Raw genomic sequence first — 72,089 nt, 5'->3', positions numbered from 1 at the left:
TAAGAGTAATGATTCTAATAGTTTAATCTAAAACAAGAATTGGATTGAAATTAAACTTAATTAAAACAATTAAATAAAAACTAGATCTAGAAGCTACTTTAATGCCTACTTTTTACTCTAACCTATCTACCATTAACTATCTACCATTAACAAAGAGCTAAGCTTTTGTTTTTATACTTTCAGATCCAAAAATCGTGCATGGGCTTGGAGCCATGTTTTGGGCCAGAGAATCAGGCCCAAAACCCAATTCTTTCAGTCCAAAAAGGCCTCTTCAGTTGCAGTTGGCTTGAACAGACTTTTCGTCCACTTTTGCTCCTCTGATTGGATCACAGCTTAGACCATTGGAAAGCTCTTTCGAGGCGGTCGTTTTGACATAAGGTAGGCCCCATTTCGAGGTCCGAGTCCAAAGATATGGCCGGAAGTTCTCACGACTTTGTGTCTTTGTTTACGCCCGCGTCGACTTTTCAGCTTTTGACGGGCTTTAGAAAAGGCTTTGTCTTCTTGAATCTTGGCCTTTAATCACGAAACTCCTTAGTAACCGACCTTTGCTCCTTTATCTCGCTAAAGTGGCACATTTCAAAGACATAATGGACTTTGAAGCTTGAAATGCATAAAAACCGAATCAGTGTTAACTCTTAATTATTACTCACATAATTGGTCTAAAAGTATGTACATTCTGAGGGTTAAAACTACAGTTTTGGGCTCTTATCAAACCACCCCAAACAGCATTTTGCTTGTCCTCAAGCAAAGATGAGAAATTAGAATAAGTGACCAAAAATGGAGTTCTAACTACTCTCGTTTATTTGAGTCGCATTGCATTGACCATATGCAACAAGGCCTTAAACCACTAGGAATTCCCTAGTGGACCGAGTTATAACCTCGTGAGAGTTTTCGGTGAAGGTACTCACAAACTTCATCTATACTACAGCGACTAAGAAATAAAACTATTGTTTCCTTATTCATGCTCTAAATTATCTATACCTCTCATTAGCAATGCATATAGAGTAATCAAGTCGAAACCTAAGCTAATATATGCATAATAATCAATCATCTACAATAAACATATATACAATGAGTAATACCATGAAATGCCTAGCGAGGTTAGTTTCGGAAACTTGGAGCAATGATCCTTAAGTAGGTTCTCACAATAATAGTCAAGATACAACACTCTGATTTTTTCCACTCAAGTTTTATTACTAAATACAAGTCTTGTGATGGGCACACTTTACCTTACAATCTCAATGACAACAAAGGAAGCGAGTCGATCAAACACATCGCCACTTTACTATCACACTAACCTATTCCTAATTGAGCTAGAGGTCTTTATTAGGTGTTGCTTGGGGATTAGGAGATGGTTTAAGAAGGAAAGAAATGGATATTCAAAAAGGACAAGTCTGAGATAATAGAGTTTTCATATTATGTAACTTAGAGAAAACCTTGTTATTTTCTTTTGCTTCTATACTTTGTTTCCATCCTTAGCCATATATATATATTTTTTTTCTTTGGCTTTTGACTCCTTTTATTCTATTTTTTTTTTTTGGAGTTTTTATTTTATTTCTATTTTTATTTTTATTTTCTTTGGATGGAAACTTCTTTTCTTTATTTTCTGAAGCAATTAACTAACTTTTGTTTACACAGGTTTTTCTTTTCTTCTTTCTTCCTTATTCTATTATCAGACTTATCTAAATTGGGTAGGTTGATTTTTTTTTTTTTTTTATTTTGTTTTGTTTTGTAACAGGGTAAAGGATTTGTGGTTTATGAAAGGGCTAATGAAAGGCTCAGTGGGGTGACTAGCGGACAATATTTCATAGGTTTGAATTTCTGGCTACATCGATCCAAAGAGGGCCTAAATTCTCGCTTAGGATATGGCATAGTGATCAAGCAAGTGGACGTGTGATTTCTCTATCCGGATTTTACTTCTCCCTTGTGTTATTTCTCAAATATTTCGCTCATATAAGGCTTTAGGCTATATTCTCACGAGATTTGTAGAATAAGTACTCTAGCCTAGATTTCAGAAACTTACTGCTAACAATCATAGATACTTATGTAATATATTTATAGATAGATGCAAAGATTATTACCTACATATTAACCTATGTTTCTAAAAATTATTATGATGCAAAAGCTACGTGAGATTTCTAGATTGTTAAGAGCATAGAGAAGGAAAACAATACCACTATTCCTAAGTGTATAGCATGAACTTATTTATTTATATTTTTTGAATTTTTAAAATTTTAACTAGAAAACAAATGCATATTAACTCTATCTATATATCTAACGGATGCCTTAATTACACGTGTTTCTATGCCCCCAAACAAGAAGCATGTTTTGTCTTCAAAGCATTGTAAATAAAGAGGGTAAGAAAAATATCATTAAAGCGTGTGAAATTCAGGGAACATCCATGAAAACAAAGTTAGAGCGTACTAATAAAGGAAATAAAACCGACGCGAACTCTATCACGAGTTCTACCCATTATGGGGTTAAGAAGAATGAAATTGCTTGGGACATAGCGGACACTAACTAGAATGAAAACTTACCTTATCTCGGCATTACTCATCATCTTCCTCATCCTCTTCTTCCATAAAGAAGTGAAGTTCCTTTTCGTCTGCCATGCCATGATAATTTGCGGGCTTCCCGCCATTTATCATCTATTATTGCTAACCTATTAAGAGCGGCAGTGCCGACGGGTGTAGGGTGCAACTGATGAGGTTGTATCCTCCACCCTTGCCAAGTCATTACGCGGAAAGATCGAATAATACTATTGGTGGGGTAGATGCGAGCGGTGTAGACCGTAATCCAATCCATAAAAGCGTGTACAAAAAGCGGGGAAAGAAACATAGCATAATACGGGAAACTAGAACGGGCATAAGAAGGAACTTATGCCTCATGCTATGGGATCGAGCTAAACTAGACATCAAGGTTCGGGGAAGGTCATGACACACATACGTCCGTGGCTAAAGCAAGGAAAGCGGCTGCAAGTGGCATCATTCACGTAAGAAAACGCCATTCCCTAAAATGTTTAGCATGATCCAAAACATAACAGTTCCTATGTTCATGGACGGGGCTACCAAAAGCGGCGTTATAGTCCCCCTTGGTCCTCGATCACGGAAAATGCCGCCCCATAACGACTCATGCAAAACTCATAAGTGTAGACATACATATTATCTACCCAATAGCACCATGGGTCTTGTATTTTTGGGCATAGCAAGTCCAAGAACAAATGCTAGCAAGAACACGGTAATTTCCATTGGTTCATTATCAATGTTGATGGAGAACACTTGTTCTCCATCCGGTCTTTCAAAGAAAATGCAGTTATCGTAAAAATAAGATGCTAGTGTTGGAGAATAAAGTGCATCCGGTCTTACCATAAGCGGCTCCCGAACTAACGTATGTGATCGCCACAAAACCAAGCACCATAAGTAGTGCTTTGGAACAAATCTTCGAAAAGACTGTTCGGTATCAATGTTGGAGATGTCATCTCAAAATTACGCTCTAGAATAGCTGCGAATGATCCGGATACTACCCAAAAAAACCGGAAATTTTCTCGGTCCACGAAAGTCGTATGCCGAGCGCTCGATAGAAGCGAGTCGCCTCGAGTATTTGAAATTTCCAGTGTTTGGCGAATTGGTCGCTTCGGCAGGCGCAAGTGCACTCGACAAAAATGTGAAAAAATATACAGAGGCCGAAGTCGCTTCCCTGTAGAAGCGAGTGCTTCGGAGTTCTTGAAACTTCGGAAAATGAGCGACACGGGAATCGTAGGAATTGAAAGGTGAGTGATGGAGTTTAGGTGTAGTGTGAGTTGTGAGTGTAGAATGTATGAAATTTATATAGGTTTTAAGTTGCTAAAACGGATTGGGAAGTTACCAAAACTAATTACGGCAGTTTACGGAAATCCTAAAATTTCCAAACCCGAAAACGGAAACAACTCATTATCTTGATTCTAATTCAAACCTAGTATCTTTTAGGTTGAATTTATGATAGAATCTACCTATTTAATCTAGATTTCATCCTACCCTTATACTTATTCCTGGATATGCCTAAACGGCCATATTTTCACCTTGTCTCCGCAATAAATTCTAACACGAGGGTTATCTAAAAATCATGCTGAAATAGATAAAACCACCCCCAAACAAGTTGGGAAGGTGGGATCAATATTAAACAACCACGCATACTAAAAATAACCCATTATATTAAAATTTTCATTCGAAGTACATTTCACTACAAAAAAATCAAATTACGGACATAAAACTTACATTAAAATAAATAACAATAATGAAACTACAATTAAATATAAAACATCAACCGATGCTATCCCTAACTACTCGGGGTGGCGGAGGGCACATGGTCGGAGATCTGCTCACGGGCTCTCGATGGGGGCGGACCATTAGATCGCTTGACGGCGGCTTCGTGCCTCGATGGTGTGTCCTCAAAAGGAGAGTCCCCGTGAGGTGGGAATCGTGTAAGCATCTCTTCCCTTCGGGCGCCGAGCTTCTAGCTCGACCATCATCTGTTCCCACCTCCTCGTCCTCTCTCTGGTGCGGACCTTGAAGTTATGATGCATCGTTGCTGTTGAGTCGAGGTCTTCGCGAGATAGTGTTGAGCTTAACGCGATGCCCACGATGAATCACAGCCATCGTTACGCATCGACCCGACACCTCTCCAAGGCATCATCCGCGATCAAAACACGTCAAATCCTCCTCATGTTCAGAGGCATTACGATTTCCTCCGGCCTCCTCGGCATTCTCCTCTCCACCAGCCTCTTCTTCTTCTTCTCTATCTATCAGCCAACCTCCACACTCGTTGGACACACTCCTATAGATCGCGGGGTTACGGTGTAGGGTGATGTAAGTCCTATCGGTTATGCGAGTATGCCTCAACTTCAACATAATCTTGGTTATCAACCACGGGGAGAGGGGGCAACGGACTTTCCTACTCCCCTAATCATGCTAAGTAAAACTCCAAGATCTGAACTCATACTTCGCTCCCGGAGTATCCATAAGATGTGGAAGGCGATTCGGGCCGATGTCGTGACCTTCTCCTTCCCGGGGCGTTAGACCAATCCATCGAGCGCGGCCGGTGGTTGGTCCTAAGGGAAGCTTGTCGAATACAATGCGATCTCGCATTGTAGTCCCTCCAATAAGCTGTCTCGTTCATCAATGGCTCTACCCCATTATGTTGGGACTCTGGGGTGACATCGGATGAATTCTAGGCGGAATGCCTAGAATCTCTCCAACAACCGATCGTCACTTCCTTCCTCCACTTCGCCACCACAACAAAATCCTAGTCCCTTCCAACTCCCTCGTATTGTAGAACCGTCGACTAAGTCCTTGTGGTAATAGGCTTCAGTCAAAGTACCACAAGCTATTCGATCTCGGCCCGATCATTTAAATCACCAGAGAAGCGGTCGCGAAGTGGTCGCCCGATAAAAGCTTGCTCCGCAAAATTCGGCGTTGTTGAGCCATTGGAAGTTTGGAATGTAGTGGGGGTTTAAATGGGATGTGGTGGTGGGATTTAAATCGACCAACTGAAGCAAACAACGGTGGTGGTGGTGGAGTGGTAACGGCAGCACCAAAATTTGGAGTTTTCGGTGGTTTTGGTGATGTAAATCGGTGGGGTTGTGGTGGGAAGCTTTTAGGTTAGATTAGAAATCGATTTGAATTGGGGGCGTGGGTTAATTTAGGTTTTCTTTTATTTATTTTTTTTTTGTTTGTTTGAAGCTGTTGGGCGTTAATGGCGGTATGGAGAAGAAGATCGATTGTTGGCTAAGGTAAGGGCGTCGGTCGTGAATGTAATGCAATGGTGAGGTGTGATTTTCGTCTCCGCCCAAGCCCAAATCAAAATTGCCGCTTCATTACAGGTCCGATTTTTACGAATGAGATATGGAAATGATCAGGAGAGAATTTCCAATCCAATGATCCATAAAACACTCTATTTCGACCGTGGATGACATATAAGATAGTGGAAAATGCCTCGAAGTGCGTGCATGGCGACGTTATCGCGAACAATTGGACTCTAAAATCATGGATTATGTCAACCCGAATCGTTATATAAGCGGCCTAAGCAACTGTAATGGGACATAAAACATTAGGGGCCGGAACACGAACCCCACCCCCAAACAAATTTTTACAATGAAGCTTAGAAAATTTGTTTTAGCGATGGGTCTTTTAAAGTCGATTCCCAAGACTTCCTATATTACTATGTTTATTCTTTTAATATATATATATATATATATATATATATATATATATATATATATTTAATTTTAAAAAGAAAACAATAAACAAGAAAGACATAATTCACCCCATAGAAATATGACTCAAAATCGAGAAAACATACAAGAGTGGAAAGCGTGAATTATGTTTAAGCGTGAACTTAGGTTCGGTACTTACAGCCACACACTCCATAGAGAGGGCCCGGTTACCTTAATGGTGCACTCACCAATATATGGAAATGAAAGGAAATGCACCAAACACAAAAGTTAAGTCATTTATAGTCAGATACTCGAGACTTTATCTAAACGTATGTATGAACATGCAGTTTACCATATATCAACAACCGAAATAATTGTGGATCATTCCATAAATAAATATCACAGAAAACATATCCAAACACAATCAAGCACCAATATTTCCTATGACGCAACCTAGTGAAATGAAAGCGAAGTCGGATAACCCTATTACGTAACCTAGCATGCACCTTCTTTTCATTTTTGAATGAGTGGGTGTTCTAGTAAATAAGTGTGGAAAAGTGAATGGTTGTGGAGAATATGGTGGATATGGATAAGTTGTAGAAAAGACGACCTGTAAACAATGAGGATGTGGTTTTAGCACAAAACTCATTCATTGTGTGTGTAGGACTGTCTCAAGTATGAAAATGAAGGTGTCAAATGGGTTGTCCTTACCAAGTATTTGTTTACTAGGTGGATTTAAAATTATAGAGCCACGGGGAGAAACAAAAGGATCGAGTGCAAACTCGAGATTCCTTTCAAAGGGTGGAAGGAGGGAAGTCGAGGTGGATGTTGTGCAAAGTAGTTCTTGATAGGGTGAATCATCACCTGCTCTAAGAAACTCATCGAATTGCTCATCTAGATTGGTCATATCCTCGTTACTATTATAGTCCTCTACATCTTTGAGAAAGTCATCTATCTCATCCTCATCCGTAAATATGTGTATCGACTAGTGTAGGGATGGAAATGTTGAGTCCGAACTTCCAAAGGAAAGAAATTTGGGCATATGATTATCCGGGAACGTGTTGTTGAAATAATCTCGAGCAAAGCTCTCGATCATGCTAACCTCTCCATCCATAGATGAATCGGGTAACTGTGTCTTTGTTTTAAAAACATTGACTTCAACAGCAAGATGGCAAAAAGACATGGACATTGAACCATCGCGGCAATTAATGGCGCATTGGCGGTTGCGAAAAATGGCGCTACTAAGATGATCGGGACCCAGTCGTTAACGACTTCTCGTATCGAGGATGACAAAATCAACCCGGATAGTAAAATCCTGAATTTTTACTATAACATTTTCGGCGACACTTCGCACCCTTAGGATACTTAATAGACCCGATCGCTAATTGCAACGTCATTTTAGTGGGTTGCATCTCGTCTAGACCTATTTGTCTATACAAGTAAAAGCGGGGGGAGTAAGTTGACACTAGCCCCCAAGTCTAATAACGCGGTCGTTGTATAGGAATCTCCTAAGGTGCATTATCTGATGAGGGCGACGGGGTCCTTGTACTTAACAATTTCATTATGTTGGATAAAGTTGGGAATTATTCGTTAAAAGGCGTCTTTTGGTATATTGGTCTTACGCCTAGTAGTACACAATTCCTTAAGAAACTTAGCATGGTGTGGTAGCTTTTTATAGCTTCGAGGAAGGGAAGGTTTATAGTTAGATTCTTGAAAACATCCTTAATCTCCTCATAATTTGTATCCCTAGTTAACATGGCTAATTTTTGTGGAAGCGGTGGTTTTTGTCTATATTTAGCAATGGTATTACGGATGTTTAACCGTGGCTTCTGTTTCTTAGGTTTTGTTGTAATCGGTACCTCTACGGTGGTAGGCTCTTTAGGTTTCTATTTGGTATCTAGTAATATAGTAGGTGTAGGGCCCTCATGGTGGGGTAACTATAGGCATAGTTACTTTGTTATCAACCACTCTGCCAGAACGGAGAGTGGCGATGGCCCTTAGCTCACCTATATTTTCATACTCATTACTAGTATTATCGGTTACCTCAAAGACTGTATTTGTTGTTTTAGGATTAGGTATTTCGTGACTGGCAATACACCTTTGGGTTGGGCTTTATCTTGAGCCAACCGTTGTTTGGTTAAATTATTAACGGATTGTAGAAGTTTGTTGGTTAGATTGAGCCATGGTTTGGAAAAGTTTTTGGCTCACTTGTATGAAGGTGTCAAGGCGGTCGGTTGTGTGGGTGTAGTAGTCACGGGTGGTGTGACTGGAACTATTTCACGTGAATTATTTATGGGTGGATTTTGATAGTTATTATTTACCGGAACGATACCTCTATTAGCATTATAATTATTATAATTACCTTGACTTTGTGCTTGACCTTGTCGAGGTTGCGCTTGGTTGTTATAATTATTAAAATTACCCTGACCCTGTCCTTGTCGTAGTGGGGCTTAGTTAAAGCTGTGCGTAGGCCTAACATATTGATTATTGTACCCTTGAGGTGTGACGTGTTGGTTATTTCTCCAACCGAAGTTGGGATTTTGTCTCCAAGGGGCGTTAGGTTCACTATTAATGGAACAAGCATGTTCATAGGTAATAGGACAGTGTGAGTCGGGATGCTCAGGGCTCCAACAGAAACTACATGGATTTGAATTTACATTCATGACGGGGATAGGCTTTTGTTGAACAGAAATGGCCTCTACCTTTTTAGTGAGTGATTCGATTAGAGTTTTAAGCTCGGAATCGTGTTTAATTTCAAACATACCGGCCTTTAACTGTATTAGAAGAACTAGCGAGCGGTGGATATCATCACTACCCCGGTTGTTATTTCGCCTAGTTTGATCCTCTAAAAATTTATAAGCCTCGAGGCTCCTTTGCTTAAGAAACTACCCCATTCATTATGTCTAGGACTTCTTTATGGTGGTGTAGAAGTCCTTTGAAAAAGGCACGAACTAACGTGTCTTTCGCTAAAGTTATGATGTGGACACTCTATAAGGAGATCGGTGAAAGCGATTCCAAGCCTCGAAAATGTTTCATGAGGATTTTGTCGAAAAGAAATGAATCTTGGAAAGCATCTCATCCGTCTTTAGGGGTGGGTAAAAATGTTCCATAAACAACTGAACAAGTTTAGCCCACGAGTCCACGAATTAGGTTTTGGGCGGTTAACCAAGACATTTGCCTTTATCGGTTAAGGTGAAAGGGAATACCACGAGTTTAATTTGTTTCGCACCAACCATAGGATGGTGGAATGTTGTTAGGACTTGTTCAATCCTACGCGTAATGCCGATAAGGTTTTTCATGGTCTAATCCATGAAAAGCGGGTAACAAATTAAAATATTTGGGGATTCGGGAATCCCCATCGGTCTCCGCTAGAACGATGCAAGATTTGGGGCTATCGCTCAAGGCTTTGTAGAAGTCGATAGAGGAGTCTCTTCGCCGGGCATCAGGTCGTGATGTGTGTGAAATAGTAGCTAGAGGTGTAGTGGGTGGTATACTAGATAGACTTGTTTGTTGACGTTGTTGTGTAATTACGTTACGTGTTTTGTTCCGCCGGACCTTAATCTCATACAAAGCTAAAACCAAATTTAGCTAAACACATCAACACTCCAAACAATTCTCGATATACTAGTATAAACCTCTAACGGGATATCGCGAGGTGTGGAAGAAAGGAATACGATTGTGTCCTTGCTTCGGCTTATGAATAGCATCTTGTTTACGTGTGTTAATGTAAATAACAAGTTAGAACACGAAAAACTTAAAAATCGAAGTTCAAACAAAACTGTAGAAATCCGGGAAAATTTTGATGAGGGCGCAGGCGCCGCATAGAAGCCTTGATCGCTGACTCCTTGTTCGATGACTTTTTGCGAATGGTCGGTCGGTGGTGTGGTGGGTCGCGCTCGTGGTCGATAAAATAGTATGGTCGGCTCGCCTCGTCCGAGGGCTGGTCGGGTCGGTTCGAGGGCGAAGTCGCGCTTCGGTCTCGAGGTGGTCGCTTCGGTCTGCGGGCTGGTCGCTTCGGTCCGCGGGCGTGGTCGCGTTCAATGGGCGGTGGTCGCTTCGTGTTCCAGACTATAGGGTAGCGGGCGCGCGCCTTTTACAGCGGGTCGGCGCTTCGGTGTAAATTTGTCGGAACTTTGTCAACGCTGAAACGGATAACCACAGTATGAATCAAACAAGGGTGGGTGGGTGAAATGGGACTTTAAGAAAAGTACTAACACTACGAAAACAATACGAAAGTGAAACTAAGATGGCAGCGGCGCCATTTGATAAACGATAAATTTGAATAATCTACCTACGAAATGAACGATGAACTCAAAACGTAAGTAAACTAAACTTATCTTATGATGCTTATCAACTTATCAAAGATTTCTACTCTCAATCCTATGAGATATAGTGGAGTAGAGTGATTCGTTCCACTCCTAGTCCTTCCGCATACTTGTTATCACGTGTAATTACTCTACTTAAGGTCTAATGAGAGATTTACGAAAAGGGCAACTAGACTACGATGCAACTACCCACAAGATGCACTAGTTAACTATTAGGATAACTAAGGGAATGCTACGTTGATTCTATGATAAGGAGTTAGAGGGGCATTGATTCCACCTTAACTCGACTTAATCCTATTAACCATTTAATCGTCAGTAATCCGAATTGAATCGCTGCCCATGAGAAACAATTGGTTCTTCCTAATCCCTAATTACACATGGCATTCCTACCAATTCATAACTAGCATGTGAGCGATTAAACCCATTCTCATGGTGAACTAATCGTTTCTAGAGTGGAAAGGAAATTACGATGATTCTAACGAAAGTCGGAATCAAGCTTTCATCAAGGCTTCTCAACCCCCTCTAATGGAGGTTTAGCCGAGAATCATTACGAAATCATTTCCGATTACATTTAAACTAAACATGATATAAAGAATTGAAATTTACTAATCTAAATTAAACAATAATTAAAATCTAATTAATAACTAAGAATTGAATAACAAGTAATAAATGAATCAGATCTAACACAAATGTAAATGACAAGAATCGAAATTTAACAACTAGCTATTTTATTAATCAAACTAATTAAGAGTAATGATTCTAATAATTTAATCTAAAACAAGAATTGGATTGAAATTAAACTTAATTAAAACAGTTAAATAAAAACTAGATCTAGAAGCTACTTTAATGCCTACTTTTTACTCTAACCTATCTACCATTAACTATCTACTATTAACAAAGATCTAAGCTTTTGTTTTTATACTTTCAGATCCAAAAATCGTGCATGGGCTTGGAGCCATGTTTTGGGCCAGAGAATCAGGCCCAAAACCCAATTCTTTCAGTCCAAAAAGGCCTCTTCAACTGCAGTTGGCTTCAACAGACTTTTCGTCCACTTCTGCTCCTCTGATTGGATCACAGCTTACACCATTGGAAAGCTCTTTCCGAGCCGGTCGTTTTGACATAAGGTAGGCCCCATTTCGAGGTCCGAGTCCAAAGATATGGCCTTCGGAAGTTCTCACGACTTTGTGTCTTTGTTTTTTAAGCGTCGACTTTTCAGCTTTTGGACGAAGGGCTTTAGAAAGGCTTTGTCTTCTTGAATCTTGGCCTTTAATCACGGAATTCCTTAGTAACCGACCTTTGCTCCTTTATCTCGCTAAAAGTGGCACATTTCGCACATAATGGACTTTGAAGCCCGAAATGCATAAAAATACGAATCGGTGTTAACTCTTAATTATTACTCACATAATTGGTCTAAAAGTATGTCTGTTACAGGGTTAAAACTACAGTTTTGGGCTCTTATCAAAGACCACCGACGTGGCTTGTTGTTTGGTAAGTGTTCTATTTGTATCGTTTATTGTGGCTTGAATGAGGACGGTTAAACATTAACATCCTTCGTGCAGTTTTTGGCAGGGTATGATAGGTTAAAGCGTACTATTCAGCGTCCTGGTAGTAGCGATGGTGGCGTGGCTAAGATGAGTGCTGCTTGGGAAGTCGATAAGAAGAAGCTGACATCCCTAAGGAACAAGCATCATGAGACACTGAAGGAGAAGACTGTACTGGTGAACTCAATGATGGACCTGCAAAAGCAGCTGGCGTCCGTGACTGAGTATGCCAAGCAGTGTCAAATGGTGGCTCGTAAGGCACAAAAGGAGTATGATCGAACTTGTGAAGATCACTCTGTGTTGGCGGAGCTGTATGTGGAGCTACTAGAAAAGCATGACCAGGAAGCTGAAGACACCGCCGCCCTTGTTGTTGCCCGTGATGCGAGTCATCTCCCCTCTACTAGTGCCGCACCAAGGGATAAGCATGTTGTTGCGGATGTAGGACGCTGATTTTCTGAACTTCTCTCTGTAAGCGTTGAAAATGATTGTTTTGTTTGCGTGTATTATAATTTTGCCTCTCTGTAAGAGAGTTAACAATAGAACTGGTTTCTCAGGCTTGCCTGAACAGTTCGCTTTTTGGTTCAGATACTTGACGAGCTGGTTTCCACGAAAGTGGCAGCTCGATATTGTTTAACACTTGTAAGAACTACCGATCTAGATTTCCTGGGTAAACCCAGTAGATCGGTGAATGCGCGAACTAACTTCCGGGCTTTAGGCCGGCAGGTCTTTTGACGAATATGTATGGAATGCATGATTTTGCTTATGCTTGATCTCTTGTAACTAGTGTTTCGTTTATAATGCTTGTTGTATATAGTGGCTATGGAGTCTGAGATTTAGTTTAAGAAAGTGCTATGCTTGTTAAGTATTGCTCAAGAGGGCGATCTCACTGAGCTGAACCTAGAAGTATAGGTCCTCGACTAGTGAGAATTAGGGAGGCCATGAAGCCTGTTAGCTCGTGAGAGCGTCTTGCTCACAGAGAGCGTATTTAATCTTGCGAAAGCGTATAACTCATTGAGAGTGTTTTGAGCCTAAGAAGTCGTATTGCTCACTGAGAGCGCATTTAGCCTCTGAAGGCGTAGTGCTCACTGAGAGCGTATTTAGCCTCTGAAGGCGTACTGTTGACTGAAAGCGTTCTCACGGAGTTGATCCTAGAAGTATAGGTCCTTAACTTAGCGAGAGTTGGAGAGCTATGAGTCTGTAAGCTCCTGAGAGCGTTATGCTCGCGGGGAGTGTATTTAGCCTCTGAAGGCGTACTGCTCACTGAGAGCGTTCTCACGGAGTTGATCCTAGAAGTATAGGTCCTCAACTTAGCGAGATTTGGAGAGGCTATGAGCCTATAAGCTCCTGAGAGCGTTCTGTTTGCGGAGAGCGTATTTAGCCTCTGAAGGCGTATTGCTCACTCAGATCGTTGGATGCTATGGGAGTGCTTTGGAAGTGCTTGTCAGATTGGGTGGTGCACTTGGTCCAAGTGCAGTTTTGTCGTAGATGTAATTGAACAGAGTGGTTGACAATACAAATATAATTAAACTACCTGAATTGACAAGGATTAAAAAACATGACTGTGTACAAGACTGAATCTTTATTGATAAAATCTCTTTAACAAATAAGTGTTCCAGGAGCGTGGTAGTGGTTTCCCTTCTTGCGTCTTGATCCAGTAAGCCCCTTTGCCAACAACTCGGTCTACTATATACGGTCCTTCCCATGTTGCTGCTAGTTTGGAGTCATCCTGAGTCTTTTTCAGAACTAGATCACCAGGTTGAAAGGATCGAGGATGTACTCGTTTGTTGTAGCCTTTTTAGAATTTGTTGATACGATGCCACTCTAATAGCTGCCAGGTCGCGGCGTTCCTCTAGCAAATCGACCTCACGTGCTAGGACGGAGTCGTTGCGTCCGGATTCGACGAGTTTTGAGCGAGTCGTGGTAACTGTCAGCTCAGTGGGAATAACGGCTTCGGTGCCATAGCATAGGGAGAATGGTGACTCGCCAGTGCTGGAGCGAGCTGTGGTGCGATGAGCCCACAGAATATTCTCTAGCTGGTTTGGCCATTGGCTTTTATTCTTTTCAATCTTTTTCTTCAAGTTTTCTAAGATTGCTTTGTTACTGGCCTCTGCCTAGCCATTGCTCTGAGCGTACTGGGGAGTGGAGAATGCATGAACTATCTTCCATTTGGCTAGAAATTCTTTGACTGTTTTGCCCTTGAACTGGGAACCATTGTCCATCACCAAGGTGTGCGGCAAACCAAATCTAGTGATAATGTGAGTCCAGATGAAGTTTCTGACATGTGACTCTTTGACATGTGCTAACGGAATTGCTTCGACCCACTTAATGAAGTAATCGGTTGCAGCTAAGACGAAGTGGAAACCTGTGCTTTTCTATGGGATGAATGGTCCCATGATGTCCATTCCCTACATGTGAAATGGCCAAGGGCTCGCTGTCACACCCCAAATTTTCAGAAAATCTAAAATAGGGAATTATTCACACCCTATTCCATCTTCTGAAAATCCAGGATAAAACCAAACCCTAATACTCATTACCAACCACGATATTAAAATATTTGATCAAATTAAAACCAAAACAACAACTCTTAATTCACATATAAAAATATTACAATAATTTCAACTTGGAAGACAAGTTAGTTCCGTTTTCCAAAAACGGCGTGTAGTTTCTTCCCAAGTAAGATTTCACCCCCAACATACAAATTCCAAGAATCTCATATAACAGTACTCGTCATTCCAACTTTCCAAAATAACTCACAATACAATACCACTTACATTCCATTTATTAAATGCACATATGACAACCTAATTAAATATGTGTTTGGTATACCTTACCTTTAAGCCAACACGTCGTCTTAGGGTAGGATATTTACGTCCCTGCAGAAAAGATTAATAGATCCTACCCTCCTGCAAAACAGAGTTAGACATCACAATAAAATGATTTATCTCAGCCAGTCAAAATTCCATTCATAACCAAACCTCATTTAAGACAATTAAGTCTAATTGATATTACCTGGTTCGTCCCGCATATTCGGGGAATACCACTTATCATAATACCTTCATCAAGGGTAGTCATTCATATGACATCATTACGTCATAAAGTTTCTGCGTGCATAACCATAGATCTCAGACTATCACAAGTCATTAATAGTTTCGTAATAACATATCAAGTTATAGTCATTTCACAGTCACATAGAAATCACAATCATTTACTAATATTATTTACCGTTACACTTCATATCCATAACATTACACAATTCATATACTTTTACTTTAGTATCCTTTCGTCTACTTATGAGAACGAGGAAAAGTCACAACCAAGGAGTACATTCATCCCTTGTGAGTATCAACTCATACAAACCACGTAAAGCATTTATCATAAGAAATCATATACATCATATGCAATAACTCCATCACACGTAAAATCAATATTTTACTTTGCTTATTAATTATCTCGTTGACTCATTTATTTAAAAACACAGCCCAACCTTTAGTTCCTACTCCACGATTTGCACTACACACATTTGCCAAATCACACATATCCGTGTGCCTCACTCACACCGAGTACCACTACAAGACATATGTCCCAAGCGGAATATCACCTCCAGGAAACATATTTTTATCTTGTAAACTCGTAACTTGTGAGTCACAGCCATCTCTGGGCTTTCCATACACATAATCACAAAGCCTCCTTTGGGCATAACAAAATATCAGGTCATTCATGGCACATTCAATGAATACCTTGGGTCATTCCCGCCACATTCAAGGAATACCCATCATAACACTAACGGGCCATTCATGGCATATTCAATGAATGCCCTGAGTCATTCCCGCCACATTCAAGGAATACCCAAACCTACATTCCCGTATATTCAAGGAATACGACCAACCCATAGAAGGCTTAATACCTTAGTTCCTCTCTAAAGGCGGTCAAACTATTGGGTCATTCATGGCACATTCAATGAATACCGGGTCATTCATGGCACATTCAATGAATACCCATCTATCACATGACATCACAAGTCATAATATCTCATTACCAAATCTCGAGGCATGGAGAGTTCTAAAGATGTGGGCTTACACTTTAAAACATTATTATCACTTATAATTATACTAGCATTACTCATGTCAAAACGGACCACACATGTAGAGAGTCATTTCGGCGTGTCAAGGCAAATCAAGCACTTAAGCATCATTTAATGTAAACGGACTTATAATCAAACAAATACAATTTACATAACCACACTCATATATACAATATTGTAAACAAATAGTTCATTAACCCAAATTCAAGTCCACACACACTAATGTCCAAAAGCGGATCTATATATACTAAAGTCTATATTCATATACAACTTCTATCTCACACATATATATTTATGTAGTATCAAAACAACAATGCTTTCTAACACAATCACATAGTTATCACACAAACTAATATATATATTATAGATATAGTGATCTTTTTGTACATAAAGGTGCTTTCATTATCCAATCTTTTAAGATTAGAATCAAAGCCTTACGTAGCTCTTTAACCAATTCTCCAAATATTTTAATAATCCGCGATAAAATAAAACATATAGATATATTTTCATTCCACACCAATATTTTCACGATAGTAAGAATATATCGAAAGTATAATAACCACTCGACCATCTAATGCCATCATGTAAACCACCCAACTATATCTATTTTAAACTTGAGCTAATTCTAACAACCTTGTTAATCCGTGCCTTGACAGACAACCCACCATTGGATCTGCCTAAAATTTGTATATGTCATTTAACTAGATATCAAGAATCTATGGATTAAATTTGAGGTCAATCCGATAATAGGTTGACCTCCATCTAAACAGAAACAAAGGACTGCACCCATCAGTTTTCTGGTGTAGTTTCTACTACGACTAGTCCCACTAATGGAAGCCTCGAAAGATATCAAGCCATTGGATAAATCTAAAAATCTAATATGGAAGACTAAAATGTGTCAGGAAACTATAGATTAAATTTCATACAAATCCGAGTACGGAAAGGTCACCATCTAAGAAGAAACAAAAGACTGCACACCGCAGTTTTTCTGGTGTAGAAACACTAGGACCTGCCATGCTTATGCGCACCTCGACAGAAATCCAACCGTTGGATCTGTCTAAAATTTTAATATGTCAGACTACAATGTGTCAGGAAACTATGGATTAAATTTCATACAAATCCAAGTATGGAAACGACACCATCTAAGCAGAAACAAAAGACTGCACACTGCAGTTTTTCGGGTGTAGAAACACTACGACGTGTCACGCTTATGCGCGCCTTGACAGAAATCCAACCGTTGGATCTGTCTAATATTTTAATATGTCAGACTACAATGTGTCAGGAAACTATGGATTAAATTTGAGAGACATCCGTGTGTGGAAAGATCTCCATCTGAACCGAATTAAAAGACTGCGCAGACAACTTTTCTAGAATGGTGTTTACTGTTAACTGTTCATCTTCTTCACAAAACTCTATACAATTTATTAATGGCTTTATCCTCCCAATATACAATCCATATGATCACACATAACAAACAACATATCCTATTTCTATGGAAACAATAAAAGAAATAAATATAACTCACCTTATTAAGTCTACAAGATGTAAACAACTATGAATATCAATAGTGCGGTGAGCCCAATACTTTCGTCCCCTTTTTTCTCTTTTCTTCCTCTTCCCCTTCTTTTTTATTGGAGGCTAGGGTTTTGATTTTTGAATAATCATATTTTCTGAGAGAAAATTCGCAGACTCTTATTTATTCCATGTTTTAAGTCGTTTAGGGTAACCTATGGGCCTCAATGGGTCTAAAACACCCAAGGTCCATACCTATATGAATGGGTACATTTTAACAATCTTTTCAAGCCCAAAATGATTATAAAATACCCACATAAGTTCTAACAAACAATTCAAGTAAAAACATTAACTTTTCTTTTTAAAAATCAACAATAGCTAAACAAATTCTAGAATAAGCTAGACTTCATAATATAATTGTTATTTTCAATCAAATAATTTAATTTATGTTGTTTAAAAATTGGGGTTGTTATACTCGCAATGCAAATCAGCTCGCGAGCTGGTTGGATGATGTTGTGGCCGAATGTTTGGCATTTGACGCACTTTAGGACATATGTTTTGGCGTCGATCTGCATGCGGGGCCAAAAATATCCTTGGGAGATCGCTTTGTGGGCCAAAGAGCGCCCTCCAGCATGGTTGCCACACTCTCCTTCATGAATTTCTGCAAAAATTAACTGACCTTATTTTGGGCTTATGCACCTCAAAAAGAGGTCCCGGCCAGATTCGCGGAATAACTTGTTATTAACCAAGCAATAACGGGACAAGCCATATATGGGATCTGTGCGGCTTGCACGCCGCTCTTTGGAGTGTACCGTCTTTGAATGTACTCTATGATGGGCTGCATCCACGTGCGCCTCATCCGAAGTCTCGAGAGTGTGGGCATAGGTTGCTGATTTCTAAAACATAGTCCTTTTGGTATGCAGGTCGGTCAACTACCTCAATCAATAGTTGTCTCGGGGCGCAGTTTGGTGTTTGAGTAGCCAAGTAAGCTAAAACATGTCTGGCGTGGCCGGTTCTCATCACGCATAAAAAGTGGTGTATGGTGGCTCTCTTGAAAGAAGGGAGTAACTGATTAACAACTTGAAGGTATTTAGAAAGGTTACCTTCATGGGTAGTGTACTCTTTAGCAATTTGGCGAACAACCAGTTGCAAGTCACTAAAGACCTACAAATCTTGTACGTCGAGCTGTAGCGCCATTCTGATCCCCATGATTAAAGCTTCATACTCCGCCTTATTGTTGGAGGTCGCAAAGTCGATGCAAACGAATTTCTCCACCATTGCTCCATCTGGCGACACTAAGACAACTCCTGGCCTATTCCACTCCCTCCGGGGTTGCTAGAGCCATCCACAAATAGAGACCAGACGGTCTTGTCGTTTTGCTTTGAAGGTAAGATGTCCGCCTCTGGTTCCCAATGTAGGTCGTCGATAGGGAAGTCGGCAAGGAAGTCTGCCACGACCTGTCCTTTCTGCGAGGTGCGTGGGACAAACTCGATGTGATGTTCCCCAAGTTCTTCGGCCCATACAGCCATGCGAGTTGTCTTGTTCTCCTTATGAAGGATCTTTTTCAATGGGAAGTCGGTGAGTACTTTGATTGGGTGTGCTTAGAAATAAGGTAGAAACTTTCTTGCAGAGTATAATAATGCGAGGACTGCTCTTTCAATGTAAGAGTAGATAGGTTTCTTAGAGTTGTTATCCTCTTTGAAGAAAACCGAACTGATAGCAAAGTCTGAGATTGCGAGATAAAGCCCCAGCGTTTCGCCATCTGCTAGTTTAGCTAGGACAGGAGGTGTTGTGAGATACTTTTTAAGGGTAGAGAACGCTTGGTGACATTGATCGTTCCATGAGAACTGCTCGCCTTTTTTGAGAAGTTGTAGGAATGGTTGGCACTTGTCTGAAGCTCTGGATATGAACCGGTTGAGTGCAGCGACCATACTTGAAAGCTTTTGTATTTGCTTCTTTGTCTGCGGGTCGGGCATATCCAAGAACACCCTGATTTGGTTTGAGTTAGCTTTGATTCCACGCTGTGAGACTTGATAGCCCAGAAATTTCCCGAAGGACGCTCCAAAAAGGCATTTCTCAGGATTGAGCTTCATTCGAGTGCGACGTAATCTGGAGAACGCTTGTTCAAGGTGAGTGAGATGGTCACCTATTTTCTTGCTTTTGACAACCATGTTATCAATATAGACTTCCATTGTATCTTATAAGAGCCCAAAATTGTGGTTTTAACCCCTTTAACAATATTGTTTTAGACCAATTATGTGATTAATAAGTAAGAGTTAGTACTGTTATCGTGTTTTTGTGTATTTCAGGCATTGGAGTCGAATATGTGCAGAAATATGTCCCTTTTGCGAGATAAAGGAGCAAGGGTTGGTCGCTAAGAAGTTCTATGATAAAAGGCTAAGATTCAAGGAGAAAAAGCCTTTTTAAATCCCGGTCAAAGCGGAAAAGTCAAAGTCAACGTGAGCATAAATAGCGCATAAAAGTTAGCAAAATTTTTGAAGGTCGTATCTTTGGACTTAGACCTCGGAATTGAGCCTACCTTATGTCAAAACGACCGGCTCGGAAAGAGCTTTCCAATGGTCTAAGTCTTGACCTAATCAGAGGAGCAAAAGTGGGCTAAAAGTCCATGGAAGTCAAATTCAACTAGAAAGGCCTCTGTGGACTGAAGAAATTGGGTTTTGGGCTCGATTTTCCGGCCCAAACCATGGCTCCTCAGCCCATGCACGAAAAAGTGGATCTGGTCTCCTCCATTTGTATGGAAAATATTTAACTCTTAAGATAATTTAGATCTAGATTAGAAAATTAGGTTAGACTCCATTAATTAGTTAGAATAGCTTGTTTTAGATCTAGTTTTTACCTTCAATTAATTAGTGTTAGAACAAGGTAGATTATTATTTAGAATCACTATTAGTTTTATAATAAAGTATTAGTTTTCATTTCAATTTAGTTATTGATTAAATTCTTATTTAGTTTTAGTTGTTTTAAATTCATAAATTAGGTTATCTTCATTTTGATTCTTAGACTATTGTTAAAATTAGATTTATAAAGTTTAAATTAGTTATTAAATTATGACTTGTTATTATTTTTCTTGTGTTGGGAATGATAGTATAATGATATTAGGTTAAAACCTCCATTAGAGGAGGTTAAGAAAGTCATGTGAGGATGATTGCTTGTTAGAATAGTTGTTATTTAGAATAGAAATTTCACATCTCATTACTCACACCATTGTTCCTTGTGTTTGTGTAATTGAATTTGTTTAAGTCTAGAGAGTTAAGAGTGGAACGATTCCGTACTCTATATATTGAATGAATATATATGTGAGAGTAGGAAATAAATAATTGATACCGTAAGAATGAAGTTAGAGTAATCTAGTTGAGTTTTTATGGGTTATCAAATGGCGTCGCTGCCATCTTAATCTCGTTTAAAACAAGAATTTAATTGCTTAAATTCAAGGGGCAATCCCCCATTCTCTACCCACCCACCCTTTTAATTTTTCATTCTTATTTCTTGAATTTTCGGGCTTCATTGTTTTTAGGCATAGGGGGTCATGGATTCACAGAGGAAAACACTGCAGTAAAGGTATTTGTAAATTTCAAAAAATTCTGAAATTTTACAGGCGTAATCCTTAAGGTGTTATTGATTTACTGTAATTTTGTCAGATTTTTCCTAATTGTTTTACCTTGTGAACAAATACGATATTTACAGTGCTGCATTTCAGTTTTCAAACCGTAAATTCTTGAAAAACAGATGAGTAAGGTTACTTAGGCAGTTCCAAAAATTCTATACTTTTTATAGGAGTATCTATCCTAAGTCAGGAGTTTGCAGTAAAAGTTTGACAAGTTTTTTATTTGTTTTGATCTCCTAACTAGTGGAGTGTTTCCAGTGTGTTTCTGCAGTTTTGCAAACACTTAATTTCTGGAACAACAGCCAATAAGGAGGGTTTGTAGAACTCCAATTATTCTAAAAATTTTACAAGAATACCCATCATCTGTCAGGAGTCTCCAGTAAAATTTTGGCAATTTTTTCTTTGTTTAGATTGGTTAACCATTCAGTTGTTTGTATTATGTCTGAAAATTGTTTCACAAACTTTGAAGGGCAGTAGAAGGACTTTCATAGCTCCGATTGATCTGAAATTTTACAGACTACTTGGTAGACGTCTTAGAACACTACTGTAAAAATTTTCAAATTTTTGGAGCTCGCCCCACGCCCTAAATAGCCTATTTTTTAGCGTGACCCGCGCCTAAAACACTGGACATCATCCAAGATTGAGCGCGCCCCGCGCCCAACCAAGGCAAAGTTCGAGCGCCCCCCACGCTCAAGCACCTGGAACTCGAGTTTGACATGAGCGTGACCCACGCCTAAGTGCCTGTTCCTTGAGCAAGGTCGGAGCAAAAGTGAGCGCGACCTGCGCCCTCTTGTATACCAGCCCGATTTTTCACAGGTTAGTTCAAGCTTTCATTTCTTCAAGTTATTTAGTGTTTCTAACATCATACAAACACTGAGATCAGTACACAAGATGCTATTCAAACGCGAAGCAAGGAGGCATTCAGGTACTCCTTCTTCCACTCCTCGCCTCTTCTGTCAGAGGAGTTTTAATTCTAGTATAATCAGGCTTATTTTTCGTAAACATAAATACCACACACCTATTTAGAATTTCACACACTACACCTGCATCAATGGCTAAAGAACAAGAGACTCCTCTCTCTGATTTTTATAAAGCCCTAAACGATGGTCCTAAGTCGTGCATCGTTCTTGCAGACCTAGTGGGGATTTTTGAATTCCCCACAATATATTTAACTTGTTACCGGTTTTTCATGGTTTAGACCACGAGAAGCCTTAAAGATATGTGTAGGATAGAACAAGTTCTCACTACATTCCATCATCCTAAGCGTAAGTCCGAATCAAGTTAAACTTAGGGTGTTTCCTTTCACCCCAGCCGACAAAGGCGGCATCTTAGTTAACTACCCAAACGCCAAACTCGTGGACTCATGGGCTAATCTTGTTCATGGAGCGGTTTAACCACCATCGAAGACAAATGAAATGCTTCAAAAGATTCATTTCTTCCGCCGGGAATCCTCATGAATCCTTTTCGAGAGGCACGGAATCGTTTCACCGATCTTCTCATTGAATGCCGGCATCATAATCTTTGCGAAGGACACGCTTTGTTCGTGCCTTCTTCACGGGCTCTTACATCGCCATAAGGAGGTTCTAGATATCATGGTAGGGGTAGTTTTCTTAGTAAAAGGAGCCTTGGAGGCTTATACATTCTTAGAAGATCAATCTAAGAGGAACAACAATTGGGGAGGTAATGACTCTTCCCGCTCCACTCCTTCTTCTTTTAAGGTTAAACCTGATTTCGAGCTTAAAACTCTTATCGATGCCCTCACTAAAAAGGTAGATGCCATCTCTGTTCAACAACAACCCACTCCAGTCATGAACATTAAATCTACTCGTTGTAATGTTTGTTTTAGTCTTGAGCATTCCGACTTCTATTGTCCTCTTGTCTATGCACAACCACCACCACAACCATCACACTTCAACCAATTAACTCAACATCAAGGACAAGGGAACTTAGGTAACCAGAATAGAGATTTAGTGCCCATGACCCAAAACTATCAACATCAAGACATGAACACTCAACAAGCCTTAATTCCAGTTCAACTATCTACAGACAAATTAGTAGTGACCTTGATGGAAAAACAAAATCAAATTATGCAACAAAACTCCAACTTGATGAAAGATCAGCATGATCAAAACTCTAATATGATGAAACAAACGATGCAAATGATGCAGTCTTTGTGCCAAAAGGTTATTGACATGTCTCCTAACCAAAATATTAACCAAACGGATGTGTGTTTCGTGTCAAAGCGGTGCCTAATCCTAAGTCAACAAACACCGCCTTTGAAATAAAAGCAAGATTCATTGTAATGGTAATATAAACCAAAGGGGACCTACAGGCAGTCACTACCCTTCGTTTAGGGAGAGTAGTTGATAACAAAGTAGCTATGCCTAAAGACCACCCGCAAACAGAAACTGAAAATAAAACCATATCGAATACTGTCATAGAAATTGATGATCCTATACCTATAAAGGTTCCAATATGGACACCTAGATGGAAAACGGCTAGAGATAAAGCAAAGACTAATAATATTGCTAAATATATAGATAAACCACCATATCCCCAGAGACTAGTTATGTCTAAAAAGGACGAAAATTTTGATGAGATTAGGGAAGTGTTTAAAAATTTGATTATAAACCTATCTTTTCTAGATGCTATAAAAAGTCCACCTGGACACGCTAAGTTTCTAAAAGAGTTGTGCACCAAGAAGAGGAAAACCAACAGACCCCACGAAGCATTCTTAATTGAACAATATCCCTCTTTAACTGAACATAACAAAATTGTTAAGTACAAGGACCTTGGTCGTCCTACTGTACAATGCACCTTAGGTGATACCTTCATAACAACTGCTTTATTAGACCTGGGAGTGAGTGTTAACTTACTCCCTTTTTATTTATATAAACAACTAGGTCTAACAAAACTTCAACCAACAAAAATGACTTTGCAGTTAGCCGATCGTTCTATTAAGTATCCCAAAGGCGTAGTTGAAAACATTCTCGTTAAAGTTCAAGATTTTTATTATCCAACCGACTTTGTTATTCTCGACATAGAAGTTGCTCATGATTCCATTCCCATCATTTTAGGGAGTCCTTTCTTGGCAACCGCCAATGCCCAAATCAATTGTCGGGATGGCTCAATGACTCTTTCTTTTGGAAATCTTTCTATGGAAGTTAACATGTTTAGACAAAAGTAGAGACAACTAGGTTTTCCTGTAGAAGGTGAAGTTAAGTCTATTAAGAGTTTTGTATATCACATTAGTGCTTCTAATGATCTCGTTCTTACACTAGTAGATACCCCTCTTATGGAAGAAGACAAATATCATAATTTTGACTCCTTGAACATAACTGAACTAGCGAAAGAATTTTCCACCCTGCCTTCCGACCCTACAAGAGATGGAGTAAACCTCACAATAGACGAGATAGATGAATACCATAATTATATTAATGCGAACAATTTAGATGAGGAATTCAACGAGTTTCTAAGAGCTTGTGATGATCCACCCTCTCAAGACCTTCCGACCTTACAAGAGATGGAGTAAACCTCACAATAGACAAGATAGATGAATTCCTCAAAGATGGAGATGAATACCATAATTATATTGATGCGAACAATCTAGATGAGGAATTTGATGAGTTTCTAAGAGCTTGTGACGATCCACCCTCTCAAGAACTACCTAAAGAGCCACATGATACCTTCATTTTCAGATTTGTGCTAATACCAACCCATGCCACCAATAAGTTTTATGCTAAAACCATGCGCTCATTTTTTCCATTCCTTCAATCTAAAACTTATCCATACCCAACATATCTTCCACAACCATCCATTTTCTCACGATCATTCACTTGGACACCTTTTCGTTTCAAAGAAAAAGAAGAAACTTTATGATCGATTAGGTTCTAGATCCATCAGAATTCACTCCCATTCTACTAAGCCATGTCATAGGAAATCTTGGTGCTTAATTCTGTTTGATGGTACATTCTATGTTAACTATTTATGGAAAGATCCACAATTATTTAGATTATTGATATATGGGAAACTACATGTTAATACATATATATCACATTAAGTCTAAGGAATCTGACTTTAAAATACCCAAGTTTTTGTACAATACCAACTTTCTGGAGAATAGGCCAAACAAAAACTTTCAAACTTAAAAAAAGTTTTCCAATTTTGTTTGGGGGTGGCGTATTTGGGTATTTCATTTCAAATCTTTTGCCACCATTTGATTGTCATGTTTACTCCAGTAGAGTTTGTGTTAGTTCATAGGTAACAGTTTAATTATGCTTCATGTTATCATATCATTTTTACAATATTTTTGTTATAGGTACTACCAATTTTTGTCATGTTTCTATGGTAAATTCTTTCCTTATCTCTTTACACTTTGAGGACAAAGCATTCGATTGTTTGGGGGTGGGATAGAAACATTTGCAAAATTTAGGCACTTTTAGGATGTAAATTACGCACTTTTCTTTATATAAAAAAAATTAAAAATCATAAATATTGTTTATACTAGGCACTTAGTGATAATAGTATTGTTCTCTTCTCCATGATGATATTAGTCTAGAAATCTCACGCAGTACTTGAATTAGGATTTAATTTTTGAAACATAGATTAATACATAAGTAATAGTCATTGCATCTTTTCACGAACATCTTGCATGAGCATTTTTTATTGTACTTGGCAATAATTTTCTAAGACCTAGGTTAGAGTACTTAATACATATCATGTGAGCATCTAGCCTAAAAGCCTCATAAGAGTAAAATATATGAATGATGACACAAGGGATAAGTAAATTGCGAGTAGAGAAATCACACATCCACTTGCTTGATCACCACACCATATCCTAAGCGAGAATTTAGGCTCTCTTTGGATCGATATAGCCAAAAATTCACACCTATATGAAATTTATTATCCGCTAGTCGCCCCACTAAGCTTTTCATTAGCCTTTTCACAAACCACAAATCCTTTACCCAATAAAACAAAAGAAAAAAATAAAATCAGCCTACCTATCTCGATAAGTCTGAGAAATGGGATGAGTGGAGAAAAGAGAAGATAAATGTAAACAAAAATTAGTTAGTTGCTTCAGAAAAGAAAAAGAAAAAGAAAGAAAAGAAGTTTCCATCCATAGAAAAGAAAAATAAAATAAAATAAAAACTCCAAAAATAGAATAAAATGAGTCAAAAAGCCAAAATAAAAAGGCTAAGGATGGAAACAAAGTGTAGAAGCAAAATAACAAGGTTTTCTCTAGTTACATAATATGAAGACCCTACTTTCTCAGACTTGTTTTTTTGAATATCCATTTCCTTCCTTCTTTAACCAATACCTACGCCCCGTATCACCTAATAAAGACCTCTCGCTCAATTAGGAATAGGTTGGTGTGATAGTAAGTGGTAGATGTGTTTGATCAGCCTCGGCTTCCTTGGATTGCCATGGAGATTGTGAGGAAACGTGGGCCCAATGCACACTAGAGTTAACAAACTTGAGTGGAAAAATAAGAGTGTTATGTGTTTTGACACATTCCTTGTGAGAACCTACTTAGGCACGCTACCCAAAAGTTTCATAAACGGACCTGCCATTGCATTTCATATCATAGTTCATTGTATAGTTGTTTATCTTAAGATGATTTGATTATTATGCATGTATTAGTTTAAGTTTTGGAATGATCATTCTTGTTTAAATACTAGTGAGATGTATAGATCATTGAGACATAAATAAGGAAACAATAGTTTTATTTCTTAGTCGTTGTAGTATAGATGAAGTTTGTTAGAACCTTCACTGGAAAACTCTCACGAGGCTATAACTCGTCCACTAGAAAATTCCTAATGGTTTAAGGCCTTGTCGCATATGGTCAATGCAATCGCACTCGGCGAAGCGAGATTAGTTAGAACTCCATTTTTGTCACTTATTCTAATTTCTCATATTTGCTTGAGGACAAACAAAATGCTGTTTGGGGGTGGTTTGATAAGATCCCAAAACTGTAGTTTTAACCCCTTTAACAATATTTTTTTAGACCAATTATGTGATTAATAAGTAAGAGTTAGTACTGTTATCGTGCTTTTGTGTATTTAAGGCATTGGAGTCGAATATGTGCAGAAATGCGTCCCTTTTCCAAGATAAAGGAGCAAGGGTTGGTCACTAAGAAGTTCTATGATAAAAGGCTAAGATTCAAGGAGAAAAAGCCTTTTTAAAGCCCGGTCAAAGCTGAAAAGTCAAAATCAACGCGGGCAGAAACAGTGCATAAAAGTTAGCAGAACTTCCGAAAGCCATATCTTTGGACTTAGACCTCGGAATTGGGCCTACCTTATGTCAAAACGACCAGCTCGGAAAGAGATTTCCAATGGTCTAAGCCTTGACCCAATCAGAGGAGCAAAAGTGGATGAAAAGTCTATGGAAGTCAAATCTAACTGAAAAGGCCTCTATAGACTGAAGAAATTGGGTTTTGGGCTCGATTTTCCGACCCAAAACATGGCTCCTCAGCCCATCCACGAAAAAGTGGATCTGATCTCCTCCATTTGTATGGAAAAGACTTAACTCTTAAGATAACTTAGATCTAGATTAGAAAATTAGGTTAGACTCCATTAATTAGTTAGAATAGCTTGTTTTAGATCTAGTTTTTACCTTCAATTAATTAGTGTTAGAACAAGGTATATTATTATTTAGAATCACTATTAGTTTTATAATAAAGTATTATTTTTCATTTCAATTTAGTTATTGATTAAATTCTTATTTAGTTTTAATTGTTTTAAATTTATAAATTAGGTTATCTTCATTTTGATTCTTAGACTATTGTTAAAATTAGATTTATAAAGTTTAAATTAGTTATTAAATTATGACTTGTTATTATTGTTCTTGTGTTGGGAATGATAGTATAATTATATTAGGCTAAAACCTCCATTAGAGGAGGTTAAGGAAGCCATGTGAGGATGATTGCTTGTTAGAATAGTTGTTATTTAGAATAGAAATTTCACATCTCATTACACTCACCATTGTTCCTTGTGTTTGTGTAATTAAATTTGTTTAATTCTAGAGAGTTAAGAGTGGAATGATTCCGTACTCTATATATTGAATGAATATATATGTGAGAGTAGGAAATAAATCTTTGATACCATAAGAAATAAGTTAGAGTAATCTAATTTAGTTTTTACTGGTTGTCAGTATCCCCTAACATGTCCTGGAACATGTCAGTTACCAGTCGTTGATATGTCGCTCCAGCGTTCTTGAGGCCAAACAGGAGGACGTTGTAGAAATAAATGCCCTGCTCTGTAATAAAGGACATTTTCTCTTGATCTTCCTCCGCAAGTGGTATCTGGTTGTACCCACTGTATGCATCCATGAAGGAGATGAGCTCGTGGCCACAGGTTTGGTCCACCAGTCGGTCGATTCTAGGTAAAGGAAAGATGTCTTTAGGTGTTTCTTGGTTAACATTGGTGAAGTCAACACAAAGGCGAACCATGTCATTCTTCTTTGGAACTGCCACTATGTTAGCGATCCAATCGGGGTAGTCGACCTTTCGGATGAAACCGACTTGCTTGAGCTTGTCTACCTCGTCATTAATTGCTTTCTAAAACCGTAATGATAGTTTCCTAGGTCGCTGTCGAACTGGTCAAGCATTAGGATTAATATTTAATCTATGGCATGCAACGCTAGGATCTATACCCGGCACATCAATATACGACCAAGCAAAACATCTTTATTCATGGATAAAAAGTTTACAAGCTAGGCTTTGAGTGTGGGGTCGAGGTTAGCCCCTACATAGACAAACTTAGGATCATCGTCTGTTCCTAAGTTCACTTTTTGCCTTTCTTCGGCTAGGACTGTGGCATGTGGTGGGTGAACATCCTGTGGGGGACTGCTCTCTGTAGTTGCTTTGTCGGTCTGATAAGTAATGGGAGTTGCTGCAGGAACCGGAGCGTCTTCTGTGGGTACGACAACAGGGTCGGAGATGACTTCTGTGGTCATAACAACAGAGGCTGGAGTACTTGTTTGAAGTTGTATTGGTTTAATGTGATCTGGAAGGGCAACCTCTGGGGTCTGAACAGGTGGAGCGCTGACTGCGGGAGCGACCTCTGGGGTCCTGGCAATTGAATCGATAAGTGCTTTAGCGACCTTCGGGGTCTGGATAGATGGATAGACCTTCTCGCTGGAGCCCCCAGTTCCCTGAGTTGGTACGTTGCCTCTGACCTCAGCGACCAAGTCTTTGGCCATGGTGTAGCTGGTGGGATTATTTCTTATGTTGATAGGGGGCTCGACTGTTTTACTCACTGAGAGGATTTGATTACAATGATAGGCCTCGAGTTGGTTGCTTCGAAGCTCCATCATGCCCCTATGGCCTAGAAAGCGAAGGACTTGATGCAGTGTTGGCGGTACGACCTGCATTTGATGAATCCAACGCCTTCCTAGGATGGCGTTGTAAGACGACTTGATATCTAAGACGCTGAAACGTGTATTGAAGCTGGCTTTGTCCTCTCGTGATCTCACTGATACTGGGAGTATAATATCATCGATGGGGTCGGCTCTGGAGCTATTGAACCCGTACAGAGGAGCAATCGGATCTATGAAGACTGACTTAGGGAAATTCATTTCCTGTATAGTGTGGTAGAACAAAATGTCACAGTAGCTGCCAGGGTCGATCAGAACAGGCTTAACTGTCCAGTCGCTGATTTTGATGTGGACTACAAGCACGTCGTTATGCGGGAGACAAATTTTGATGAGGTCGGCTGCGGTGAAAGTGATGTCTCCGGTGGTGTGACTTGAACTTCGGGGGGCCGATGCTACTTGTGAGGAGAAATGGTAAACTTCTTGAAGGGCACCCACGCGCCTTCTTTTCTCTCTGGACGAGCTAACCGAGTCGTCATGGAAAGTGATCATATGAATAGTTATTTCATTGTCGCGATCTGATGAGTGCAAGCGGCGCTCATGGCGAGAACGGTCTCTGGGACGTCCTCTGTTGTGAGATTGAGTCTGATCGTTGTGGCGATCAAGGCGGGGTGGAGTTCGGCTGCGCAGCCTGCGAACCATCAGTTTATGGCGCAGGTCGTCGTCAGGTATGTTGGTGTACTGCTTGATGTGTCCAGCTTCGATGAGATCTTGAAGGTAATGTTTTAGCCCCCAGCATGCATCGGTCTCATGATATTTTGCTCGGTGAAAGGCATAGTAAGGCTTGTCAGGTCGATCTGGCGCGGTTCGCATTACATCAGTCGATGAGTATACATTTCGCTTGATCTTTTCCAAGACGAATGGCGGGAGATCGCGGTGAGGGGCGCGAACTCACGATCATTGTTCATTCGGTTTCTTGATTTCCGCTCTTGCTATTGTGGCTGATGTCGAGGTCGCTTTTTTGAAGCTGAAGGATCATCAGAAATTGCTGCGACTTCTTCTTTTGGTAGGCCCTGGCGCCTCAGTCCTTCTTGTAGCTTAATGTACTTGTCCACGCAAGCATATAGCTTGGATAGCATGTCGGGGCGTTCCTTCATCAACGATCTGGCGAGTGCCGTGTTGCGCACGTGACAAGCGTTGTAGAATGCCAAGGTGGCAAATGATTCTTTCAGGCCAACTTCCATGTATAGTAGTTCTGCTTTGAATCGGCCTAGGAACTCCCAAATGGTTTCGTCTTCGCCCTAGTGAGAGTTGGAACAGCGAATCGAGATCAGCTTTTTTACGTCGGTTGTGGACGTACTGACTAGCGAACAAGTCAGTGAGTTGCTTAAAGGTCTTTATTGAGTCAGACTCAAGTGAAAAGAACCAATCGAGTGCGCCATCTTTGAGACTGGCGGAAAACAGACAACAGTAAAGGTATACTCAGGTGCGTTGTAGAGTGCCAGACTTTGAATGTAGTGAGCTACGTGCTGGCCAGGACATGCGTTACCATCATACACCGGAAAACGTGGTTGTATGAAATCTGGAGGAGAAGCTCTGCTTAGTACTTCGGTAGTAAACAGAGACGTGAGGTATGTTTTGAGCATTTTTTGGACGATCTGGGTGGTGTCTTTCTTGACAACACTCTGGTCGATCCATTGTGACAACTTGTTAATCTATTAATTAACTTCGTTGATGTCGTCCTCTGCTAGGAGAGGAGGTGGAGTTTGAGTGTCGACTTGCATGCGAAGTAAAACATTTCTCTGCCTGAGCAGGGTGATTTGTTCGTTCATCATTCCTAACTGACCAACTAAACTCTGGATTTGAGCTTCGTGGCTTGCAATGCTTCGTGGGCTTGAGACTTTTGGTTTATGGAGTTTGGATTTGTTTGGTGGTTTCTCAAAAATCAAGACCACATACGGCACCAATGTAAAGGTGTGTTTTAGTGCTTCCTTTGCATACACAAAGAGGGGGAGAACGGATTAGATTATGGTTGAGACCGAGTTCGTCGAGGAGCGAACTGCCTACGTATCTTTTTAGATTCTGGGGGAGAGAAGAATCAGGTCCGGCGTAGTTCATATGGAGAGTATTTATAGGTGATCCAAGTGTATCCTCACCCAACATGTGTATAAAGGATAGCACATATGTACGATCAAGATTGTGGAGGCGTGTGAGAATTATGTTTATAAGTCTGCTGTAATTATGGAGATTAGTAGCCTTGCTTAGTAGCTTGCGGCAGTGGTCAGTAGCTGGCGGCAGTGATTTGCGTACGTGTAGATTTCTTCATGATTGCTTCTAGAAGATAAGATGAATCACGTTGTAGATTGGTCTATATGATGATACAAACTATTATAGAGCAATCTCGTAGCGTGTTGATGCGAGCTGGTGACATAGGTTGGCAAGGTGTATCAGAGATCGGTGTGGTATTTTCACCATATGCTGAGCAAGTGCTTGATATTTCTGAAGGAGAATATCATTCTCTTACAGTTTTTATTTGTTTTGTAATATATATTTGAAGTTCGATTTAATAGGATGTGTTGAAAATTAGGAAAATAATTGGAAAATCAAATCAGAGATTTTGAATATACATTCAACTCTGATTGGATTATTTTTGGAAAGTTCTTCTGCCAAATTTCAGATATCTAAATCAAATATCCTTGCCGAAAAAATATCGGGTTGGATTTTTAAACAATGGGAAAAAAGTGATCCATAGTTCAATAATTAGTGTTATCCATTGACGTGAGGTTAGTCACGGGGTCAATTAAAATGATATGATGTTGAGGTTTGCTTTCTAAAGGAGTCAATTGAGGAAAAAACACCATGGCTGACATTTTGGACTTGAAGTTTAAGCAATGAAACATATTTTTAGGAAATGGACAAAACAAAACCTTATCCAAGTAACATCACCCACGTGTCAGTGTTTTGGTGAGCATCTTTCGTATTTCCTCTAACTAACAGAGTAGCAGAACAGTTGGCACTTGGCACATGAGTACATCACCGTATGTTGAAACTGTTATTGTGCGCATGTTCTTAGGCTTTCCGCTTTCATACATGTCCTCTGATCATTTCCTCTTGCACAAAGGATTAAAGAGAAGAGGAAAGAGACAATTGAATATAGTCTTATATATGGCAAGTTGGCAACAGACAAACTGATCATGCTTAATTTAGCAGTCAAGAATAGATGGAAGAGTACTCTAGCTGGATAACTCGTTTGCAAATACAATTAAGAATACACAAATTTATTTTGTTAGATGATTTATTGATGAGAAAGCCTAGTTTTACATTTACTTACACTTTACAGTTAAGATAAAGGTTGTTTAGTACTTGGCATTTTCAGTATGAAAAATGGTTGGTAAAATTATGTTAAATATTGCATTCACGTAGGTTGTGCTTACGTCTAGATCCAGCAATCTCTTCCAAATCACATTATAAAATTTCTATCAGCAACCAAACTAATAAATAGTAGAGCTCAAAAATACCATTTTAAAAACTTTGAATAACGACCCATGGTTTGTCCTGAGTAGTAATTAAACCATTTCATTTAACTTTTTTACGAAAGTAACAAATTGAGATAAGGTATTAATCTGACGTGTAAAAAGTGTCAGTATCCAATACCCTCAATGGATGACACCTATGATAGCGACCCTAAATCAAACAATTCCATCTCAATTACAAAACTATCCTTGACCTTCATCACTAAAAACTCAAAAGAGTCAAACCGTAAAGTCATAACATTCCACTACCATGGGTAAATTCGGCACTGAATGCACTTTTCCAACTTCTAGAAACACATTCCTCTCTATAAAAAAAAACACCAATCAATTTTTCCTCCTCATCATCATTATTTATCTTGAAGACCACATTTTCTTCTTCTTGAAGAAAAAAAAAGTTATTCATCCTTCAATTCTGTTTATATATTGTATGTAAAATTCTTTCACCTATAACTGAACTAACCAGTGATCACCACTGAAAATTGGTAAACAAAACAAGATCCGGGACTCATAGTATTCAGGTAACAACCTTCCGTGTTTTTCGGGAATTCAGTTTTTATTGTTATGAACTCAGTTAGTTAGTCAGTTAGTTCATGTTTGTTTTTTGTGATTGTGTTGTAGAAAGTGATCAGATGGAAACACTGAATGGACTAGTTACTTTACCTTGTGTTCGAGCTATGGATAATAGTAGGATTATGAGAAGTGGATTGTTGTGGGGATTTAGAAGTGGAATTAAAGTTGGAGGAGGAGGCGGTCTTTCTCATAATGTTCGAGTTGGGAAGTCTGTGGCGGTTCGGTGTAGTTTTAGTTCATCGTCTAATGATAACGGAAGTATGGCGGAGAATTTTAATGAGAATGATGATGAATATGTTAATTCAACTGTGGTTGAAGCTGGTATATGCTCGTTACTCGCTATTTTACTTTTTTTGTTTGTTTTGTTCATTCGAGTATAGGATTATAGGCTCTGTTGAATTTCTTACTGTGAGTAGAGTTGTTAAGTGTTTGTCGTTATTGTTTCTGCATATGAGGAACTGCTGAGAATGATTGCAGATCAATATGTAGGATTGTACATCGTATATACCTACTAGGCTGCTAGATGATCCCATGAGGAATCAGGGATTTGTTTGTTTGGAGACCCCAACTTAGGTACAAAGTTCCGCCTCCATCCTTGATTTTGTAATGGGGAGTTTTGGGTAAATTGTTGATCACTTGTAGTAAGAAAGCTGTCCGTTGACAGTGCTTTGTCTTATACGAAGCTTAACTGAGCTGTCTAGTTATGTATAAATTTACTGTGATTCAGTTGGATTTTAAATACATACCATCACTGTCTTGGTTACTTCATGTAGTTGAGGTGAAAAGCGGGTCCGATGGTTTTATGATTAAAATGCGAGATGGAAGATATATGAGATGTATGCATAACAGCCCTCAGGGTGGACATCTGCCGGATTATGCTCCTCATCCTGCCATTGTACTGAAGATGGAAGATGGAAGTGATCTTCTTCTTCCGATAATTGTCTGTACGTATCGATATGCGTGAAACTTCTGCACATTTATTATCCTCCCAAAATCAAGAAAAAGTATAACATTCTTCTTGTTTTTGTTTTCCCCCAAAACTATTTTCTTTTTAACAAATAATTTTCACTTTCAATGACAGTGGAGATGCCGAGTACGTTGCTCATGGCTGCACTTAACAATGTTCAAATTGTATGTTTTAAACTCTTTGGGCTACTTTCTGTTTTTCAGTTTTTCTTCTGCCAATAACTATGACACCATATGCTGATAAAGATACAAATCATGCTCTAAGGTGCAAGGGCTAACTTCTTAATTTTTTTAAATCAAAAACTGCTAAGGACGCATAAATGCTATATAAATGTTGTCAGTATATGGATTCGTTTAGAAATCTGACCTTAATTTTTTTTAAATGTGTTATATATATTATAAAAGAGACAACATCTATATTTTCATGGTTGTGGAAACTATTTTTATTGGAAGAAAAATGTAATTAAAGAAAGGAAAGAATGTGTGAGAAGTTAGCATCTGTAAGTGGTACACAGACATTGAGATTGAGTGACGGCTAAACATAAGTACTCATAGTATTTCAAGTAGAAATCAATTGATATTTTCGAGGGAAAAGGGTTGTGCAAACTTTGTGGTTCACATCAACCTCATCTCATCTGTTTCTCGTATGAAGTAACTTCCAGCAGCTTCATAGCCATGAGATCTACTATATAAATTTTGCTTCTTCATACTCTCGTTTATATTGGGGGGGCGGGGAGGAGGGGGAAGGAAGTCTTCTGTTTTTGGATGCCCATGAGACCTCGTACCTCGAAACAGACATTTTTTAAGCAGGGATTTAAGCTGTAGAGCAGTGATTTTTGGTAATAAAGTATAAACTATAAAATATGAATTACATATTAAGGCAATGTTTGATACGTTCAATTTGATTCACACTGCAAATAGTCTTTAGACTCATTGCACTTTGTTCTGTCTTTTTTTGCTTACGATACCCACATGGCATGGTAATGGTACAGAGGCACCTCATGGATAACTCCACTAAACTTGATTCTTCGTTTCTCATTAGTTCTTTCTACCACAAAACCTAATGATTCTCTTGTTTATTTAAAAATAAATAAAGCTTCAAAGTATCTGTGTTATGTACATATATTCCCATGATAGGTGATCAAGTTATTATATTTATATATGGATTGTCTTGCATCTCTTATTGTCTTTGTTAAGTATCAATCTCTTGATATGCCTCAGGTTAGACCAACTATGTATCAAGTAATGGCGGAGATGGTTGAGAAGATGGGATATGTGGTATTGTTATACTTCCATTTGCAACAGAATGCTATTGTTGTTATTTTTAAGGTTTTATTCATCCATTGCTGCTTTTGTTGTCAGGTTAAACTTGTTCGAGTCACAAAGAGAGTACATGAGGCATATTTTGCTCAGTTATACCTTGCAAAGGCAATTGGCTTCCCCAGATTTTTTGTTGTACTGTCCACTACTTCCCATAGTGATGAAAAATCTAATGATGTGAATGGGGGCTAATGTTTTTCCATCATGCTTGCAGGTTGGTAATGAGAAAGAGATAGTTAGTTTTGACCTTCGACCTTCGGATGCTATAAATATTGCTGTAAGATGCAAGGTAATGACTTTTCATATCCAGAGATTTTAGTATTTCACAATTTTTATATTTGCCCCTGTGATGTACATTTCATCTGGTAATTCCTTTATGAAAAATTATGTTACGATGTTTCATTTTCTCTTTGTTTGTTCCCAGAAATATGAATTTTACATGCAAGTTGTTAATCAGGGTCTGTCAGTGGTAGATGGTAGGTAAGAGGAAAGAACAGAGAAGTACAGAAAAAGAGGGAATGTTCAATTTTGTGGTCTAAAGTTCATTTTCAGTTCTTGGCCGTTGGATAGACTTTGGTTTCCTCGACTTTGTAATGTGGAGATCGCAACCGAAACACACAAAAAAAACTCTCTAGTCTCCACACTTTGTGATCTCCTTACTGGAAATGACTCTAGTTGTTATGATGTCATATGTTACTACTTTCTAGTACAAATAAGTAGGGCATAGAGTAGGCCAGACTTGACCAGAGAACAAGTCAAAACAAATCCGATTGGATGTCTTTCGTCCATGAGTTAGATCTCAATAGGAAATGAGTATGGTTTCAGACTTTTGACCAGAGTAGGAACGAGTTAATCAGGATATAGGGCAAACTAGACAATTTGAAATTTTTTGAAGGTTTATTATATAAAGAAAAGATGATTTTTTGTGCTTCCTTCGTCGTTTTGCTTAATCATGTGTGCAGGGGTGTTATATCGCTGTGCTTTATACTATAACAAGTCCTTCTCTTTTCTAATTTCCTCAAGACTTCTTCTGTTTTACTTCCTCTTACAATAATAGGTTGCATCCCTACAAACTAAGTTCTTATTTGTCTATCTTCTTCTTTTAGGTGCCTATACAGGTCAACAAGTATCTTGCATTTAGCGATGGTATGAGAGCCATCGAACCTGCAAAGCTGGGTGCAAAGGCTCTTATTTCAGATGGCTTGTTATTTGCAGAACTTGATAGGTACGACATCGTTTCTTTCTTTTACTTCTTATTTTGTATCAAATTATCGCAGAAATCAAAATAACTTCCATGTTATCTATCAAAAGGAAACATAAGTTTAATGTTCTTGACTTGGGTCATAGAGGTTATCTATGCCTATGCTAATATGCTGTCAAAGTCACCGCCAAGCAGCCTTGGGCCAGTCAAGCCAAGATGCTCAAGGCGCCAAATTTTGTGAAAAAGTGTTGCGCTTTGTTGTCAAAAGCATCACCACAGCCCCTCCAAGTCACCAGTTGGGAACCGTAGCACCTCACGTCGCCCCTGCCAACATAGGTGTATGCTGTCTATGTATTGGCAATTCCTTACCGCGTCTGATTTTACTAGAACCAAAAGATTTGTTTGTTTGTTTTTTTTGATTGGCAAGCCTGTTTTAAGTAACTCTTTGGTGCTGGCAGGGTTCGAGCCTGTGTTGCATGGGTACGCCTATTATTCCGGCGTGTCCCGTGTCGTGTCGTACCGACACCGACACAACACATATTCGCATTTGAATCTATTTTCAGTTTCAAAGAAAAAAAAAAGAAAAAAAGAAGGAAGAAAGAGAGAAATAGAATAGACTGACCTGAATTCCTGAGTGGTGGTGGATTGATGTGGACAGACCATCTTCTTCTATGGCCGGCGGCTGCAACCTAGATCTAAGATCTAGGGTTTGTTTGTTAACTTTGTTTTAATAAGGGATGTGGGCTTGGGCTATTTTGTTTCTTTTTTCCATAGATACTTAGATAAGATTAATTGGGGATTTTAATAAGCAATGTGGACTTGGGCTTTTTTAGAATGGTTATATTCAAGATCTAAAGTTAACAAAAACTGTTTTAAATGGCTAATGGGCTTTATCAAAATCTATATATATTTTTTCTATTTAAAATAATTTATATTTTAATAAAATATAATATTAAATTAAAATATTAGCCGTGTCCCCATGTCTTGATTTTTAGACCTCGCCGTGTCCAAACCGCCGTACCCGTGTCTAAACCCGACACTCGTACCCATACCCATGCAACACAGGTTCGAGCCCCAGACCTTTGGTATCATCAACCAAAAGATCTGTTCCTAAACCCCAAAAACTGAACTTATGGTCTAGGTCTTATGAACTAGTTCCAAACTATGTAGTTAAACCTGAGCACGTCTTAAGTGATAGAGGTTGTGTTTGCACCTTTTGTGGCTTTAGTGCATCCTACATCAATATGTTACCTATCATTCTCATGATGGCATTGATGACACAATTCATCATATATGATGTTCTGGGGTTGGTTATCACTCCTAGGGTGAAACTCTTGCTTGCGAGGCCATACAAGATTGTTTGATCTTGTGTGGAATTTGGAATGGTTCCCCTAACAAAGAGATTCACACTTTATATTTAGCTGATTGTACTAGTATCAGAAATGTCTGTCTCTGCATTTTAAATTAATGAATAGTAATTTCATTATAAAAAATAATAATAATAATGAATAGGAATTGCATTAATAGAAGAGCATGTATTACAATTCCACAAGAGGGCTCCCTTGAGCATGTGCATAGAGACTAAGCCATCTAAACTAGGTCGGTACCCTGTAGCGCACTCATTTTAAATACCACCTCATCTAGGTGTGCAATACATGCTTAGCTGTTACAATTAATCTTTTCTCATCTGCGTAGGTAAGGTTGTCAGAATAAGGGTAGTGAGTAAAGGACGAGTTCTTTTCAATGTAGTAATCCATTGCTATTGCAAAATGTGCCTTTTTTTATTAGGAGAATTTGGATTCTGATGTTAATAACTGCTACAGGCCTGATGGTCAGCCATGTGTTGAGGCCAAAGAGTTTGATCTCGTCCGCAACATGTTAATTGCTGCTGTTGAGGAACGCTATAGAGATGCAGGTATGGTTGCTTGTATTTATCATTTAAATTGTTCAATACAGGTATTTAAGATTGTTTCATCTAAATAAAGTAAAAAAAAACTGCATAGGTAGCTTGGTTCTGTATGAGAATATGAGTGGGTAGATTATGGCGTGCTACCGATTTTCTTGGTGGCTGATCTCCTATACCTTTTGGTTTTGTGCTCATCAGGAATACTCCCGAGCCCCTTGCAGGGTGGTCTTGATTATTAAATTTATTTAGGATTTGATTTCCCAAAACAGAATCATATCATTGAGAAACGATGTTGTGAGACTCTGACAAATCCAAGTTTTCTCAATTAATAATTAGCAATAGCATGGTATTAACAGAAGAGAGCTTCCAAACTGGCGAACATCTCACCGCCCCAAAAGCTAGTTTTGCTTGAAAACCTCGATCTCCATTTTTGCTGGAAAATTGTAAATGATTTATTGCTCAGTGTCAATGCAACTAAGTCGACCTTTCCCAAATGTACTTGAATTGCCAGATTTCTTGCTCGTCTTTGTTTCGCTCTGTTGAACTTGCTTACTGATTTTCTTTGCAGCTCAATGGCGAGACAAGCTCTCCCAACTCAGGTCCAAAAAGCACAAGTGGGCATGACAGGTAGTCTCCTTATCATGTTCTTGTTAATTCCTCATTCGAGTTTTCCCTAAAAGCCTAACTTTCTCCCCCCTTTGTTTTCAAGGTCATGTGTCTGTACAGAGTATATATTGTTCAAAGCCGAGAAGATCACCGTCTGTTGTGAAAGTCCATGGTAGACATCTCCCTCTTCATTCGGTGTATGTAGTATGTTAATATTTGTATAGCTGAATTCAGAGTCGACTGTTAGTGTAATGTTCACCAAGGACATGAGCCGTATAACACTGCTTATATTAAAGTATTAGCTTTTATACAACCACTTCTCCACTTGCTAATAGTTCTGTACACAGGGCCGGCTCAACCCCTAGCAAAATAGGCAACTGCTTAGGGCCCCGCAGCCCAAGGGGCCCAATGCTTTCTTTTCAGCCTACAATTGTTTTTCTGGCTCTTATTTAAGGGTTAGATAAGGTACATTGGAATCTATGAAATAACGTTAGACATCTATTGGCATTTCAATTTTGCCTAGGGCTCCTGATTGTCTTGAGCCGCCCCTGTCCGTACAGGCGGGTAGTTTTTGGTTTGGTATTCAGACAAACAACCACACCATTCTACTGGAATACAATCATACTTTACTGTACTGGACTATGAATGTTATTGCTTCTTCTGAGACGCCTGATATCAGCTCTGATGTTTGCTTGAGATACAGATCTGTTCCCAATCATGAATGGGCCACCTTAAACCGAGACCGTTCTGTAAGTTCAAATCCAACCCATGAATGACCATGTGCACGATTGCACCGGAAAAAAAATGAAGCTGGGTTGTACTGTACGTGTACTGGACCAAGGCCCAAAATATCGATATCGATCAATATATCGGTGTACCTAAAAATTGATATATATATCGGATATATTTATTATTTTGGTGACCATTCCAAACTATTTAAAATATTGGAAATATCGGACATAATATTGGAAATATCGGAAATATATTGAAAATATCGAATTTATATTAAAAAATGGTCAAAAAATTAACCGATATATATCATAAATATCGGATATGTTGATTATATCGGCGATATAAAATTTTATATCATGAAATTTTGATATATATCGGAAAAAAGAGTTTTATATTCAATAGATATATATCGAAAATATTGATATTGGTGTACCAAAATATCGATATATATCGATATTTTGGTCTATGTACTGGACTAGATTGCTTCGTTTAGGCTAGGTTTTTTAAGTATTTTACACATGGTTGGTTATACTTTTCAACAATAAGTAATTGGCCTACGAGCCCAGTTTTCCAAGTCTTTTGGCCCCAAATCCAACCTGAATTTTACTTACGGATTTAGGACAAAAATATGGGGCTGATGTGAGTAATGTAATTTTATATTTACATATGGATATTTAAATTTACATAAAATAACTATGTAAATATAATTTTTGTAGACTTCTTCAATTGTGAAAAATAATGTTTAAATTTAAATTTTCACATGTAAATATATATTGTCATATGTAAAATAGTGTAAATTTAAAATCATAGGTAAAGAAAATTGTGTAATTTACATAATTATATGATGATGTCAGTCTAATTTGTCCTTAAACCAAAATTATTAATGAAGATATGCTGATGTTATTATGATTTTGTCCTTGAGTCAAAATTCAGTTCGGTCTTGGACTTAGTGCCAAACTATTGTTGGGTTTTGTTTTCGGGCGTAATCCCTGTTTCAACAGACTACTTGAATAGATCAAGGCCCAAAATATCGATATCGATCAATATATCGGTGTACTCAAAAACCGATATATATCGGATATATCGAATATATTTATTATTTTGGTGACCATTCTAAATTATTTAAAATATCGGAAATATCGGATATATTAGACATATAATATTAGAAATATCGAAAATATATTAGAAATATCGGATTTATATTAAAAAATAGTCAAAAAATCAACTGATATATATCGTAAATATCGGATATATCGATTATATCGGCAATATAAAGTTTTATATCGGAATTTCCAATATATATCGGAAAAAAATAGTTCTATATTAGGTGGATATATGTTGGAAATGTCGATATCAGTATACCAAAATACCGATATATATCGGTAATATTTTGGTATATGGAATAGATTACTTGAATTTTGGGTTGGCCAGCTTCCATTCGCGGGCCAACAATTTTAACGTAACTTTAATGCCTTATGAAGCCTGACAAATCGCAGCAGTCCGGGTTATCAAACATGATTGGGATGGAGACGACATAATGATTGTGCTCAGTGCCTCAGTATAGCAGTATAGCAGTAGCAAATGTGTGTTTCAAGTTTCAACTTGGATGACATGAATCTCACTAAGGCTGAGTCCAATGGCTCTCTATCCCTTTAAAAGTAGTGTTAAAGTCAATAAAGTAAGGAAATTTAAAGTCGATAAAAGCAGGAAATTTAAAGTCAACATATTTCACTCACTACATTTATAGAGTAAAATAGAGATAGAAAAAAAATAGAGATAGAAGTGAAATATGACTTTTAAAATTTCACTTTATCGACTTTAAATTTCTCTTTTTAAATTTTATTTTAAATTTACTTTATTCTTTTAAACTGGGACTTTTTAAAGGGATGTCCTAATGTATACTGGCAGTCCTATTAGGTGGTATTAGTATCTCGGTAGCAACATCTGTGAAAGGGGCACACATAATTGCTGCCATTTCAGAAATTTGATTGATTGTGGCAATCTTAGCATTTTTTGAATAATACAGCATTTTGATATCACTTTCAAAGCTCTTAAAACTCACTTAACTGAAATCTCTTAAAAGTTTGCATGCTTCTGCTTTTTACCAAGTGAACGCAACACGGCAGCAATATATTGGGTACGTTTATTCGTAAATCTGTTGCCCAGCCCAAGGTCAGCAAGGCCGAAAGCAGGCTTTTTTAAATTTCAAGTGTGGCCCTAAAGGCTAAAGCAGCATTCTTTTATTTTATTTTTTCAATTTCAACTTTCAAATGACATTGTAGATTGGTAGGTCACTTACGCACCACAGTCCCTTACGCCAGAAATTCAAGAAAACCATGAGAGCTTGGAGGTTACATCCCTTGTATGACCGATTTAAGAGCTTCAGTTCGGGCATGATTGCTAGAAAGCGTATATTTCTGATACATTTTTATCATAATAGTACCACGAGATGCTTTAGACCTGACGTGTGGTCTTCAAAAGATGCAAAGTACTGAAAGATCAGCTCTAAGAAACTATATTCATTTCTTAGGAACCATAATTTTACTTTTAATCGAAATTCAGTCCATTGGAATACAGGCAAATAGTGTAGCATAAGTGTATAACATCGATGTTGAGTGCCTGAGTGGTGAGGCCTGGGTTCAGTATTTTGATAAGCTCCTCTTCCAAGCGAATACCTCGCGACTGATATTTAATTGACTGGTGCAGCGCTAATTTGATGGATTGTGTATGACAAAAGTCACAAAACTGATATATGGAAGAAACAAATCCAGTGCTTGACATCGTAACGAGAAATAATTATCTAAAGAAAAATTTTGATCAGTGGAATGACTTCACAGACCGAGGAGCTGGTGATGCAGTTAACATTATCATCCTAAGAAAAAAAAACTTGTTATTCAGTGAGGTTGCCTACTAGGCTACTAGAATTCCTGCAGCACAACGCTCTATATGTTTACTAATCTTTGCTCTAGCCCGTGTATGCATGACAAAAACGTGGTGTGTTTAAAGCTACCGCAAGTACTGAACTACATAACATCATTTGAGTATTCAAACTGCTTTGGGAATGAATATTTTTGAAGAAATAAAATCCATTGCTTGTCATTGTAACGAGAAATGATTACCGAAAGGTGATGGGAATATCGAAAAAACAAAAAAAAAAAGTAACGAAGAATGATTACCTACTCTTATACGAAAAAGTCCAACCAAATAAATACACGGAATGTATGCACAGACCGATTACTTGCACCGTGATCGAATAGACATGACATTGATGATACAGTGTTATATGATAACAGATAGTATCGTATGGGCTCTATGGTATGTGCTATGTTATGGTCCACAAGAACCCTGCATGGGAACAAAAAATTCATCTGGAAAACACACCAAACGCATCCCAATATATTTCACCATTTAAAATTGTGCAGTGTGTTTTTGTTTCACTTTATGTTCTTACTTTAGCTGGATTTTTTCATGTTTGAATCTCTTAAATCTGTACAATGGAATCTTACCCTCCATTCCTTCTGCACTTTGTCTTTAATGGAACATGTCATAAATAAAATAGACAATTCGGAGAAGTGTAACATTTCTTCTGTACCCATAATTTATAATCAAATTCTAATTGGCAACAGTGACAAGTCCTTATTGTTTTAACCGTTCCCAGTGTCCTTTCTTGCTATTTGCATAGGACCATATATAGGACATTAGGACCATTATTCATTAATCAATTGTAGCATAGGTGATAGGTGCGTTTCTTCTTACTTTCTCACAAGTGTGTCGTGCTTCAAGCTAATGTTCATTAAATGTTCACATTCTCTGCTACCACACTCGTGACTCTTGATGGCACCTGACCTTGGCTTATTAAAGTTGTAATGTTGAATCATAATTATTAGAGGAATGCCAACATGTAACCAAAGCTGCAACTGGAGGGGTTGGACTTTACAAAAAAAAAAGTGTGATAAAGGCTTAACATCAAACATAGATGTATGTTTAAGAAAACAAAATCGCACTGCTCGAGATACATAACTTGGTGTTGGAGAAAACATGCTGTGATATTAGACTTTTCTATCTTCTTCGTTTTTTTGTTGTACTTCCAAAAGCTTCACAGTTCTACTGCAGTTTTGTCATTTGGGTAAGGGCCAGGGATAAAAGCCAGGGTTGAATAGTTGATTCGAAGTTAGTTCTTTTATGTTGCCCCTTGAGAATTGGACCCTTGAATCCGTGATAGTACCCCTCATGTGATGCAAGTTTGCCTTTGACATTTTGTAGCTGAGAAAATTGTTTGACACAAGCATTAGGAGCACTAGATGGCCGTTAAGTTACAAACGTTTCTTGACCCGATTTTAAGATATGTATGCTATCCTAACTAGGAATAGATCATTTTCAGAAAATGTTTAGATTAACATGGAAAGTTGGAAACTAGTGCGCCTTTCAGCCTGGATATATTGTTGAAAAAACCAGAATTTTCATTGAATTTTTAGACATTTCGACAATTTGAAGTTATAGTCACTCGCCTTGCCACTTACAGGCGCTAAACTTATGTTGAGACTTGAGAGTTGAGACGGCAACCATATAGCTGGATAATATACTTTTTCTGTTTTTTTTTGTGAGGAATAATATGCTTTTGTTTCTCTGTATCGAGATGCTAAGCGATCGATGTGTGTTAACTGTTAAGAGGGTACAATGAAAGATTGCATAGGTCATACCGTCATAGGAGGGTGGCTAAGTTGTGGTCATTGTCAGCATAAAATTTATTTGATGTCACCAAATCTTTCGTGGCTTGCTTCTCGACAAAACAATGGAATCACGTATCAAATGGAATCACGTATCAAGAGACGAGACACAACCAGAGCCCTAAAAGAACAAATATATATATATAAAGTAATTTAGATCTAATACGGTTTTGTATTATAAATCTTAGTTCGTTTTCATGAACAGTATGCTTTGGTATATAACTTGAGCATGTTTTCAGTGCGCGAGATGTATGGTGCGCAGGTAATGTGGGCCTTTGGATCAGTACTTTTGCCATGTAATACATACGCATCCCTTGGTATGAGTGGCCTAGATTTGATAGCATACCATACGACCTGCGCACCATAGATTTAGCCATATAATTTTATATGGAACAAATAATCCCGGTTGTAGTTAATGTAGAGAGAGTGGTGTAGTTAATGTAGGCCACTCGTCACACCAAAAAGTACAGGTGTATTTTATCACGAAATACTGTACAAGTTTCCAGATTCATGTGTACGGGTGTAGTCTAAATATTCTAGAACTGCTAATCTTATATATAATGGGAAAACTTGCCCCGTTTATTAGTCCCCGTATTACCGGTTTTAGACCAATCTTTTAAATCACAAGGGTACCCCAAAGTTTCACCCACCACTCTTTTTTTGCTCTTTACATAAAGGGTAAACTGGGAAAAACGAAGTGACATAATTATAAGTCCAATAATAACGAAACAGGCCGACCGTTTCGAAGTTCTTTACCCGCTTATAAAAATAACGAAACTCCATCACTTATCTTTCTTCACCATTTAGACCCCGTTTCCAGATTTGGCAAAAAAGCGATAAAATTATACGTACAATGTTCCATGGCGATCTCCAGAAACAGGTTTGCACAATGTTCCATGGGGATCTTCGGAAACAGGTTTGAGTAAATTATACCCATAAATTTTCGAAAAGTTTTAAGTAAAATATCGGTTACAATCTAATTCTTCGCAACAATTTTTCTTTTTTTCGTCTATCTCTTCACCCACAAAACAATTTTCTCATTCAAAATAATTAGCCCTCTTCCCATCTCCCTATTACTATTCCCATTCCCGCTAAAACTCCACCAAAACTTTATGAAGATTTTCAAACCAAGAAGCCAAGTGTCGGGTTTGGTTCAATATTCAAAGTAAAGATGGAAAGAAGAAAAAGAGAAGTGGAGAAAGAGCAACGATTATTCAAGAACCCCATTCGTAAAACCATAATTTTTAACTAAGAAGAAAGAAACTCAAGTTCGTGAACCTAACAGGTTATGAGACTACTTTTCTTTTAACTTGGTTGGGTCTTGGTTCTTTGATTATTATTGAAGGTCTTGCTCTTCCGCTTACGGTATAATATTGAATCCCCTTTGTTCTTAATATTGTTTTTCCGGTATAAAACTGAAAATCTATAGCGTTAATGTTTTTTAACCTATTATAACTGTTATGTCAAAGTATATTTGTTGAAAAAGACAGCCCTGCATTGTTGTCAAGTATCATATTTTGTAGGAACTTTTGGATTTAGAAAGAATAAGAGGGGGTGGGAGATAGTTTGGCATAAGTTGTTAATGTTTATATTTCTTCATTTAGCTTCTTAGTAGGTAGTACTCATTTTGTCCTAAGTTGAATTTTTTTCAAGATGCAAGTATGAATTTTAGTTGAAAGTAAGGATTCCCTCCTTAGTTGAAAGTTGCTATTGTCATCTCAAGTTCTCATCCCCAAGTAAGAGTTCTTTCCAATTGTCTATGTATGCAACCTCTTTTACTAATTTCAAAAAATCATTCACGCCATCTATGTTGCCTTGAACGTCTTCATTTTGGATTGCCTGCAATCCTAGATATTTTTATCTATGTTGCGTTAAACCATAATTACTATAAATTCTACAATGGTCAATCCGTCCATTTCGACTTTCATGCATAGCATACAGGTAACACCCATCACACACCTAGCCAAGAATTATCATCCGCTAATCAATAATTGTCGATTTCTTTCAGGATATATTCGTTGACAAATTCAAGGGTTTTGAGTGTGCGAGTAAATCCATTATGCACTCTTATACATTGTTTGAGGGGGGTCTGTTGTTTGCTAAACATCTTGCCAAGGTAATTTGTATTTAAAACTATACTTTAGTTTTGGTAGTCATATTATTATTATGAAAATTTGATTACTTGGTAAGCTATATTCGATATACACAAAATGGTGTGGAGGAGAATCCAAGAAACATGCATGGCATGGAGTAGACTATCCTCCAGTTGAGAATTTAAATTCGATCTTCACATGAGCAATGTGGTGTGATGAATAGACTTTAGTTATGTATTGTTTTTTGTGAAAGACTAAAGTCCTTTGTAAATGAACATGAGAAATTGTGCACTGTACTACTCTCTGAAAGTTAGACCAAACTTAGCAAGCCGGACCACAGACTCTCGATTACGGTTTACTTTGATTATATTGTTTGCTCAATCACTTTTTGTACTTTTTGTTGTAGGCGCTAATTGTTTTGGTAAGACATTGTCATATACAATTTTTTTTTTTTTTTTTTCATTTTTTTTGCGCTTTAATTGAAAATTTAATGATTTGTTTTGAATTTGGTTGAATGAACGTGTTGCGGGTTTCTGTAGTGGCAAGACCTTTACCATATATATTTCTTTTGTTTTGGTAAGACATTGTCATATACATTTTTTTTTTCATTTTTTTTTGCGCTTTAATTGAAAATTTAATGATTTGTTTTGAATTTGGTTGAATGAACGTGTTGCGGTTTCTATAGTGGAAAGACCTTTACCATATATATTTCTTTTGAATGGAATTAATTGTATGTGACCTTCGCTATATGCAAAAAACTAAACTATGCAAATTTGTTACTCCCTTCGTTTTTTATTTTTTTATAAAATATGTTGATTGTATTTAGTAATATTTGTTTTGGTTCGTCATGTTTAAATTTTGCAGAATGCAAAAAAACAACACAAGGTTAAAAAAACATCCTACACGATGCTTAACCCAATGTTATGAAAGATGCAAAAGCATAAATTGACAATGAATGCCTCGCAATGCTTAAGAAAGAGGGATGGAAATTGCTATCAAAAGGGGACTACATCAATCCATTGTCAATGAACATATGCAAGAGTTCTCATCTTATTGTACTGAAGGTAAATTTTTGACTACCAATTTCCATCAAACTATCACTTGCAACCTTATTGATTTGTTTTGCATCTTAGTATGATTTTTTGAAGTTTGAAATTGAAATTACATACAACGTCTGATTTCAACATCATCAATTTAATTCGATGTCCTTAGGTTTAGTACTAATCCTATATCGTGTTTTTTTTCTTTTTAATCGATGCCCCTTTGAGGGTTATTATTATTTATTTAGACAATTTCAGAACCATTAGAGTCATATACACATACTATTGCATTACTTTCATGTGTTATAAAGTTATTTGTGTATCTTAGTTATCCAAAAGAGAATATGGTAATAGCATTTAGTCTGTGAATGAACGAATCAGTATGCAACCGTGTCCCATCATTCAAAGTGGGCATGTCTAGATATCAAGCATGTTTTAGGTCTAGGTGATGATTCGTAGATTATTGGTACTATAACTCTATGAACATCCATCATAGAGAGTTGTCTATCAATTTGTATGTGTGAGTTACCTCACTTCCATGCTGCTATTAAAGTGTATATGTTGTCAAGAGGATGAAGGAAATTGAAGTTGTACCTCATGAATGCACTGTCTTATCAACACCTATGCATGAAGGCCTATGCTCCTTTATGTTTCTATCACTGAAACAGTGCTAGGGGTAGTTCTAGCTCAACATGACGATAAAAAGAGTACCTATAATCACATGAAAACCATGAAAGCCAGTTACTAAGGAAAAGGTAGAACCATAAATACTATCCAAAAATAGTGGAGTCTTAGGTTATCAATCCTATATTGTTAAAGCAGTTAAGTATGGTAATAAAGTGTCGCTAATGTGTGTTATGATAGTAGGGCTATTGTATTTCTTTTTGCACTAAGTGATCAGAAACTTAAGCCTATTAGGTTAGGGCATCTAGACCAATCTACCATAAGGGCCTGGACTCCAGTTATGGCTTAAATAGGGCGATCAATTATGTGGGCATGCTACGTCGTTTGTGAAATCAGTTTAACGATGTAGAAGCTTGCCAATGTGAGTTACAACTCAACTGAGCTTAAAAATATTGATCGTATTTTGAAGCCTTTTGCATAACTATTCAGGGGGCACTTACGCCCGGTTGGTCGGTGTATGCAACCTTAGGCAGTTGAGCTATAAGCACTAGGGGTTAGCCTAGCTAGATAGGCATGCTTTTGACATAGCACCTTAGTAATCATTTTAGTTATTTTGTTTGGCGGGGTATGTGCAAGTTTTTGGAATATTTAACGATATTTTGGCATTCAAAGTCGTCAGGAATAAAATGCTAAACCTTAGCGGATATTTGAGAAGATAGTTGCTGGTAGTCTGCTCGAGAACCTACAACCAAAGAAAAAAAAAAGATCACGGATCTTTGTGAAAACCCCGGCGGGCAAGACGATAACACTAGAAGTCGAAGTCAAGTGACACCATCGACAATGTGAAAGCGAAGATCCAAGACAAGGAAGGAATTCCACCGGACCGGCGGCGTTTAATCTTCGCTAGAAGACGGTTGGACACTAGCCGACTACAACATCGAGGAAAAGAGTCAACGCTTCATTTGGTCCTCTGTCTCACGTGGAGGTCGCGTAAGAAGAAGAAGAGGAAGAAGAAGACTCACACCAAGCCGAGAAGATTAAGCATAAGCATAAGAAGGTTAAGCTTGATGCTTTGTAGTTTTACAAAGTGGATGACTCGGTAAAGTGCGCGTTGAGGAAAGAATGTCCTAATCGAGAGTGTGGTGCGGGCACTTTTATGGCCAATCATTACTGCAGCAAGTGTGGTTTGACTTATGTTTATCAAAAGGCTGGTGGTGATTGATTACTACTATATTCATCTCCTCTTGGTGCAAGGTAGAACTGCAGTCAAACTATGCCGCCAGTTAAGGGAAATACGAGTGGAAGGATGATCGAGATATTGATGTTTGGTTTTTCTACTTTTTTTGTAACTTTTTCTATGTTGGCGATTAGCCCGGTTGGGATTTTAAATTAAACCATTTCTAGGATTTTAATTGGGTACTATCTTTGTTACCATGTCTACTTGATGAATAATGATGACTAGATCGTCACTCAATTGCTCAATTACCATTTTCTTGTTGTAAATTGTTAATTCTTTAGGCTATTTCGACCTCGTATTGTAGTTTGCTCGTAAGGTTAATTGGAAAAACAAAAAAAAAAAAAAAAAACGAAAATGAGTATAAATGTTGTTGCTTACAATCCAAGCAACTAAGTGTTATGGCCCTGAACTTAGTATATGCCAAACTTAAACATGCTAAAGCACGACTCGCTCATTTGGAAGACATCGACACTAAGTAGTCTCAAGACCGACCGTACTCCACTTCCCACACTAATCCAAATGACTAGGCCATATCCTTGATACTCAATTAAAAACACAAAAAAAGCTCAAATTCAATGATGAAGTATGGATCTTATTCTAGTTAGATTATACTTAACAAATGTGTAGTGTTAATTAAACACATTTTAACACGTAATTACCCAGAAAGGAAAAGGAACAAACTAGAAACCAAGCAAAGCAAGAAAACCCACCCCACCACCAAGCAAACTTCCCATGAACGACCATGAACGATAGAATCCAATTCTCTAATTTCTCACAACATGTTTCTAATAACAAACTCCCAAATTTCCAAAAAGAAATCACAAAAAAATAATTGGAAAATGTTGATCAATCTCGGATGTTTCTATTTTTATCAATCTGCTTTCTAATATTGATCCAGTAGACACATTATTACCGTAGCTTTGTATATTTGAAGTGCTATACTCCCGTGACTATCTTATAAGTATAACTATTAGGACATCTCCAATGGGGGCCTCCACGTAGACTCCATGTAGGTGTTATTAGGATTTTACAACTCTAATTTGCACGTACTATTGTATAGCCTATAAATATCCACACTCTGTAGTCCCCGGCCAATAGAAAAGTGTAAAAAAAATTGGATTTTACACTTTCGGACGCTCTCTTTAATTTAAGCGTCCGAAGTTAAAAAATTGCAAATTATGACTTTAGAACTAGAAAGGGACGTGACTTAAAGTGACGTCCGAATTTTTGTTGGGGCGTTGGTTAAAGTGTCGCCCGAGCTATTTATCGACTTATAGCGAGAGACAGAGAATTCCCCCTCCTCTATCAACTAATAGTCTATTACCTACGGTATACCACCCCATTGAAAAGAGTTTTTGACACTTGGAGTATAAACTTTACACTCTATATGGTTTACACCCCCAATTGGAGATGCCCATTATAAGTAGAAAACACGTCTTGATTTTTTCTATTATATATAGTTCAAGTTAAGATTGTCCAAGTTGTCTCCGGATATCCACGTGATGTGTTGTCACACCATTTAACATGGCATTTTTTAAGGGATACATTATCTCAATAGGCCAGAGAGAACAAGTATATTGCTCCTAGATTTGCCGATATGGACTTATTGTATCCTTAGGACTATCTAATCTAAAATCCAATGCTTTCTTTTCAGAATGATTTTTTTAAAGGTAGTTAAGTTTTGAAATTTATAATAAGTTATGGAGATGTAGTTTATCAGATATATATACGCCTATCTCCGATCTCAAAGAGAGTATAATTTATGTTGGCTCATTTGAAAATTCTCGACCAAAGGTAACAATTATGCATTTTATGGCCGCGGCAACAACCAAACCACTCCCTAATGGCATGCAAAACGTAAGTATTACACTACCTAAGTCTTACTCCTAATGAATTTAAGGTCGGTAAACATTAAATTCTCCAGCCAAAGGTAACGATTATGCATTTTATGGCAGCGGCAGCAACCAAACCACTCCCTAATGGCCTGCAAAATGTTCAAGTATTACACTACCTAAGTCTTACTCCTAATGAATTTAAGATCAGTAAACGTTTCATTGTGGTATCAGTTAGCACTTTGCATTGACTTATGTATATGAATAGGTAGCGTAGTATCTTATGCTAAGAGGGTTACTGTTATACCCAAGATATTCAGTTGGCTTAGAGGATCTGTGGTGCTTTAGATATGAGAATTTGGGGTTGGGTAAGAGTAGTTGGTTAGGGTTTCTTCTGTGTTAGGGGTTGGGGAATTTATTAGTAGTTAATTAAATGTGGTTAAAAGTGTTTGATAGTTAGTCTGACTGGGAATTATTTTAAAATATCTTGATATATTAATGAGCTTATATATTTTTTTTTGTACTGGTAATGAATATTTAGTTGTTTTGTTTGATTATTTAGATGTGTTATGGCATTAATATCTACTCTACTGGAAAGATAATGGCTATTGATATTTAAGAGACCATGTTTAAATCTACTATACTCTTTTTTCCCTCAATTATTTTCGACTTTTATTTCATTTGGTTAATATGTTGGAACCATAACTTGATTTGAATTTTAATGAGTGATATGATGTGATATTGGTTCAGTGATAGGTGTACCTCAAATTACTTCACTGCATATTGCCTATTGGTAATGTTATCATGATGTGTTTCAATAGAGGACAGAAGAACCATCTTACTTGGTTTTTTTCTCTGTTGAGTACTTCCGCAGGTACGTTGTTATTGGCTTATTGCCTTTTCACTTTAGGAAAAAGTTGGGAGCACAAATTCTCATTCCGACACTGTCCCCGTTTGAACAATGAAATAGCAATTTGGATTTGATACATCGCAAGTTTTTCAAGAAAATGTTTCTTTTGATTATGATGCACAATTTCGGAGAAACTTAAAGTACATACAAATTTGAATGTGATGGCTATGCTATCCCAGCCTGCAGTGGATGTTATGTAGAACTTTGGTTGTTTGTCCAACGCAAGGTTTGTGCAAAAGCTTCAGTACAATCTTGGTTTTTGACAAACTCTGTCTGTTCCAATTCATCGGCAATTATGAGACTTTGACGAGTTTTCGATTTTTACCAACTTTTATATGTTTTGCAGAGCCTTAAAAGTAATGCATTTCAGTCAAGGATCTCAAGTGTTACTCTTAAGGGATTTGCTTATTTCGTAGAAGCGTGTTTGTATTTTTCTTTCTCTTTTCATTTCCACTCTACCAAGGGAGTAATTATTGTATTTTTCTTATTAACATTTTGACAAAGCAGTTATTCTTCACTTTGTATGTTTGCCATGTAAGATAGGGTCTTCAACAAAATTTATTTATAATCGAGTAATTGACAACTCTAACATAATTTTATAAAATAATTTAGAAAAAAAAACTTGGCACACAAAAGTATGTTACCGTACTTTTTTTTAAATATTTATTTGTCATCTACGTGCAGAACAATAGATTAAAAGCCGCTCTGCTGGTTTTTTACTGCTAACGTTTTTCCCCTCTAATTTTAACACAAAAAAAATTAGTGTATGTTCGTTAGTTGCTATAAAAGTTTCTTCAACACCATGAAACCTTTCAAGCCGTAAATGAATCGTAACCTCTCTCACTTTCGTTCCAGTCTCTGTAACTCCCATAAAAAACTTGGAGCCTCTCACTTTTGGCATAGTTATATCGAAAATCATAATATGAAACATAAACAATTGAAAATATCCATTGTTTACTTCTTTGTTGTGCGGTCCTAGGGAATAGAAAGTGCATAAAAAAGAAGATTTGCCAATACACTTAGTTCCAGTCTCATTATTTTCTTTTTGCATGTGTAAGTGTCATGTAGTTTGTTTATTTTTTGCACTACTATAAATAAACTTACTTTTAATACTACTTGTTTTTCTGTTGCCTTAAATTTTTCTTGATCCATAGAATCAAACGATGGTCAAGTTATATCTATGGTGAAAATTTTGTTGAACATGCATGGAGACTCTTTATTTTGACTCCAGAGTACTAAATGATAGGAAACCAACATATGGAAGAAAACTTCGTTTTAAGACATTTGAAGATGAGGTTTTTATTCAACATGACACCTTTGACATATAGAAGTTCCATCTATTGGAAACAATATTAGAGTTTTTAATACCAGTCCAACAATTTTTTTTCTTTACGAAGAACACTACCATTTTTCCCAATACACCGGTTTGTATTAAGGATGTTTCTATAATCAAATTGTTGCCGCTTGACAAAATGTTTCTATAATCATCTAACTAGACATAGCATAGTGCTTATGCACAATGAATCACACTTATAATTAGGGCAGGGAATCGGGTCGGGTAGACCCGAATTCAACCCGACCTGATTACCGAATATATCGGGTTCGAGTCGATTTTTATATCCGTTTATGTAATCGGGTCGGATTTGGGTTCGGGTATGTCGGGTTCGGATATAATTTTTGGGCTGTTTTTTAATTTTTAGTGTTATCCGATCGGGTTAGTCGGGTTCGGGTCGGGTTCGGATATTAAATTTCGAATACAATCGGGTTCAGGTTCGGATTCGAATATTATGAAACTATTCAAATTCGGATTCGGATATAGCCATATCCGACCCGAACCCGACCGGATCCCTGCCCTACTTATAATGCCTCTGCACTCCTTCACCATGCACTCTGCACCTGGTCTTAACTACTCAATCATTACACTTAATTTGACTATCAAAGAACCAATATTCCATTACATTATGTTAATCAAGTTGAAACCCAAAACCTGCAAAAGTTATGCATGTGGCGTTGGGTGCTAATAATATTTTCATAATGGGGACCAATAACCAATGTAAGAATTCAGCGATACAACTAGCTAGAATCCATATTTTCTTCCTTTTATCGCCTCCATACATACAAATGGTTTGAAAAAATCAACACTCCAACATTTGAATCATTCAATCTCCATGCACATGAAATAAGATCAACATTATATTGAAAGCTTTTAAATTGTAATCTTGGTGCATAACCATTTTTCGGAAAGCTATTATTTACACATTCAATTCACTCCAAATATTAACAGTGTCCAATGCATTTTTTCTAATTGTTTCCAAATGTGATCGTTTCTAAATAAATAAATAAATACATAAATTTTTTTTTTTTAAATTAGCTACAAATTCTTTCTCTGTCCAAACTACCTACTTATTTAAACAACAACAAAAGGGTTGATGGTAGAGCATAATAATTCGAATCGAATTAAGAATACAACTAGGGTATTGAAGTGTTTTTTTTTTCTTATTAAACTTTTTAATTTACTATTCTAATTTACATGCGTTCATTCTTTTCCCCAATTTTTTTTCCTAGCACGTGTAACGCACGTGCCCGTTCTAGTAAAAATAATATAAAAAAAATTTGATGCTGATACTGTATATTAAAATTCTGAAACATTTTACGAAATTTTGAGCAATTTTTGGGTATGATTCAAAGCTCCAACTAATCAATTGTGCATAATAGCAGTATTGCATATATTGTGCCTTGTGCCTGTTGAAAGACTTTTTTTCTATCTTTTGCTATATAATGGGGTAGAATAAGAGCATTTATAGGTAGTGATAGTATACTCTCCAAATTTGAAGAAGAAATTTAGAGAATCCATACGCAAATTTTGACTAACTCTAAGTGGTCGCAAATATCGACCACAAAATTGATTGTAGACTCCACCACGCGCGCCAGTATGTCCCGTGATATCGAGTAAAAGTCGAAAATTTCACAAATTGCTTTATTCTCACCCAACACTCCAAAACTATATCCACAACCATTTCATTTTACCATGACTTCTTCTTCATCATTGCAAAAAACTAACCAACATATATACCGATGATAGCGAATCAACTCAACAATTATGTTATTTTGATACACTCGATCAAGAGAGGTGCCAAATTTGTACCTCAAGAAAAACACCTTGCATTATCATGCAAGTGTTTTAATGCAAGGTGTCCTAGAGCACCACATTGTTAGGGTTATATGCTCATACATAGAAGTTGTAACGAAGATGGTGAAGAAGTAAGATTTTTGAAATGCATGTATGATATATGTCCTGATATGGAATATATATGGAGACAGTTTGTTGATATGCACGTGTTGTGGCGAGGATGATCATTGGTATAGGTATTGCCCCTATGCACAGATACCATGCCCAAATGGTTGTGATGGTGTTAGAGAGCTGAAAAAGTTTGCGAACTTTGAAAGAAAAAGGTCTTGATCTATTGAAGTGTTTAGTGTGTGGAAAATGTGAGTGGTTGGGTGCTGTAATAGAAAAGGTTAAGAGTGGTTAATCATTTTATTTTCTATAATTATGTAACGTAATATGTTTTTTTAATATGAATAAACTTTTATTTTATATAAATATATGTTAATTTAAATTATATATATATACATAATAAAATATAAATTGATTAACATTGTTTATTGATGATTAAAAATAAATATGTATCTACGAAATAAAATTAAATTACAACAATCAATGTCGAGCATCGGTCACCCCTAATGCTCCATAGATGCTCGACAATGTCGTTTTTAAGTCTATCATGCATAGTCTTTAATTGAACTCGTAGAGTCCCCTCAATGTAGTGTCCTGAGTAGGTGGGATCTGTGGTTGCCCTTCTGGATAAGGAATGTACCTCCTCATTTCATAATTTTTATTCTTAGCTTCGATTATCATATTGTGCAATATGATACATGCTCTCATAACAGTACCCATTGTCTCCACATGCCATAATTTGCAAGGTTTTGCCAAAATCCCAAATTTAGATTGCAAAACCTCAAAAGCTCTTTCAATATTTTTCTTTGTAGCTCTTTCAAATTTAGATTGCAGCTTCTTGCATCATTGCGAACCACTTCGTCTTTAGAGCATTAGGGTTTGAAATTGTTTTTATAAATGTCGCATAGTCAGGATATATACCATCAGCTAAATAATAACTCATATTATAGCTATGCTGATTTATATCAAAATAAACAGGTGTAGAAGTACAATTGATCATGTGCTCAAATACCGGCGAGTTGTCTAACACGTTAATGTCATTGTATGACCCTGACATCCCAAAGAAAAAATGTCATATCCATAGGTCTTCGATTGCAATAACTTCGAGAATAACAGATGGTTTTTCAGAACAACCACTATAAGCACCTTGTCATCAGTTGGACAATTATGTCATTCCCAATGCATATAATCAATGCTTCACAACATACCCGGCCATCCACGTGTGGAAGAATGTGTAAGCAAGCGTTCTGTATCTGTAATATTTGGCCTTCGCAAGTCGACTGAACCATACAATTTGATAACTGCATCACATAAATGCCTCAACACCTGGTTTCCACTTTGCTCATAAATGTATAATTGATCGTCAATTTGATCAGCCACCGTACCATAACCAAGAATACACAAAACTACAACCACCTTGATCAGAGAATCTATACCAGGTTTACCAGCATTGTTAAATTTAGGCTGAAAGTACTTAAAATGAGTCTGAATATCGTTGAAAATGTGAATGAATAAAGATTTTTTCAAATGAAAGCGTCGTTTGAAATTCTCTTTCGGAAAAATAGGATGATCGACGAAGTAGTTGGCCTTCAAGATTTCCAAAGTCAAAGCATAGTTTATATGTTTCATTTTTTTACCATTCTTTGAACCACCATGTGGTGCCTTCAGAGCATGTACTTGTGTTTGTGTAAGTATAGCCAAATGATGCTTCATAAGGGGAATGACGTTAACAAATTTTTCATCAAGACTATCTGCCGAGTCTTCTGCTGGAGAAGATGAAGAAGAAGACGACGATAAATATGAAGATGAAGATTGAAGGGAAAAAATCTCATACACTTCATGATCCATTTTTTGGCAATGTGTGTGTGTTGTTTGTTAAGGATTGATGTGAAATGGTTGAGTTTTTTTTATAAGAATGTTTGAATGTATGTAAAATGAATAAGGAGATGAGGGTAAATATATGGATGTAGAATTCTGACCATTTTTTGCCCGTTGGAACACGCGACATTGGCAATGACGTGCGAGGTGTTGGTCAAAGAAAAAAAAAAATTGGGGCGGCATTTGCAATAGTGTGCGACATTACCAATATCACTCCACATCCGCATCTAAATTGCCAAATTTACGAACGAACAAGTTATACGACCGAATTTACTATTTCTTCAAATTTGAAGATTTTGACAGGTGATACTACTACCTAGAGATGCTCTAAATTTGTGGACATACCATAATTTGCTGTCCACAAGACCTCACGTGCTGATTGGTGGAGAGGCTGCCACAAGTCGGTCCACAAATACGCTCTCCATAATGGAGAGGATAAAGCCACTCCCTAACCACATCCAATCCTAGCAGTCGATTTGAATAGATCGTATGGTGGGGACTTATTCAATCAAATCACTTGAGTTTGAGTACAAACAAAAAAAATGAGGGTAAATTTGTAATCAGGATTAACCCATCATTTCTTTTCCGAAAAAAGGGACCCCAGATTCACATGTGTTGGCTCAAAAGTCAAACACAGAAGAAAGAAACGTCTCTCACCTCTCTCTCTCTCTCTTCTTCCCCAGGCCTAAAATTTATTATTCTTTGGTTCCCTACAAGTGGCACTCGGGTAAACTTTGAAAACTCAAGCTAAGTGTATTAATGATTTTAACAGTGATGGTAAGTCTAGATTTGAACACATGATTGTTAAAAAAGCTGAATTCCATCTCAACCTTAATTGAATATATAATAATATAATATTCAACTCAAACTGATTTTTCCACCATCTTCCGATTAGCAGTAGGAAGTTGAAGAACTTGATAAACATGTTTCTTCAATCAGAAAATTATAAAGTTGAAATGAATTTGAGTTTATATTGATTTCTTTTATGCACTTGTTGATTTGAGATTGTTTCCTAAATTCCATGGAGGTGTAATCGAACGTTTTGAGAGAGACAAAACTTGCAAATGTCAACTTTTTTTAGAGAGAGAGTAATGGAGCTGGTTCCAAAGATAGTTTTTTTTTTCACGCGAGGAGAAACCAGTAGATCTAACAAATCTTGTCCATTGATCTCTAAAATATAAGTGATCAGGATATGGAGTGGCTAGTAAAGGAGTGACTTTATCCCTCCCCATGACCCCATATATATAATACTAGCCACTGTGCACGTGGTATTCACGGGGCTTCACTGAGTTTTTTTAAAAAATTATAAACATTAAATTACTATTTTATCTTTAAAAAAACAAAAAATATGTAGAATTACCAAATTGCCCTAGAACGTACACAAAAATACTGTTACTCAATCTCCACATTTTTCTATATATTAAAGATATCGTAGATTGGTAAAGTATTCAAGTGTTTAATTTCACCGTCCAAAGAATCAATTTGATATAAGAAACGTGTATATATTTGTATTAACTATATGGGGTTGTTTGTTTTTTCAAGTTTTAACATTCAACACCACTAAAACTTAAGTTTCAATATTCAAATACACAAAATATTATTTGTTTTTCTAAATAGTTTAAGCATTCAGCACTAGAGCATTCCATGACAAAGTTCCTCTTGAATGCTTAGATGAAATGTTTAACGTACGAGTACCACTCTTTACCCTTTGCTTAAATGCTCATCTTCCTCCTCTCCAAACCTTGATATAAGATGAACCAATCCAACCTCTTTACCTTGAGTCGCCAAGTTCCAATTCAACTCCAGTCATGAGAGAGAGAGAGAGTTGGGATTTTTTTTGTTTATGGAAAGAGAGTATTTGCGATTGGGTTTTTTTATGTTTATTTATGGAGAGAGATAGACAATTATGTTTCTATGATAATGAAGGGTGGGGTGGAAGTATGATACAATGGTCATGCCTGTTACAAGTTAAAACTAATTGCAAAGTTGTTGTTGTTGTTTTTTTTTTTTTTTTTAAACGATAGCTATGGGGTTAGGCAGACTGCTAGATATCTGTATTCCTTAATCAAAATTTTGCATAGATTGTTCCTCTTATATCACCCTTAATGGTTTTAGACAATTGCTCATCTAGAAGGGGTATAAAATACAAAAGAGTCTCAAGAGAGTCTTTAACACATTTTGCTAATAAATCTACAACCATATTGGCCTCCCTATAGCAGTGGTTGACACTAATTGCAAAGTTAAAGCAATGCCCATCCCATTTTTCCCATTTAAAAAAAAAAAATAACGCAAATGAAAAAATTTCCACAACAAAATGGTGTACTAGATGCCAAATTCTCCACATTTTATTGAAGCTAGTGGTCAAGTGGCAACAAGTTAAAAAAAATCGTTTCCAAGCGCAATTTTTACACTAATGAAAGTTGATGCCAATTTTTTTCCAAATTGTTTGTTTTTATATAAACAACCAAATTTATGTTCAAAATAGATGACAATGGTGAAATTATCCAAATGATTTATATTTAGCATTCAGAGCCAAATCATTCTAATAGAAAACAAACATATTTTCCAGAGTTCAGCAATTGACATTCAACATTCAAAAGGTAGGCCTTTTAATATTCAACATCTAGAGGCTTAGAAAAACAAACAACCCTTAACCACACCAACATTAATCAAATTTCTCAAAGCTGATGTTATTATATATGGTATGATGTACAATGCACTAGTATCAAGTATTCAAGTGTTTTATTATATACTAGGTATTACCCGTGCCTACGGTACGGTTGGTTATTAGGTGTTTATTATGTTGTTTGTAACATTAATCTTGGTACACCCTAGTATTTTCATATGTGTGGCCTATGTGAAAATTTGTAGAGATTTTATTTCATATTAGAACTACAATGATAACAAGTATTCAAGTACTTCCGTGGTGTTGTTTATTTTGTGGATGCTAGTATGCGATAACAAATGCCAAAACCCAAATTGAAGTCATGAATTGAACACAATTTCATCCACTGTACTCTCAACAATGGATACTTTCAACAATAGATTGATGTTCACATTTAATGTTAAAGCTAGGTTTTTCTTCATTCATTTTCTAAATGAATGGAATGAAATATCTTTTCTTTTGCATATAAATATGTAAACCAAAGTTTCACATTTGAAACTCTACCAATGTCGAAAAACGGGTGGTATGGAAAAATGTTTTCAAATTTATTAGTCACTGCATATAGTTTCCCTGGAGACTACAATTGAGGTGGAAGGAGATAAAAAGACATGGCAAGTAGGAGGATTACACTTTTACATAAATGTCGTGAAACGCCTATTGTTGTCTGCTTAAGATTAATGTCAATCATTTACTATTGTGTAACACCAAGCCAGAAATTGTTGACAACACTTTTTATTATTAGATTACTAATCTCCTGAATTTCAAAGAGCACTTATTAATCTATTCTCTGCATGTAGGGGTGACTTCGGATCGGATCGGATCGGATTAACCTCCTTCGGAATTTTTCCAATTTTTTTTCGGAACTTAACATGCTAGCCAAATCCGATCCAATTTTTTTTCGGATTCAAAATATATTTCCAATTTCGGAACTTTCAGAAATTTCGGAATAACTCAGAAATTTCGGAATACTTGGTAAATTTTCAAAGATCTCTTTACTTTCAATTATTTTTGGAATATCATACGCCAATGTTCATTGTAGGGAGAGAAAACCATGTCCACAACACCAATGTACCAACAACAATACGCACTTGTTTACTGAGAAAACCCATTTTCATTCAAACAAGTGATCCAAAAAAATGAGAAAAAAAAGAACTGCGACCACCAATAGCAAGCATTGCATTACATTTGAGGTGCGGGTATTTGTAATGTTTCAATCTTTTTTCGTGTATGGAAATTGAAGCGTGAAGTGTCTGCATAAATAATGGATTATGGTCTTGGACTCTAAGTAGCTTTACATAATATTCTATCTATTGGAATTTGGCTTTTGGATTGGCCTGGAAGTCATTGTATGACTCAATGACATTTTTTTTCATATCATTGTTGTTATGGCGGGGGCGGTGTAATGCGGTAGAGTGATCCAATTCAAGTAGGGAAGTAGCGGCTAGGTTATGTTTTTGTTTTGTTTTTGGAAGTAAAAAACTAGAAAATGAATGAACGGTCGAGATCTAATCAAGTGGATAGTGAGAGAAGTATATATTTTCGGAATAAATTGGCAATAATATCGAAAATTTTGGAATTTTCGGATCGGATCGGATTTTAAAATTATATCCAAATCCGATCCAATTTTTTTTCGGAATTTTTGAAAATCGGAAAATCGGAAAATCGGCCCATGAAAACTACACCCAGAGCCAGACCAATTTCGGGTCGGATTTCGGAAAAATCGGAAATTCGGCAAAAAGAGACACCCCTATCTGCATGCATTGTGAATTGTTAGAAGACTCAAATTGGTTTAGTTTGCCAAAACCACATAGGCATTCTGGTTTTGTTGAGACATTTTGTTTATTGTTTTTTTCCAATCGCGAGAGTCGGTTTAGGTGAGCTTTGTAAATGTAGTCGTATATTGTTAAGATTGTTTGATGACCTGGAATGCCAAGGTTGTGCATGGGCTTATAAATAGGGTATTTGTCTTCACTGGAAGTAAGAACTTTATTAAATGTCTCATTGGGTGCTTTGGAAAGATTATTCGTTCTGCCAATAAACAATGTTTAGATAAAAATCACAGAAAATTAGAGCTAAACTTCAAACACAAAAATCACAAAGAACTTAAGAAGTTTAGAGCATATGACATGCATCATTTCTTTACATGACTAAGTAATTTGAATCTCAAATGTTCTTTTGGGTCTAATAAGCCTAAGACTCCAAAGAATATTATCAGACAATGTTTAGATCAAATGCAATAAAGTGACTGATCAAACTGTAACTAAGATTGAGAGGATCAAACTATGCATATGAAGTTCAAAGAAGGGATGCCCATCAAATTAACTTGTTTGTTACTTACATCTTGGTGTAAACCCGTAAGTCTAAGACTTGGAAGAGTACATATTTGTTTGAAGGTTTAATAGCTAGTACAAACGTCCTTCAAATATAAGAAATTTTATCTGCTTGTTGCTTTAATACTTTTGATATGTGGCCACGCCAAAAATTATAGGTGACATCTAAACTTTGGCCTTTGACACTCCCCAACGTACAAATGTGAGATTCAACTTAGTGTGCCTTCAAAAACATTGCCTTCACAAGTAACAAACTACATACGAAACAGCCATAACCCATTAACAATTTATTCACCTATACACTTCTCCTTTCCACTACTTAATCTTTTACCTTCTCAACAAATCACACATTAATAGATTGACGCCATGATTTCTTGCTCTGTAGGGCTATACCAACATTCAATACTAAAAAATGATTTTTTTTTACTAAATGCAATAAGAAAGTGGGCATCAGCCACCAAGTCATGTTTTCTTGCTCTATAGCACCTAGAAAACTAAATAATAAAGAAACCCACACAACTGACATAAAACATGGAATTAAATTATATTGCTAAGTTGATTTAAAACTATTCACACTTTCAAGCTTGAGTTCAAAAACTTAGGTTCAAAACTTGAGTTCAGTAAACCACACACCTAAGATTATCTCTTGTTGAAACAACTGAATTAAGTTCTGAATATATGTATCAAGTACCTTAATAGCCATCAGACATCATTAGGTCTTCCAATGAAGCTACTTGAAGTCTCACCACCACCTGTAAAACTACAACATGCTAAAAATAGAAACATATCATAAAATTGTGGCGTAATGTAACAATGGTTCTAGGTCGATCTCCACTTGACATGCCTAAAGTTCTAAGCAATTCATTAACAATGGTTCGGCACTGAAGTCCTTGAATAGGTTTTGCGTAGGATAACTCTATTTTATGGTTGAACACTTTGATTGCTTTGTAAGAAAGCATACTAGATTGTCACAATTCATTCAACTAAAACAATTATGTAAGACATACCTGATATTCAATTTTTTCTTGAATTAGCAAAAATCTTATAAATGAAGTGAAACAATTACAAAGGAGCAAGTAGTGAAGTACATGAATCAATCAAACACTTAAAATTCAAACCTAATTAAGTGGGAGCTCCATTTTCGACATCCATATGGGCATACATACAATGTTATGCACATTATGTTGTCTTAATCAAGCTGCACGTTTAGCTGTTTCGTGATTGGTTTGCTACAAAGTTTGTTCCCCTCCTCCTTGCAGTTCTCCCATCCTTGATTGAAGTTCCATGGGAGTTGAGTAGTCCAATGAACAGAGTACTGCTGCAGCTAAGCCAGATCGATTCTCTTTAGTGCTTCTTCATTGCTTTCTGAGATCCCACACATTCAACTTTGAAACTGGTGTTCCTGTAGCTAACCAAGATGAATTCACAACTATAATTTCTAAAATCAGCTATATGAACTCCCACCCATTGAAGGCCTGAAGCCACTCATAACTTTTTCTTTATTTAAACGTGAATAGTTTAATAAACTGATAAAATGAGGGAAACTACTTAAACCATTGCATTAAATATATCGGTTTGGCTAGGTGAATAACTAACTTTGGGACAGCCTCAAACAACCAAAAAATAACGGTTAGATCGTTAGATCATCAAAATCCAAAATCAGGAACCTTAAGCATGATATTTTGAAATTTCGAAAGATTTTGCATTTTTGGCTCCAAAAACAAAACACTTACGAAAAATTATTCAAACAAATCCCCAATTATTCAAACAAATCGGCTTCAAAATCAAAATCAAAATTATTCAAACAAATCGGCTTCAAAATCAAAATCAAAATCAAACCCCTAATTATTCAACCGAAAAATTCATACAAATCAAACCCCCATTCAAATTTTGGACCAATTTCAAACCCCCATTTTCAATTTAAGGTATGTTTTATTCATTATTTAAAAGTATATTGTGTTATTAACTGCTTGTATGGTAATTTTATTAGGTTGTGTTTATTGGATGTTAATTTTTATATTTTAATTTTCCTGCGGCCGATTTACTGTCAATACACAACCGTTAGATCACCCAAAATTGTGCATGTATGGAGTCAACGGCAGAAAATGTAGCAATCAGTATCGACGAAAACGTAGTTGTTGGGTCTTCTTCGAATAAATCCCCAGATAGAGAAACGCATAAGCTAGTTGCTCCGTTTGTAGGAATGGTTTTTAATAGTGTTGACGACGCAAATACTTACTACAAATAGTATGGCCTACAAGAGGGATTTGAGACTCGTGTTCGGTCGATGGATAGGAAAAAATGTGTTGATTTTGCTACGGGTTGTTTAATGGTTTGCGCACGTGAAGGGGTCTATAAGAGAGTGATATCTATCACTTTTTGGTATAAAGATATGAAATCTTTATTTCATTTAGAGTAGACTTAAGTCCTCACTCACGTCTTCTTGCGTTTAGTTGAGTAGGGATTCGAAACAACATAAATTCTAGGACTACTTACATCTTTCTTATACTCTAAGTAGGGAAACTAGTGAGTAAGATTTATTTGGATTACTGGCTAAGTTTAGTTTTATTATTTAAATCCTAACGGACGCTTAAACATGCGAAATACAACAAATGACGATAAAAATCTAAGATTTTCCTAAGATATTCAAAGAGAAAGAAAAGGTGGAAGATCATTCCACTCATGCGAGGTCTTATAAACTTCTCTTAAAATCGGATTACTACCTTCTCTAAGCTGTTTAGGGTTTATTATCAAACCCGAACCGGCTTAATCGTTGATCCCTAGTGAAATGGACTCATTTCTAAATCCATTTCCCTAGCATAAGGAGTTGAGATGGGATTTCAACTCTGAAATCCCATCTCAACTCCTGGACTCATACAACATAATCCTGTTAACTATGAAAATAAGATATTAGAGATAACTCGCGTGCGCGGCTAACCCAGGCATACAAAGGGAGGCGCACGCGAGTCCTTCTAAATTTCAGGTCTCAAGTTTGGTTGGACACTACCATTTTGGGATAGTGTGCTATATGTGCCCTTAAGTCCAGGTAGTGAATCCTAGTTCTAAAAATTTTAACGAATCCTCTCATGAGCTTCATTAATCCTCCACCTTGGAGGATTTCAGCTCATGATATGATCCTTGGATTGATTTCAAGTTACAAGATAGAAAGTAACAAGAGATAGAAAGAAAGGAAAGAATGTAAAACAAAATGATTACCTAAGTAAAAAAAAAGAAATTTTATTAGAAACTAGAAAGTGTTTCCACCATTAACAATGTTTCAAGCTTTTTCTAAAAAAACTAAAAACTCCTCTCCAAAAGATAAAGACTAGGAATTTAAATGGAACAAGAGTCAAGGCCATCAATGTAGTGCATCCCCCATTGTTTTGTTTTCTTCTCCATTTGAGAGAAATCTCATTTCCTCCCACATGAAACACCAAACCACATTTACTTCCTTCTTACCCATACAATCCACAACAAAATGACACCTATCTTTTTTCCACTATTAACACCTAATCTCATCTAACTTTATTAACTACATGCAAAGTGTCACTTTTGCACCAATTATTTGCACCTTTGTCTTGACTTTTATGATGACTCATCAAATCTTGTGGGCCCGCATAGTGGGTCCACATGTAGTCTAGTGGCAGTCCGGTCTTTTGACAATTTCACAAATTTCCGCCTATGTGTATAGTTCATCGCACTGATCGTCTAAGCAGCTCACTTGTCGCATTCGGAGTCCTAGTTCAAGAGGTAGGAGCTTCGGAAGTTTGATGCTTCTGTGCGGATTTGTTGGGCTTCAGATAGGCTTAATTGGAAAAGTTATGTACACTCCCTATTCTGTGTTTAAATGCTGACTTTATCATTATTTGTACGTTAGTTGCTCCAACCTGCAAAAACACAAAAACGCGATTATTTCATGATTATTAAACACAAAATTAACCGAAATATTATGTCTCTATGGGGTTTATAGTACAGTTTTAGGTGCTTATCAGAGAGAAGTGGGAGAAGTGGGTGTTTTTAGGAATACGAGCACTGTCAAGTATAGTTTCCCCGCTAGAATGCGTATTATGAAAAGAAAACACGAAGAGATGTACTCTGTAAGTTGCGTTGAAAATGAATATAGCCACGGTTTGATTAGTCCATCAAAGAGAAATTGCATGAGATCGAACAAAAATATGCTTGAAGCGGCAAAGAGGCTGACTGAGATTTTTAGTGAAAATAGATTACCTGTCGAAAAGGTTGCAGCTGTGTTTGATGGGGAAGAACTTGGGTTTACAAAGAAGGATTGCTGGAACCATCATTATGGTTTGACTAGAAAGATGCCTAAAGAAGGTGATGCAACTACCGTGCTTAGATATTTTATGCAAAAGAGTGCCGAGAATCCCCAGTTCTATTACGTTATTGATCTAGAAGAAAATGGGACTGCAGTAAACTTTTTATGGGTTGATGGGAGGTCTCGAGTGCATTATGAGTATTTCGGGGATGTTGTCTCTTTTGATACCACATATCGTATGAATGCATACTCTATGCCTTTTGCCCCTTTTACTGGAGTCAACCATCATATGCAGTCGATTCAGTTTGGTTGTGCGTTGTTACTTGATGAGACATAAAATACATTCATATGGTTATTTAAGGCCTGGCTTGCAGCCATGAGTGGTCGTGCGCCAACTGCAATCATCACTGACTAGGATAGAGTGATGACTGCAGCCATTGCCAAAGTGTTCCCTAATACTTATCATCATTATTGTCTTTGGCATATTATGCAAAAATTTCAAGAGATGTTGTCATTTACTAAAATTGAGACACTGGTAACTGACTTGAAGAACACTATTTCTTTCTCGTATAGGATTAGTGATTTTGAAAGAAGATGGTGTACAGTAATAGAGAATAATGAGTTGTTTGAAAATCCTTGGTTGACAGAAATATATAATATACGGAAGAAATGGGTTCCTTGTTATCTAAGTGGCACATTTTTAGTTGGTATGCATACGACTGGGAGAAGTGAATCGATGAATTCTCATTATGACCAATTCGTAAATTTGACAACTAGGCTGATGGAGTTTGTACATGGTAATGAGAGGTATTTAGCTTTGATTGCTAGGAATGAAAGAGATTATGATTACTGCACCGAGCATAGTTCACGAATTGTGGCTAAAGATGTTTTTCTCCTTATGCATGCTGCGTCGGTCTATACAATTAATGCATTCAATAAATTTAAGGAGCAATTAGAGAAGGCAAAGATGGAGTACAAAATTGATGGGGATGAGATTGTCGACAGTGGAATCGAAGCTACATGGTGAAATTCAAAGACCTGCAGAAGAAGTCCATTTGGAAAGTGAGTTTCAATAGAAGAACCTTAGAGAGAGACTGTGAATGTAAGTATTTTCAGTTTATGGGGTTACTTTGTGGTCACATGTTAAAGATTTTTCAGCGTTATGAAATCGAAGAGATTCCAAGGCATTTTCTTTTGAAGCGGTGGATGCAAAAGGCAAACACTTATAGAGCGGAGTTTGATATTGGATTAGTGGTCGGCCATGAAAACCATGAACCTTTGAGAGTGGCTCATTGTATCAAAGTTGCTTCTCAAGTGGCTTACGATGCAGGGAATACTGTTCAGGCTTATTTATATTTTATAGAAAAGATGGGTGAAATGTCTATTGGAGTTTCAAAGTTGAATGAAACTTCTAGCAAAGGAGTCACAGATAATGAAGAACCTCCAGTTGAAGAGCATTCGATTGATACCTCACATTTGATATAGGTTTAGTGTTTAATTTGATATAAGTTTAGTGTTTAATGTTATTTGATTGATTTTAATGTTTAATTTGATATAAAAATTTATTTGATTTTGACTTCAAAATCTTTATTTCAGATATTGATTTTAAATCCCAACATTTCTCAAACAAAAGGGAGGAAAAAGAAAGTGGAAGTGGAGAGATGAAAATCCCCCAGGGAGATAGCCCTACACAATTCAGGAAGAATGTGTAGAAACTGTGGAAAAATTGCTAGCCATGACTCGAGAAATTGTCTGGAGAAAAATAAGACGTAATTTGTGAAATGTAAGTATTTTTGGTTGCTAGGTTACTTAGTTTGTTGGTTAACACGTAATCTATGATATGTTAGAGGGGTGCACATGCTTTGTGCATTTTGGTATTTTCTTTTGGAACTATAGTTTGATTTATAGATTGGGGCTTTTCTTTTATGTTGTATTGGTTTGTTGTGGTGTGTAGTTTGGAGAGGAGAATATGGTGACAGAGATTACTCTATTCTTTTTGTCAGCTCCTTGGATGCTAAGGATGGTATTGTGCTTAAGAACTCGTTGGATGCTAAGGATGCAGTTAGGAAGGAACAGTGATTCAACAGGAGAATATGGCTATTGATGCTTTAGTGAACTCTGTTCTTACAGTTGTTGTATAATGCTCTTAATTTTGCAAAAACTAATTTTGAGAACGAGATGGAACGGAATATAATGCCACTTGTTTCAGTTTCAGCTTTTGGCTTGAATGTGGCTGTCAGAGTTTTATACAATTTTGGCTTCAATTTTATACAATGTGGCTGTTAGAGTTTTATACATAGTTTTAGATATTATATGTAAGAGTTTTAATTTTGGCTGGTTGTCAGAGTTTTAATTTTTGGTCTCTGTAAGACTAGGTTGAATTGTTGAGTTTTAACTAGCATTTTCGGTGAACTCTGTCAGGATTTTGCCTTGTTTCAGTTATTTTCGGTGAACTCTGCCAGAGTTTTAACTACCATTTTCGGTATACTCTGTCAGAATTTTGCCTTGTTTCAGTTTTTTTCGGTGAACTCTGTCAGAGTTTTAACTAGCATTTTCGGTGAACTCTGTCAGAATTTTGCCTTGTTTTAGTTATTTTCGGTGAACTCTGTCAGAGTTTTAACTAGCATTTTCGGTGAATTCTGTCAGAATTTTGTCTTGTTTCAGTTCTAAATTTTGGCTGTCAGAATTTTGTATGGCTGTCAGAGTTCACAAAAAAATAAAGGTGTAGTAGTGCACTTGACTATCAATTTCATCTCACATGAATCTAGGAGAAACAAACGGAAGAGGGAAAATAAATAAGTTGCAAATCACCAACAATGGGATATGAATAAGTCTCAAATCACATGTCCTAAGCAAGACTAGCATCAATCCTACATATAGCTCACATCCAAATCCACAACAAAAAATCTGCCTATTCTAAACTGGAATCTTCTAAAGCTGGAGATCGTTTAACCCCAATAGTCTAATACAATAAATAAACTGCAGAGAAAGATAAAACCAAATAACACAGAATGAAAAGAATTAAAGCACCAAATCTTGAATCTTTATTAGAAGTGATATATGAATACAAACTACATCCAATGAACATGTAAGATGACACAATCCACAACTCTTGATTTACAAGTAGGCTATAGCCAAATCACTTGCCATACTGCTATGTGATCAAAATTTTCAATGAGTTGAATTACATGACAATATGACCAGAACATACGAAAACAAACTACATCCCAAATGCAGATTTTTTACGAACAAACACTACAAAACACAGAAGGAAACCTAAAAAAATCCTAACAAGAAAATGTACTCAAATTCCCCAAAAAATGACTACAGTTCCTGAAAAGTTGATAAAACCCATAAAAAATTACAAGAATGGTATAGATGAAAGATTTGCATCTTGAACTACACTGCCTTACTTCTTCACTTCTCAAGAAAAAGCCCATTAATCTATTTTCACCGGATTAATGCAAAACTTTAAGCTTCTCCGTAAAAGGAATCAACTTGTAAACTGCTTGTGCAGCTTTCTCAGAGATGTCGTTATTCTCCAAATAGAGCTCCTCCAAGCTCCCTTGAGATTTCAAGAGAGCCCCAAATGCCCGCACACCCTTCTCACCCAAGGCATTTTCTGAAAGATTCAGATACCTCAAAACACAATCTTCGAGGGTTGAGGAGAATATTCCTCTGGCTTTCCTGCAACAATATCTGACAGGTCTACATCCTTCAACTAATCTTTAAGAGATAGCAAGATGGGCTCCGCAACACGAGCTACATCAACTGAAAAGCTTCTATTGCTAAAACATATTTTAGTGTATGAATTCTCCTCAACTAGTGGTCTCAGAAGCTCCTCAACTTCCTCTGCTTCGATTTTAGCCCGCTTTCCACAGTTGAGCTTGGGTGAGAAGTAACTTTTTCAGTCACTTTGCATGATCAGCACTCCCTTTCAAGAAAAAAAAATATACCAACATAAATAGCATCAGTCACTTTTTCAGTAATTTCAACATGAGATGGAGCGATTTTCTCAATTGTGAAACCAAACATGTCGCATTCAAACACATTCAAACCAAATCTGTGAAAGAAGCTCTGACGAAGCTCTGAAAAGCTACGTCCATTCAAAAGTGTGATGAAACGCAACAAACACATACAAGTAAAAATAAAAATAAATAATCATAGAACATAACACAAATGAATACCAATTAATAAAATAGAGATTATACTAACTTTTACTCAAAATAATACTTCTTCGAAGATTTACAGATACTAAATTCAAACTACTAACCAAATACCCACCACTTAACATCCCATACAAATGCAAATTGAGAACTCCATCAAAGATGCCATAGACACCTGAATTTCCCAAAGATACAGTTCCAAATCCCCGAGTCTAATTGATGGTTACCTCCAGAGCAACATCATTCAAAGCAAAAGCTACATCCAAAGCAACTGAAGTCGTCGAGCACTCCTCCACAATTTCCACCAAAAACCCTTACTTAGGATAACTTATCATCGACAATGCCACACGACATAGTGAAAATCTCCTCCCTTTCACACCCAATACGCCATAATCATTACATAGTTTCATTCCATCTACCATCAAGTAATAACACATCTGACACCTTCAATTCCAATGTCCAGTCGAAGACAATAACACCTTAACCAGCCACTTGATAATACACAAAACCGCTAAGAGAAGACAGACCAACAACAACTTAAATATTAACATTCTGATTGAGTGAATTTCGAATCAGTTGTTATCCTCCTTGTGCAAATAGAAGCTCGACTCTCAGTTAGGGAAAATGTTGGAGCTAGAACAGAAGATTTTTATATTTC

The 72,089-nt window shown here is 37.1% G+C and overlaps 1 protein-coding gene and 1 long non-coding RNA gene across 6 annotated transcripts; both read left to right on the top strand.

Moving 5' to 3' along the window:
- The first annotated feature begins 33,424 nt into the window (after positions 1-33,424).
- On the top strand, positions 33,425-39,999 carry LOC147503028 (bifunctional nuclease 1-like). Of its 4 annotated transcripts, none has more exons than XM_086607847.1 (11): positions 33,425-33,635; positions 33,736-34,008; positions 34,461-34,631; positions 34,769-34,818; positions 35,875-35,931; positions 36,016-36,081; positions 36,188-36,262; positions 37,080-37,198; positions 38,998-39,089; positions 39,649-39,707; positions 39,790-39,999. In XM_086607847.1, exons 2-10 carry the CDS (start codon positions 33,747-33,749, stop codon positions 39,702-39,704), a joined length of 948 nt encoding a protein of 315 aa, XP_086463973.1. In that variant the 5' UTR covers positions 33,425-33,635; positions 33,736-33,746; the 3' UTR covers positions 39,705-39,707; positions 39,790-39,999. The 4 variants fall into 4 exon arrangements, with proteins under 4 accessions (XP_086463973.1, XP_086463974.1, XP_086463972.1 ...); XM_086607848.1 differs by having other exon boundaries at positions 33,458-33,635; positions 33,740-34,008; XM_086607846.1 differs by having other exon boundaries at positions 33,458-33,635; positions 33,740-34,008; positions 36,016-36,108.
- A 7,243-nt stretch (positions 40,000-47,242) lies between these two features.
- On the top strand, positions 47,243-49,656 carry LOC147503027 (uncharacterized). 2 transcript variants are annotated; one of them, XR_015220105.1, is made up of 3 exons: positions 47,243-47,261; positions 48,103-48,302; positions 49,575-49,656. It is a non-coding gene; the product is annotated as an uncharacterized LOC147503027 (long non-coding RNA). The 2 variants fall into 2 exon arrangements; XR_015220106.1 differs by lacking the exon at positions 47,243-47,261 and adding an exon at positions 47,733-47,814.
- The last annotated feature ends 22,433 nt before the right edge of the window (positions 49,657-72,089 follow it).

Source organism: Coptis chinensis, chromosome 4, assembly GCF_015680905.1.
Source record: "Coptis chinensis isolate HL-2020 chromosome 4, ASM1568090v1, whole genome shotgun sequence".
NCBI classification, from domain to species: Eukaryota; Viridiplantae; Streptophyta; class Magnoliopsida; order Ranunculales; family Ranunculaceae; genus Coptis; species Coptis chinensis.
Note: the sequence above shows the minus strand (reverse complement) of the source record. Positions and strands in the feature narration are given on the sequence as shown.

Excerpts from the sequence above, each read along its gene's own strand:
- LOC147503028 (XM_086607846.1), top strand. The coding sequence starts at position 33,747 with ATGGAAACACTGAATGGACTAGTTACTTTACCTTGTGTTCGAGCTATG. Across the intron at positions 34,819-35,874 it reads CACTTAACAATGTTCAAATT|GTTAGACCAACTATGTATCA; the intron begins GTATGTTTTAAA and ends GATATGCCTCAG. Across the intron at positions 39,090-39,648 it reads GGAACGCTATAGAGATGCAG|CTCAATGGCGAGACAAGCTC; the intron begins GTATGGTTGCTT and ends TTTTCTTTGCAG.